The sequence below is a fragment of the Perissodus microlepis genome, chromosome 19, assembly GCF_051167445.1.
Source record: "Perissodus microlepis isolate ML-2025 ecotype Zambia chromosome 19, ASM5116744v1, whole genome shotgun sequence".
In the NCBI taxonomy this organism is placed as follows: Eukaryota; Metazoa; Chordata; class Actinopteri; order Cichliformes; family Cichlidae; genus Perissodus; species Perissodus microlepis.
The window spans coordinates 19,418,065-19,490,153 of NC_140479.1; the positions used below are offsets into that span (position 1 = coordinate 19,418,065).

Consider the following 72,089-nt stretch of genomic DNA (forward strand, 5'->3'; position numbering starts at 1 on the left):
AAATAGCTTTTCTATTCCAATAAGATCACAGGAATGGTGAATGAGTGGAGGATCAGCGTCTGCTTCATAGTATAGGCCTCTGATTGGGAGGAGGTTATGTTCAGAATTTTGGCTTAATATCGGCTGAACGTGCCAGATTTTCACAAATGTTCTTTTTTATGGCATGTTTGAAGTGCAGTACAGATTCTGTGCTTGGCAAATAATTTTTATAGTTAAGCAGCTTGTTAATCCATAACTTACTAGCATCACAAATGAGGCCAAGTTGTAAAGTTACAGCAGTGGAGGCTGTGCCAAGCGTTGTCACTGGTATGTGAGAATGCTTGGCACAATGCTTGAACGCACAACAAGAAGAACTATTCAATCAATAAAGTCAGTTTAAACTTTATCTAAAGTGATTTACACATCTCCTTTTTATTAGGTTATGAGACAATATTAATGTGTAAATGTATCAAGCTTTAAATTTCAGAGCTGACTTGTTAGAAACAAACAGCATCGGTTCCAGCTCCTGGACACACAGAGCTGTCCGACAGTGGCTTAAAGCCCCAAAACACTTTAAATATGGCCTACAGTTAAACTCATGGTGATTTTAAAGGCCTGAAAGGTTTTCTGCTGACTGTCCAGCCAGCACTGACATAGAGAGGTGAGCAGTGAAGGAATAGGACTATGGTTGAATGTCTGGCTCAGCTCCACACCGATTGGTACTTGCTTTCCACATAGAAACAGGAGAAGATTTGTCACTGGCTTGTAAAGCTGGGGGTTGGTCTTGTTGCTAGGGAGGTGCTGGAAGGATGCCAGTGTTCTTCTTTTTTTTCAACAAACTCCAGATGTTTCTGACCACATCAATAAACATTTTACAAGATAAAATAGAAGTTAAAGTTCTAAGCATCATCAGATTATTTTTAGTCAAATAAATAATCAGTAAGATTTTTTTTCCAGAAAAAAAAGGTAATTAATTCCTGCTGCTGGCCAAAATAGCCTCAGATTTATTCTCAGAACCTTATACTTATTGATATTTATTTTTATTTTCTGCATATAACATACATGACAATGAATGTTTCGGTAAATGGCAGATAAAGATATCAGTGCCTAAAAATCTGCACAATAACAGTTGGAAAATAGAAGTCTTTGTGAAGGTGCACAGCAGACCATGTCTGACGCAGGACAAACCATAGCCAAAGGGAGGCCTGACATCACTTTTAAAATGCAAGGCATGCTATGTAAACAGGTGGAAATGTTTAGTGTAGCCTGCACCAGTGTAACAGGGTAAACCGGTATTGTGTGTACATTAAAACTGGCAGTGATTTTGGAGCGTGTATGTGTTCCACTTTTGCAATGAGCCAATGGCTGTGGTTGGGCGGGGTTAACTAAAGGCGGGTGTATCTAGTTGTACTTCTACTTTTATATACTTATGCCACACACTACAAACACTGCTGTCACATTTTGTTTTTCTCTGTACAGGTATGGTACATAGCCCAGATGTACGATGGTTTAGATTAACATCAATGTGTTTATAGCAGATGTTCTTGGACTGTGTGTTTTGTTCCTTCTGTAAATGGGATGCTCTATATTATATTATAGCTGGGACTGTTTCTGTTGACTATTTTTTTCTAATAAATTGTATTTTAAAATTTTAATGAGAGTGTGTCATTTTTCTGCCCTCAGCTGAGTCTGTGTGTTACACCAAAAAGCAATTATGATAAGTGATTTCCATAAGGCTAGATTTGCACTGAAGCTTTATTTTAAGGTACTGATTAACTACAAGTGTTCTAAATGTGTATGCATTTGTATGCTGATTGGGGAAATAACATTATTTAATTTTCTCTGGAGGTCCCTTGAAGGTTTATTCAGAAAGTGTGTGTAATCAGATTAGTAAAATGAATCTGTAAGCATGCGAGTATAATGGCTGAAAAGCCTTAAAGTTTTGCACTGAAAATGCAAACAAGTCACCAGTTGCAGCTCACCAAGCTTTCCAGTTGGCTGGCTTTTTATATGTAACATTTGCTACACTTCTGTGGCAGTTCCACAAAAAAAAAAATATATGGCATGATTTCTGTAGTAAAATCAGTTCAGTACTGTTCAATCAACACATGTACAAGTTGGTAATATAACTGTTTTATAATATTACCTTTAATTTATCCAGCTGTAAATGTCACTGAAATTGAGAATGTCCTTTTCAAGAGTAACGTTAGCAAAAAGCGAGCAATAATTACAAGTAGCAATTAAACATAAACACACAAATACACAAAGGGCTCATTACATCCAGCCAAAATAGGTACAATTCAAACTGACCTAAGAGACTTTGGTAAGCTGTGTGTGTCTTTACAATTCAAGCGATCATCTTAGAGTAGCAGCACACAGTCCACAAAACCAGCAGTTGACCACTGAAGAATACTGGTTTATTGACTGAGAGCAGCTCTAATCATCTAACAGCTGGCTGACTGCTGGAGAGCCTTGGATGACAAGCCAACAGCAGCCACTAGCTCTGGGAGGAAAACCAACACTGATAACTAAACATAAATATACACATGAACAATCACAATATGCCACTTTACATTAAAATTATCTATAACATCTATGTCTTTTTACTTATTGTTTTTTTTTTTTTTTTTGACTAATAATGGGCAAAGCCATGGTGTGCGAGAACACGGTAGCATTATTAAATGTTAAGAAAATAAAGCTTCCCACATAATCGGCACTTTATTCACACCGAGTAAATAAACAGTGTCTGGACTTTAATGCACAAGAAGGTAAACTTTAAGTGGCCCTGTCTCCTGATAGAAATATTTGCATAGCCCTTAATCATAAAAATATAATAATCATAAAAACAGATCTCCTGGGGCCCCCTCCTGGCAGGTTTATGTACATGCAGAGTGAAACGAAAGGTCACACAAACTCATTTCCTGTGTACAAACAAATTGTTAACTGAGAGGTAGTAGCGAACGATGGAAACACCAGCTTAGTCTTAGAATAGTGCCGACTAGCCAAAAGCATGATCTAAAGAAACAGCTGAGAAACAAAGTCATTTACATGTCTGAAAATGGTTTAAAAGCCATTTCTAAGGCCTTGGTACTCCAGCTAACCATGATGAGAGCCGTTATCCTCAAATTGGAACAGTGGTAAATCTTCCCAGGTGTGGCCAGCCTATCAAAGAAACCCCAAGAACGCATCGGTGACTAATCCAGGAGGTCACAAAAGAACCCAGGACAACATCTAAAGAACAGCAGGCCTCATTTGCCTCAGTTAAAGTCAGAGTTCATGATATAACAATAAGAAGGGGACTGGGAGGAACATGACATGTATGGGAGAGTTTCAAGGTAAAATGCACTGCTGACCAAAAGAACACAAAGACTTGTCTCACATTTACAACACAACCCATCTTGATGATCCTCCATACTTTTGGAAAATGATTCTGTGGACTGATGAGATCAAAGTTGAACTTTGTGGAAGGTTTGAGTCCCGTTACATCTGGTGAAAAATAGGACAGCATAGCATTTAATAAAAACAAAACAAAACAAACAAACAAAAAAACATCACACCAACAGTCAGACATGGTACTGGTAGTGTGATGGCCTGAGATCTGCTTTGCTAAAGCTGTAGTTACTTATCATTTTGCAGATTCAATGGATTATTATAAATGAGCTATCAGCAATATCTAAGTAACACCTGTCATTGATTCAATTATTATGGTCCAACAACACAGTGTATATGATTCTGTCAGTCATTCTACATAATGAGCTGATGCACTACAGTGGTGTTACAACTTTAATTTAAGTAAATAGTTTGGGTGCTTTTTTCCACTTTGAAAGCAACATTTACCAAATCAAATTGGGTTTAAATTCTTGGGAAGCACCATATTTCACCACAGCTGAATGTCTGTCTCCATCTCACCGTCTCCCTAGGACCCTTTCTCTCACAGCAATGGTCCTCCTCTTTACCTGCTCCATGGCAGCTCCATATTCAACATCCATTCTGCAATATATCCACTGTCCCCTCCCCTCTGCACATGTCCAAACCATCTCAGCCTTACAACTCTGACTTGGCTTCAGAGGCTCAACCTCAGCTGTTTCATTTCTTACCCTGTCCAACCTGCTCACAGTGCATCTGCATTGCATTGTAAATATTAGTCCAAATGAAATTAAGCCCAACAAGGACCTGAAGGACACAATGGAGCTGAGCTGAGCTGTGATGCTGCCACACTGCTGTCTCAGTCCTGGACTTTCAAGTCTGGACTCCCCTGAGAACTTACCGAGTCCGAAGGAGAGAAACGCCCGTGTGATATTTTTATCATGAGAAGACAAGACTTCCGCAAAGTAACTCAAAACTCTACTACGTGTACAATGTAACTATTTAAATGACGTCAGAGTCGCTTAATTTATCCGCTCTTTGATTGGACGGTGTGTGTTTACGTAGCAACGGGCCGGAAGATGTCGCTCGGGCCAGTCCTAAAAAACTTCCGCCTTAAGTTGTAGAGAAAACACAGCAGCTAAAAAGGCTATCGACGGCGTAACCATCCCATTTACGAAGTCAGACAAAAGGTAGATACCTGCTCACATTTTTGACACATACTGTAATGTACACATTTGTCCTAAACCAGCCGGTTGGCGTGTTTTAGGATCTCAAAAAAAATATAAATCCAGAAATTACCAGAGCTAGCACGGAAGCTCGGCTCTTCACTGCTAGCAGTTCGCTACCATCGATATGCTCGGCCATAGGCCGCAGGTTGATATCTTTACGGGTAGATAGCGATAAATATAATGCTATACCCACCCATTTGTTGTTCTAACTCTTGATTTTAACAGTCTTACGAAAAATAGCCAGCACAATGTAACGTCTACTTTATATCTACTCGGTTAGCTACGTCCAGTTAGCCGAGTCTCAAATACCTGGGCTTGTATACATCCAGTAAGCTGCTTAAGTGGTTGGGTTTGCCAGCTACCATCGCGTTTGGTTGAAAAATAGTAATGTTAATCTAGTTTATGACTTTGAAAAAAAAAATCTAAACATTTGTTTTAATGTAAACTTAATGACATCGAGAGATATTTGGCTAGCCTAGCTGAATACCCCAAATGGTATTTAGGAGGCTAATGTCTGATCTACATCTCCAAACTTTTTTGTTGTTGTTAATGTTATTCCTGTCATTCCTTTTGGACTTTAACATATTTTGATATGAATCAACAGAATTACGAATGGTGTCTTGCTTGTAATAAGCTCTTCTTAATTCCGTCAACTGTCATATATTTACGTTGCTGTTTGGTCATTGAAGGTTTGCTGTCATCAGCCAGGTAACTGTGCCACTCCCCTTCTCCAGACTCACAAAAGAGCAGTGTTTGAATGGCAATGGCAGCTTTATTTATATAGAAAATTTCCTTGTACATAAACGTGCTTAAAACAAATGATGGAAACATTAAAAAACTGCGTAGGTTTGACAGTCTCTTAAGGCAGTCAAAATGGCAAAATAAAACTTTATGGGAAAACCCAAGGTTTTGAGTCAGTGAGCAGCTTGTTCCAAAGAACAGGAGCACAGTAGCAGAAAGACCACTTGACAAACTTGGGTCTGATTTGAGAAATATTTAAAAGATCTGCACTTGATGACCTGAGAGGTTTGATTGGGTTAACATTGAGTCAGAGATAGGGAGGGAGGCAAGCCATTGAGAGCTTTATGAACTAGTAGAAAGCTTTTGAAATGACTTCAATACTGGTCAATAGTATTAACTACTAACTAATAGTAATATGGTCAATTTGGTTTTCTTTTTGTCTGAACACGACAGAAAATGCTAGTTAAACAGTATTGAGTCGGCATTGCAGAATAAATATCTGACATTAATGAATTAGACATTACAGTGCATAAATACTAAATACAAATAGAGGTTATAAGGAATGTGTCATAGTGATTTTATAAGTTATATTTATTATTTCATATGTTTGTTAGGGTGTTGAGGAGTTTTAGTTGTGGATCTACTTTTATAAATCCAGTCTCTTTGTTTACACTGTTTTACTGTCTCACATTTTTCTTCTTCAGGCTACTATACTCTGGAGTTTGGGTGGTTTTGAGCGTGTGTGTGTGTGACTGGTTGAGTGTATGTGTGAGTGTATGTGAGCTGCAGATTCTTCCTCACTGTTACAACCAGAGCTGCTCCTCCCTGGAGGATGACAATGGAGGAGATGAAGAATGAAGCGGAGACAAACTCCATGGTATCCATGACGCTGTACGCCGTGATGTATCCAGTTTTCAATGAGGTAAAATATCACATGCTGGGGACAAAGGCGCTGATAGTTTGCCTGGACATCCCCTCATCAGGAGATATTACATACAGTTATATGTTTTGGATCAACAAACAAATGTAGATATTGGAAAACGATAACAGAAGTAAATACAGAATGCAGTTTTAAAATGATTATTTCATTTAATAAGGGAGAAACTCAACTTTGATTAACCACATTTTTTGGAAAGCTGAGTAGAATGTCACTAGCCACACCCAGACCTGATTACTTGGCGAATCAAGAATCTCTTAAATAGAACCTGTCAGACAAAGTGAGGTAGGCTAAATGATCTCGTAAAGAAACACATCATACCAAGATCTTAAGAAAGTCAAGAGATGAGATGTCAGTCTGGAAAGGATTATTCACTTTCTAAGGCTTTAGGACTCCAGTAAATCAAAGTGAGAACCATTATCCACAAATGGAGAAAACATGGAGCAGTGGTGAACCTTCCCAGGAGTGGGCACCCTATCAAAAATACCCCAAAAGCACAATCAACGTATCCAGGAGGTCAAATGAACTCAGAACAACCCTGATTTGCTTCAGTTAAGGCCATTTTTCATGATTTAACAATAAGAAAAAATGGCATATGGGAGAATTTCTAGGTATAAACCGCTGTTGACCAAAATAACACAAAGGTTTGTCTCATGTCTACCAGAGTTTTGGAAGGTTTGAGTCCTGTTGCATCAGCATTTCATAAAAGAACATCATACCAACAGTCAAACATGTCTGAGCTGCTTCAGGACCTGAATAACTTTCCGTAATTGAGGGAACCACAAATTCTGCTCCCTACCAGAAAATCTTGAATGAGAATGTCCAGCCATCAATTCATGCACTGAAGCTCAAGCTCATAAAAACCAAACAAAAAATAAAATGAAGGTTTTGGGGTGGAATTGTCGAGACTTTAATCCTATTGAGATGCTTTGGCATGACCTTAGACAGGCTGTTCATGCTTGAAAATGGCTTACTTAAAAGAAGAAAAAGGGAAAAAAAAAGAAAAGAAAGAAGTTTTGGCGAAACCTGTTAGGTTTAGGGAGCAATTACTTTTTCACATAGGACCAGATGGGTCTGGATTGTCTAATAAATTGAATCTTGGGTTATCTTCGTGTAATATAAAGAGTTGTTTTATTTTTAGTCATACTTGGCAGAGGTAGTGTGGAGATATTTGGGTTATTTAAAGTCAGACAAAGAAGCAGAGCAGCGTACACTGCAAACTGTTGAAAGCATAGATGCACGTAATTCCATAAATAGGTTTTACCATCTGAAGCAGTGCCGTCCTTACACCATTTATTTGCATTATACATACACGTGTAATGCAAGTCTTTACCATTCATGTCATGCATTCTAAAGAAAAAACAAACCCACACAGTGATATCTTGAATGTAGCTGCCCACTTTACTGTCAACAGGGCTGCCACGATTAGTAGACTAGTCACGATTACGTCGACTATCAAAATTGTCGACGACTAATTGAATAGTCGACGCGTCGTTTGAAGCTTTGTAAGATCCTGAAAGATGCAGGAATAAGTAGTAAGATTTAAGTATGTAATAAAGGCCTCAAACAGAAGATGGCAGCAATGCATCTACAAGAATGCCAGCTGCCGTTAAACGCCAAAGAAGAAGGAGAAGCAGTCCCCGGTATCGTAGCTGTGTCCAAATTCAGCGGCCCCATCCTTCGGAAGATGCATTTGTAGGCTGTCCAAATTCGAAGACTTCTCCAAATGCGTCCGACAAATGCGTCCTCCTTTTTCCCAGATTTGAAGGATGGGTCAGGTGTATCTTTCGTGGCCCAACCTATCCCAGGATTCATAGCGCAGCCCAGCCAATTCCAGTTTCCAACAATGGCGGCAGCTACTTAGTTTTAATATTACTCTTTCTGGTTCACAAAATAAACCTTTAAGATATTTTCAGTCGACTATGTAGCTGTGTAAACTTCAAATATCTGCTCGATTTTTCAAGACATCACATATTTGCAAAAGTGCTCCGACGTTTTCATAGACGAGCTGACGGGCAGGTCAAGGGTCACTAGAGCCGGCGAGAACAGCGAACACCCGGAACAATGTTTTCCGAACGCCCACGGTCTTTCCTTACTCAGGTTAAACATGATATATAAGTCACTTAGATAACTTAAAAAAAATTGTTGTTTGGCGTTTTTCAGTGTTTTATTTGTTCCTGAGTAAATCAGTTTGGCTGAGATTAAAGTTATAGCTTTCACAGAGCTGAACAAACGTCAAACAAAAAACTGATTAAACAGAAGTGTGAGATAGTAGAGAATTTACTCCAATGTCCTGTTATATTTTAGGGAGCAAAGAGCAGATGTTAAAAGTTTAATAAACTATTATCTTGTCTTTATTTTTAGTTAGTGCATACCTTAAACACTTCAAGGTGTAAGCTAATGATAGTTATATAAGAGCAGATGCATGTTGGTGCAATAAGCTGTACGTTTTACATCCAATGAATGCATGATCTGATTAGTCGACTAATCACAAAAATAATCGGTGACTAGTTGACTATCAAAATAATCGTTTGTGGCAGCCCTAATTGTCAAACACTTTAATGTTGGTAAGCACAGTAGAAAATGTTGGATTTAAGCGGCTGATTAAAGTCACTAATTCTTGTTACTAGGTCCCAGGACGTAAACCAGCGGTCCCCAACCCCCGGGCCTCGGACCGGTACCGGTCCGTGAGTCGTTTGGTACCGGGCCGCGAGAGTTGAGGCTCAGGTGTGAAATGTATAGTTTTCAGGGTTTTTTATCGGTTTTCAGCGTTATTTTGTTATCGTTTTTATCGTTTACTCTGTTTTCCTGGGTCTTTTCACGTGTGTTATGAATAAACCTTCTTTTTTCGGTACCGGTACTAGTTTTATTTTGTTGTATTTATCCGCGACACCTTAAAGGCCGGTCCATGAAAATATTGTCGGGCATAAACCGGTCCGTGGCGCAAAAAAGGTTGGAGACCGCTGACGTAAACGTTTCTCTCCGTGTCCACAGAAACAGCTGAACAGCTCTTATACTTCATTAACACAGAGGTTTTATGGTTAGGTCATATATGCACATGAGCCTCACTGCTCACTTCAAAGAGACATTTCTGGACTTCTTGTACCTTCTTTTTTTTTTTTCTTCATTTGTATTTATTTTTTTATTTTTTTATTGTGTCAGAGCAAAAACAAAGCATAATTGAGTGAATATGACGCTTTTAGTTTGTTCTCCTTTGTTTACATTTGAAGGTTTCTTAAGTTTTCCACGAAGAGTGTTCTTAATTTTAAATTTATTTACTTGTGGGTTTGTTTCCCAATAATGTAAAACAGTTTGACTCTATACAAAATATGTTATACTACTTTAAAAAAAAAAAGATTTTTATTGTGTTGATACCTACTTTATGTATTTGGAATTTAGTTTTTCCACTTTGTTTGCGTTCTTTAACTTCTTTGACTTGAAGCTTTTGCCTCGTTAGAATTTATACCTGTGTCGTGTATTTAAATACAGTTGTGTAAAGTTTTACAGTGTATCATGTGTAACTTCATACAGAAAATAAATAATATTTAAGGCAAAATAAACTCTATATCTTCATACATCAGGAGTAAAAAGGAACCTTAAAGCTAGAATGAAACGGTGGTTTAATTGATACTAATATCGACTGATATGGAAAAGATCAATGTGATCAGAATATTTTTCATATCATCCAGCCCTACAGAGTGGCTGTGTTTTTACATAGAGCCCAGCATTCTGATTACACTCAGCTTAAAAGCCCAAACATGTTAAATATGGTCCATATACAGAGGCTCAAAACTTCAGTCCACGTCAAAGTGTTTTCATAAATGTATCAAAATAAAAATTGTTCTTTGTAAATGATTAAGTGATTATGTGCTCTCCTTTGATGACATGATAGATACCCACCTACAGTGAGCTGATCAAAGACATACCAAAACCAAACTTATTTGATGCTTTTCACACGTAACTACTGTTACGTTTAACGCAAGACTGTATAAACCTGACCTGACATCTTTAATCAGAATGCTTTAATTTAGGATGAAAAAAATGTGTATACATAACCTGTGATGGGCGCAGCATGTCCAGATTTGGCATCAACATGTTTGCTTTCTCCCCTTTTTAGCTGGAGAGGATCAACCTATCAGCAGCTCAGACTCTCAGAGCAGCCTTCATAAAGGTAAGACTGTGTATCAGGCAGAAGGCCCGAGACATGAAGTATTGCTCACACCTTCAAATTTTGCGTCACCTTTGGTTGTTATACCTAGGCTGCATTCCAGCTCGCGTGACACATTGCAGGTGCATCTGCTTTTTGTTTGATGCCCTCACCAATAATGAGTTTGTTGCTTTGGCAGAATAACAAGAGGCATGTATTCTCCTTGACTGGCACGATAACAGGGTCATTGCAAAATGTGTGTCTGATGCAAACAAAGATAGGTTACAAAGATAGAAGCTGCGTAAGAGTTGGATGTAGCTTCTGTTTAACTTCTGAAATATATTCAACCTGCATTCTTTTTAATGACCACCAGGGGGCAATCCATGTGGTTGCAAAAGGATCCACACCTATAGAACTCTGTGGTAAAATGGTCTTTAGATTTTATTCTTTTGATGAGAGTGTGGGTTCAGTCACTCACTTTGGGTAATACTGAATAAAAAGTTAAGTCAGTTTTGGAAATTTTTATTCTCATTGTTAGATATGTGTATTATCCAGGATATGCTCATTGGCTAAGGGCAATTTCTATTGTTTTTAACTCGGAAGTAGTCAAAATCAGCTGTGTGCTTATCTGATTTAATTGTTTATTTTTGGTGAAATACAAAGTCCATTTTTTTCCAGATTTTACTTCTACTAACTTTTAATGTCGCAGGATAGGTTATTTTTCCTCGTTTTAAAATGAATTATGTTACTGCTTTCATTTGTCTGTATTTTTCCTTTTGTTTGTTAGAAATGGAGCTGGCCAGAGATGTGGGGAAAAAACTCTTAGCACTCTTACCTTTATTATCAGTTATGCATTAGGTTTTTTTTTGTTCCTCAGTTTTCATACTTAGTGTTTAAATGAATTAACTCAGCAGGTATTAATAGAACATGAGAGGCACTGATATTCACACTCGTGCTGTGATTTGGACACCAGCCTGCAGTGATCAGAAGAGGTTTTTGTTGATATCAGAGCAACCTTCTGATTGCACTGGGATAATAGAAGCACAGTGGCATAGGCATAGATTGCTTCTATACCACTCCAGATGCCGTGTGTGTGTGTGTGTGTGTGTGTGTGTGTGTGTGTGTGTGTGTGTGTGTGTGTGTGTGTGTGTGTGTGTGTGTGTGTGTGTGTGTGTGCAAATGAAATATTAATAGAGTTGAAGCTGCTTTATCATTATACAAACCAAAGGGAGATTTGATCCCTTTACAGCTGTTTTACTTTGGCATTTGTGGGGCTTTCGTTCACTTGTCTCTCTGATTAGGCTCTCTGCTGCCCTCGCTGCTTCCTGCCTTGTTGAATTATTCAGGTGGAGAGCTTTTGTACATTCATCTGAGCGCGTCACAGGGGACACCTGACTTTCAATACATTTCTGACTCTGTCCTATGCGCCTTCGGCTAAGCCCCCCTGGTGCTTTTATTGGAGAAGACAAACCGAGCGCCTTGTTTGTCTTGCTCACCTCACATGTATGACTCTCCTCTTCTGTCAGGCGGAGAGGGAGAACCCCGGCCTGACTCAGGACATCATAATGAAGATCTTGGAGAAAAAAAACGTCCAAATCAACTTCACTGAATCCCTACTGCGCATGGCAGCTGATGATGTGGAAGGTGAGTAGAGAGACGGCATTTTCACACATGCGCTGCAGCTCTGAAATGTTCTTGACTTCACCTTGTAAATGTGTTATATTCTCAGAAAGGCTTGTGTTGTCACATTATACGTTGACTCACAAAGATACAGTCATGTGTCCTCTAATCTTGCCAAAGCAAACTGTATTTGCAGTACTGACAGTGTGTCTAATGATTCAGAGAAACTTGATTGTTACGCATGCACCAGGACATGTCTAATAGTTAATTGGTTTAACACTGAACATCTGTTCTGTTCTTTATTAAAGCAAACATTGTTTGCTCCCACGCTTTTGGAAGTTTATGGGAAAATGCATGTACTCTGCAGGAAACACCTGAGGGTTGAAGCATAGTCAGCTGAGTTTCTAGTTAGAAAGTTAAAACTAGAATTGATACTTCTGTATTTAGGTCAGGTGCTTGCTATTTGTTCTTTACATACAGTCAAATAAAATACACCAAATAAAACTGGATTCCAGATATTTGATTTGCCAAGGACACAATACTTGGTCAGGATTTGATTTGATTTGATTTCTTTCTTTCTTTCTTTCTTTCTTTCTTTCTTCCTTCCCTCCCTCCCTCCCTGTTTTGCATGTCCAATTCTAAAGTGTTTTGATTTGGCAGCTTATGAAAAACATAATCCATCTACACACACACACACACACACACACACACACACACACACACACACACACACACACACACACACACACACACACACACACAAAACAGCTTGATTTTTGCAGTTGATAATAAGACACCTTTATGCAATTCAAAATCTGTAGAGAGCCATGAATTAGTTTTTCTCTCTGGTGCACACAGATTTTTATGAGATGTTTCTAAGATGCTGTGCTGCTTAATGGTATTTTCATGCATCTAATTGTGCTAATGTCAGTGCAAGTACAGGCTTGTGTTGTTTTTCGATACAGCCTCACTTTAGATGCTATGTTAAGATGCTCTGATAGATGTTGTAAATCATCTAGTCTTTGTGGGTGTGCTAAACATCTTTTTTGTGTGTGTGTGTTTCGTTTTTTTGTTTTGTTTTTTCATCTCACCTGCAGAGTTCATGATTGACCGACCTGAGCAGGAGTTCCAGGACCTAAATGAGAAGGCCAGAGCTCTTAAACACATCCTCAGCAAAATCCCAGATGAGATCAATGACAGAGTACGCTTCCTACAAACTATCAAGTGAGTGCGAATGCACACACACGCTCCAGGGTTTCCACCAGCTTTGCAACCCGTAGGGCCTATGCAACATAATTCTTTTTGGGGTTTGTTTTGCTTTCATACCAAAACACTCTTCATACAATAAAAATATTTGCAAAGGCCAAATTACAAATGAAAGCAGATATTGCACATATGTAATCTTACCATTCTGTCTCTCCACACAATTAGAAATGGGCACCATAGTATTTGCATACTACTATAATGCAGGTGTTTGTGGTTGAAATTTTCACTTTCTCTTCCTTATAAGACGCGTGACTCTTTATCTATATATTTATTCAACTATTTCAAGAATCATACATTGAAATTTGCTGAGTTGAGATCTATTTTTTTTTTGTTATAACTGTTAATTTATAACAATGCAGTGCTGGATTTTTTTTTCTATGCTCTAATTAATGTTATAGGGAGATTGTTCAAAGATGGATAAAAACTGGTAAATATGCTCTTTTATGCTTGCATTCTTCTTAAGGCCCATTAGCTGTTTTAAAGTTTCCGTCACATCTTCCAAATGGACACCTTACACTTTTCCTGTGGCCCATTTGTTTGAAATTGTGTAGCAAAACATCTGGAAAATACTGCTAAATTGGACGATTTTGTTTTGAAAATTCTACAACAATCACTGAAGACCTTATTGAGCAAAATGTTCAAACATTTTTCATAGTGCATGATTCCAGTTTCCTAAAAAAGATTATTGATTTAACACAATTCAGTAGGCTATATACTGAGTTTGCATAAATTCAGTATTGCTAGTATCTATCTGATACCAATACCTGCGTTGGTATCGATACTGTCGATATTTAGATCCATCCAACAAGCTCTAGCAGACACCTCTAATAGATGTTCGAGATATATCGGGGGAAGGGGTTGAGGTAGTGCTTGATTCCGATTTTATCCTTTAGCTTCTTGGTTGAATTTGTGTTGAAAAAAAAATACAGAACTCTCACTAGTGTTTCATTTTACTTCACAGAGACATTGCCAGCGCCATAAAAGAGCTCCTGGACACAGTCAACAATGTTATTAAAAAATATCAGTACCAGAATCGCAGAGTGAGTAATGAATACGCTACAATTACTACTACTTGAATTATTTCACACTTTCCCCTCATTTCAAATGGATGTTTTTGCTTCATTTTCTGCTCGGCAAGGCCCTGGAACACCAGAAAAAGGAGTTTGTGAAATACTCCAAAAGTTTCAGTGACACCCTCAAAACATACTTCAAAGATGGAAAGTAAGTATGGCACCACGTGTTATGCCTCAGCTAATCAGTACCCTGTTTTTAAAGACAGATTCTATTGAATCTTGAATTGCATTAAAACATAAAAAAGAGTTGGTAAGCTCTGTGTGCCTGTCATATAATGTGTGTCTCTGTTAAACATGTGCAAATGTATTTTCTAAAACTGCCGGGTCGTTGTTGCATATAGTGTGCATAAAGATATTTCACAGTAAAAGTTAAGAAAGCAGTGGTTTCTAAACACAGAGGAAACGGGTCCAGAAATTGTTGAAAAATAAAGCATAATTTAAGATTTGTCAACGTATTATACTAAAAAATGTCTAGTTATGCTACATTAACAGTGGAAATTAGAACTATGAACTTGCATTATGGACTTTAAAGCACTGGGTTGGAGAATAGTGGTGGAGTAGATTGATGAAACCAAAGTTATCTGGAATATCGGGCTTCTCTAATACCTTGTCTCAGCAAACTTTTCAAATATTTTAGCAATGAAAGGAAATTTTGAAGAGGTCTATAACTTGTGTGTAGTGCTGTTTGGTTAACCCCCTGTTTAAAGCACTTGGGGGGACAGTCTTGCGTCAAAGAGCAATTTATGAGTGTGACCACAGAAACCCCAACAGAGTCAAAAACTTGGGGTTTTATGGTTGTGGGTGTTGTGGGTAAGTTGAGGGTTTTATTTCAGTTAATATTTCAGATATAGCCACTATAGAAATTGGGTGAAAAGATTCCATATTTTGGGATGTGGGATATTGCGATTGAAGTGGCAAAATGTTAACGTTACTGCAGTCCTTATTTGAGAAAACTGGTGTTCGTGGTTTTGTAGGAGGAACTAGCTCATAGTTCGTTATCATCAGATTGATAATAACTAAAGTGTTCCAAGGTATGACTTTTGTCCGTGTGCAAACAAAGTGTCATCCTGTTTTGTGTCAACCGTGGATAAAGTTGTTAGAGAGGGTCACAGGAGCATCCATGCTTGCAGGACTTCTACTCCTATTGTTTAGATTTGAGTATCCTTAACCAATTAGATAAGGGAAGGCAGCTTTTCCACTCTTGTTCTAAAGTTGTTGTTCACTCTGTTGTAATGTGTATGATGTTCTCCAGTGAGTTTTCACAAGCTATAATTTTTCTTTGTTCCCAGGGCAATAAATGTCTTCATCAGCGCAAACCGGCTCATCCACCAAACCAACCTCATACTGCAGACCTTCAAAACCGTGGCCTAGCCCCACACCTCACCCCGACCCCACCCAAGAGACCACAGAGCCCCCCCCCTTCTCATTGTCCCTTGGGGAACAACTGCTAAAATGGCAGAGGCTTGAAGAGCACCTCACCCATATATGTAAATTAGAGTTGATTTTTTTAGGGTTGGGGTCGATGTCATTGGAGTCGAGATTCTAGATTCCAGTTCAAGAGACTGAAAAGTGCCATTTGTTTTTTTTCAATGACGATTTTCCAGTCTTGAAGTGGAACTGAACAGGGGCCCAAAGTCTTGGTTAATTGATTTTATTTGGGCAGTTTTAATTTATAACCCAAAACTTGTTTGGGAGGTGGTGAGGCGAGGTGTTCATTAAAGACTAATTGCCATTTTTCTAATATATTCATGTTGATCATTTTACTTTTAGCTTTTCAGTCATGGCTACACATCTGAGACTACATCCAGTAGGGATTGTTCTCAGTAGTCTATACCAGTTTTCTCTTCTCGCCTCCTATTTGTGTCATTTTTGCCACGGGCTGTATGGATTGACAGAAGCACCTGGCTGCAGGTCAAACAGTTGCGAGGAGAGGAAGCAGAGTTGGACATTTGAGAGGCAGATTTCGTTTCTCTTTATTATCAGAAGAAAGAAAGCCAAAAGACTTCCAGCACAGTGTGCGCCTTACCAAGTCCTGTAACATTCCCTCCTCTCAAGAGTGTAATGAAGTGGAGCCAGTCCCTGCTGTTGAGGGATGTAGAGAGAAAAGAGTTCTGTATTTAACTGGTTGCAAATGTTCAATAAATAGTTTCCAAATGATGATGCTTTTTATCTGTGTCCGTGTCCAGTGTGTGTGGGGTCAACTTTTCTGTGTGAGTGGGAAAGGATTTGCTTTGCAGTGGCATGGCCTGAAAAATAGATGTGTGGTCACATTGTTTTATTCAAAAAAGGATTTTACCATTTCAGAACAATGATACTTTGATAACGCTGCCAAATGGTGAGTTTGAAAATGGTTGCAGCTTTATGTGGCGCTGTTTGTTTTCTTTTTTCCCCCACTTGTCAAAACAGGTTTGCTTAGATTTCTTTAAGTAGCCTTGAGCCGTTGCTGGAAGAAGATACGAGGGATGGGATTTTTATTAATCTCCTTACTTTCTCAAAAACATTGAACCTATCAGATCAGGGGTGGGGAACTCCAGGCCTCAAGGGCCGGTGTCCTGCAAGTTTTAGATCTCACCCTGGGTCAACACACCTGAATCAAATGATTAGTTCATTACCAGGCCCCTGGAGAACTACAAGACATGTTGAGGAGGTAATTTAGCCATTTGAATCAGCTGTGTTGGATCAAGGACACATCTAAAACCTGCAGGACACCGGCTCTCGAGGCCTGGAGTTGCCCCACTCCTGTATTAGATGAATCAAAGAGAAGCTTATGTGCCATTTTAATCTATATACAGTAATCACTGGCTTTAAAAAAAACAACAACAAAAAAAACAATTCTATTGATGTCTTACAGCATAACGACCACCTAAAAATGTGATCGTGTTATTTACAATAGTTAAATTCTGAAATATTTCTCGGTATTTTGGCACAAACTGTAATGTAAATTGCAATGAATTTGATCTCTAAACATCCAACAGCCGTGACATTTTGATGAGCAGACCCATACTGAGCATCCCAAATGCAAACTAGCCAAACCAGGAAGCAGCTGCCGAGATATTCAGTTGCCAGAAAACGGTGTAAAAGCAAAACATGGTGAAAGCTGTGTTTGAAAAGGCAGCGCTATGGGAACATAGACAAGGAAAAAAATGTAGTTTTACTAGAAACTTACCGAATGCTGTATTGTTATTAAAATACCTGTTTGTTAGCATTTGTCACTTTACAGTTGTCAATGTGGTAACAATACTATCTATAATACATATATAGTGTACTATACTGTCACGCTACCTGGCACTTAAATGTAAAGTATTTCCCGAAATTTCTTACATTTCATAAAAGCTTGGCTTAAATACCTCCAAACCTCAAATAATCATTTGCAGTAGTTACAGAGGAGACCTGTACAACCAGAGGAATACATTCATTCATCCATCCAACCATTCATTCATTTATGAATTCATCCATTCTTCCCTTATGCTAGAAAATTAACCTTTTACAATGCACCTGATTTGCACACAAAAACAAAGAGAAAAAAGAAAAACAGATTTTATTTTGCTGGTTACAGCAAAATGAATGATCACAGTTTGTTTGATAAAAAAAAAAAAAATAGATATATAAATCATTTTAAAAATACACAATAGCAGCAACTCATTGCATTTAGGCACACAGACATGGTCAAGACAACTCCCTGAAGTCAAAACAGTATTTGAATGGTGAACAAAGGTGTTTTTAGTGAACCTGTCATGGTTGTTGGTGCCAATCTGGCTGTTCTGAGTATTTCACAAAATGCTTATTTACTTTCCTCACACAACCGTCTCTAGTTATTGAATGTAAATTATGTAATGAATGTAAAGGCTGGAATGCGAATACGGGTCTAAGATATCATTTTCAAACTGTGTGTGATGGTTCATACCAATAACAGCATGAGCCTTTCATTTTGGGGAAAATTGGGTCAAGGTCACAACAAATGATAAAATATATAAGAACTTTATATTACCAACATTATCCTTAAACCTTAGGAGGAAGGGCCTCGTCTTTCAAGACCTTGTATTGACATGTTGACTTTACTCTCAAAATAGTATTTAAACTTTATTCCCTAAGCTCTTTCTATCACATTACAGAGACACTTGGGGTTATTGTCTTGCCAAAGAATACTTGTCATATTGTGGTGATTTGATAGGGATCGAACCACCAACCTTACAATTAATAGATGACCTGCTCTACCTCCTGAGCTACAGCCACCCCAGATAAAAATGCTTTCCCCATCTCTGATTCTTCCAACCTGACGACTGGACAAATTCTATGGGACGTTATATTGTGGATTTAGTAAATGTTTATACTCTCTTCAGGTGGCATAGGCAGGACAGTTAAAATATTTGCAGTTCTTCAAGTCAACAGTTTTATATTAAGGACTATTTAAATGGTCACACTCATATCACACAGCATTGGAACCACTGTGTCCTTCAAAACGCTTGTAGTTATTCTAGGTAGGCAATTAAGCAGTATTCAGGTAAGTGTAGGGATTTTACTGGCACTTGGTGCAAAATAAGCAAACTATTCAGAAAACAATAACACAATGAATTCACAAATGCCCCTGATTCAAAGATGCACATTCACGATCTGATTCACTGTGTTTAACAAGTGTCCATCGTAGTGCCTGTACATCTTATCCATTAGTTCTATGTCAAGTTCAGCATCCCCACCCTTTTCAACACCTTGTCCACGTTGGGAATGAGTTTTTCCTGAAAGTCCCACAGTCGTTTATCCACATTAAGTTGCTCCAGGGTTAATGATCCCTGTAGAGCCACGCGGACATGAATGATCCGACAAACATCTAGTGGAACCTTGTAGCGTTCTCCAAAATTCTTGATCACTTCATGGACTGAAGTCCCCTCCACCATTCTGTGACACAAAACACAAGAGAGTTAACTGCTTGGAGTTAAGGTTTTAAAATGCATTGATTACTGAAGATCCTGTTCTTTAGAAGAGCCCTAAAGGTTCTTTGAAAGTTTCACAAATCAGTCTTGGGGGACCCTTAGTGAATGTTCCCTGGGTTTTCTGGCAATACCTTAAGGGATGATCTCTGAAAAATTGGCAAAAATAACCCTCAGGTTGTTCGGACATTCTCTAAACTGTGACCTTTAGGAAACCCGTAGGGAGCCTTCCCTCAAGGTTTCTGTTTGCTGGGTTCATGTTTACATTTTGTGTTAGTTCTGTATGAGCAATATGACACATTTCAAATCTGAAAGTTCAAGTGTTAATCAAATTAGATGGGAGCAAAATAAGAACTTTTGTTAAATGTGTTTTGTACCTGGGACTTAAGGTTTATTGTACTTGGAGCAAACTGTCGTTCCAACCAGTTTTGATGTTTCTTGTATGCTTATCATGGTTTCCTAGAAGTTCAATAACTAAGGTACTTATTTTTTTTAAAATTTGCAGTCAAATGTATAATTAAATAAACCAAAGAACTGTATCCTAAATAGAGTAAATCTTCTGTCTGACAAATTCAGCTTACCTTGGCCGAACTATAAGTTTGTGTGGATGATATATGTTTCTGGCGGGGTCCTCCCTGTAGATGTGCTCCAGAATATTAATTCCTGGCACCCCGTTCCACTGAGGCAGGTGAAACCGTCCACTTGGCTCAAAGTGTTTCTTTGGGAAAATATGATTCTCAATAAGGAACACTCCTGCCTTCAAATTAGATAAAAACAAGTCAAATACAACTACTTATCATATGGGATACTGAATTTTTGATGAACTGTATTTTCAAATTCATTACAAGAACAGCCTACATTTGGATGCTGATTTCGGAGCATGCTCATCAAAGACATCAGGTCATCGTGCTGGTATGGCATTATAATCTCATCAATGTCATTCAACAGGACGTAGCGAGAACGCTCCATTGATCTGTAAATGCACTCATTAAGTGTGGTCAGTTGGCCATAGTAATGCAAATCCCCTCCATGCTCTGAGTGAAGCCAGCCACGAGATGGATTCAGATGCTTGTCAATGGGCCAAGGAACCATTTCCACAAAGCCCTCGTCGCTGTAACTCTGCAACAGGTGATTGAGCTCTGGACCACAGCTGGTGTTATAGATCACCACTCTGTTCACACCCAGCAACCTGGGACAAAATAAGGCAAATTAGTTCATCGTTGTCAGCAAACAAAACAGATTACTAAAAACAATTGTGGTTTATATAGCAAACAGTTGGTCATTTTTCTATCCTTAGTATAATATTTATACTGTATTAGCCTGTACCTGTCACAATAGCTTGCAGCTATGTGACTGATAAAATACACAGACAAAAATAATATTATAATCATTAAGAGTAGTCTGTGGTGTTTCTCAAGTAGGAGGGACACTGTATTCCTAACTGGTTCTGAACAGCTGGAAATCCACAGTTTACAGGGCTAAAAATCCATTTTCCTACAGTGTCTGAAAAGACGTACAGCTCCTGCAGAATTTTAAACCGTGCTCCCATAAATATTTAGTGCCAAGTGATAGACGTCTGAGGGGCAAGACACTGTCCAACTACACTTTTTTTTAAAAAAGTCCAGAAGCAACAGGAGTAGCAGACACAACTGTGCAATGTGATACAATCCAGACACTGCATTGAAGAGGAGCCTTTGCAGAGCTTGTTAGGTTTAATAGTGTGTCAGGACCAGCTGCTGTTTCACATTTTTGACTTTGTAGCTTGTGGTGGTGTTGCAGTACTCACTTGTACATCTCCAGAGTCTGTGCAAACTGAAGCACATTGTTGTAGTCACCAAAGAGGTTAGAGATGCAGACTGTGAAGTCAAACTGCATGTTTTCTTCCTTCTGTCCAACTGTGTCTTTGTTTCTTATTGGGAGCCATTGATCAGTAGATGGACTCTCTTTGTCTGGTGTAGTCAAGAGAGTGACATGTGTCGCATTGCAGTTCTGAGGAATCTGACACATGACATCCGTAGTGACAAAGGGAAAACCAAAGTTATCTGGATGCTGTAAAATTGTTGCTGGAGTGGTTTTACTTAAATAACCAGTACAGCAGAAAAAGCAGTGAAGGGGTTGGATGGAGTCTCTCCTAAATATGCCAATGATGCGTATATCAAAATCCTTCACTCTTTGGTCCATGTAGGCTGACACCAGTAAGTGCTTGGTATTGTTAAGCGGCGTGATAGTCTGCTTGGATATCCTCATGGAGCAAGCACTTGGGGGCCCAGATGGTTTTGGGATTGATTTGCATGTGCTGGGCGTTTTCACAGTGAAGACCAAAAAGAGGAAGAGTGCAGTGATGAAGACAAGAACCAACTTCTTTTTAAAATGCTTTAACAGCTCCATCCAGCCAGTGGAGATGAAACGAGTTCCCAACCTGTACCAGAACACAGAATTGTGGTTAGTTTCAAAACTAGCAAAATTTGAACTCTGATGAAAAACCTCCAAAACTGCAGAAAAAACTGCAGGGAAAGAAAGGTGGTTTAGCAGCTTTAAATCTTAAAAGAAAAAAAAATAATCTAGAACTACCAAATGTTCACATTACTTCAACCCAGTGTCTTCTTGCTGCGTAGTCTCAGATTACACAAACAAGGAACAACAATTAAAAATATCAATTTATTACAAAGGTTAGACCTAATGATGTTCTCTGGCCAGTGGCTTTTGCTTGGACCCTTTGAAGTTTAGAAAAGAGAAAACCTGTGTGCTGTCCTTCAAGGACTACTGTGATAAGCTTTTAAAGACAATTAAGAGTTAAATATGATAGGATAACTGGGGTGAGATCTGGCCTTAATCTGCCTTGGTAGATATTAATGAAGGACACTATCTATGGAAATTTTGGCTAGTCATAGCTGGACATCCACAGATGTAATAGATACACTTAAGAGTTTCCATTATAGATACTGACCTGTCAATCATTCAAACATGAAAAGGCACTTAAATCAAGAATGAGCCAGTGTTGTGTCTACAGACAACTTAGCAAACAACCAATCATAAATTTTATGTTTAAGCACCTTGTTACATGCAGCCTGATGCAGCTGAATCTACACCAACAAGGTCATTCCTGAAGAAATATTAACCAAAACCTTGTCATATCTCAGCATGCTGTGCAGTGTATCCTTAACAATATGAGGAAACTGGACAAATGGAGGGCAAAAGAAGAAGTGGCAGGCCTAAAAAACTATCTACAACAGATGAAGTATCTATTAAAAAACAAACAAATAAACAAACAAAAAAAGAATCCAGCAAAGACCTAGCACAGGAGCTGAGATGCATCTAATCCTCCAGCTGATCGATCTACTGTTCAGTGAAGCCTCAACAAAAATGGTCTCAATGGAAGGGCCGCTGTCTAGAAATTGTTTGGCAGAAAAGTCAAATTTTGTCCAAAACTCGAGTACCTTGAAGTGACTTTAGTTGTGATTTGGCATTAGAAAAAAAAAAAATTAAAACTGAAATGAACGAGCTCTTGCTTAAAAATGTGCAACTAGAAACAAAAAGAAAGAACCACAACATTACAACTAATACTTGTACAGTCTATTCAGTCAAAAAATAAATAAATTATTATTTAAATTCTATAGAAATACTTGGTGCTCATTTGCAGAATACTACTAACACCACTACCACCACTATGTTTCTATATGTGTGGATGTGCTGTTTCTTTTTCAGTTGGCAGTGTTGGTCAAGTTACTTTAAAAAAGTAATCAGTAACTAATTACTGATTACTTCCCCAAAAAGTAATCCCGTTACTTTACTGATTAGTTATTTTCAAAAGTAATTAATTACTTAGTTACTTTTAAAAACACGATTTACAACCTGAATAGGTGATAAAGCGATAGATCTTTCAGCCCAATTCTACTTTTTCTGCATAATCCATCATACAAAATGTAATCAAATGGACAAGTCTCTTTTTTTTAACTTGTTTTATCAGTTTTAATCTTTTAACTTTATGCATCAAGCAAAAATGTAATTATATGCAACATTCTCTGACTTGAAGAAATTAGTTTAACATTTAAACCTATTTTCTGCACATTCCAGCACATAAAATAAAATATTTTTTTGTGTTTACACTCAGTCTTTCAAATAGATGCAAGTAAAACACAGCAGAAAATAAATAAAATCAAAGACTCAGCGGTCCTGTTGCTCTATTTTCACCTGTAAAGCAGGAGTAGGGTAGACGGAGGTGTGCTCTGGTGCAGGTGTGCCGCAGCGGTCAGTGGAAGGATACGGCAGCTTCTCTGTGAATTTCCCATTACGTGGTAGCGCACTCGGTGCTTGTTTAGGGTTTTTTTTTTTCGCTGTAAAAAGAAGTTTTCTTCCCACGCACAACGGACGTTAATGTTTTTGTCACTTTTTATGGAATCAAACTCAAAATAAGGTCAGTACTTCCACGCTTTAAACGCTGCACGCACACACCCTCTCTCCCGCACTCGATATATGATCCATTGTTGATCTGCACACAGCTGTTGTCACGAACGTTGCACTCGCTTACGTCACTGTCATGAGATATTCTCGCAAAAAAAATCACGGTTTTAGTAACGCAGTAACGCAGCGTTCCTACAGGAAAGTAACGGTAATCTAATTACCGTTTTTGCAATAGTAATCCCTTACTTTACTCGTTACTTGAAAAAAGTAATCAGATTACAGTACCGCGTTACAAGTAACGCGTTACTTATGGGCAGAAATCTGTGCCATCAGAAACTGAATTTGAATAAGTTAAATTTGAATTTGAATTGCTCAGATCGAATCTGAATCGTAACTTGAATAAATGCTTTTGAAAACTGAATTTGAATTAGTCTAATTTGAAATTGAATTTATGGTTTGAAAATGATCATCACTAAATTGAAATTGAATTTTATATTTTGAAAATGAATTGATTTGCTTTGAAACTGCATTTTATCCTTTAAAAATTCAGCTCTCGAATAATTTCAGTTTCACTTCTCACCATTCAGTTTCAGTTCTACAATTCAATTTCAGTTCCAAAATTCAGTTTTGTAGATCATTGGTTAAATGATCACCAAGCAATATTTGTTTGTGTAGACCTGCCATAACTGTGGGGGACTAGTCCAACCGGAATAGTATGGTGGGGGGAGTTTTGTTCTTCCGGTGCGGTCTGTGTGTTTTGTCGTGTGCTGGAGTACGCATTAAAGTTTTACAGCGGACTGACATCGAGAGTGATTATTGGCTCGTCGCATCACACAAGAGTGCTACATGGTGTCAGGAGACGGTACGGACGTCACGCCAGCGCGCATGTTTATATCCCTGTCGGGGTACCGCACTGCTTATTGTGCGCTGTGTTGGCTTAGCCGCTAAAAAAAAAAAGAGAAAAGAAGTCGCCCCATCATGGCAGACGGATTTCGCAGACCTGACCCTCAGTTTTTGATGAGAACATTGCCGAGAATTGGCGTGTTTTTGAAAGGGAGTATGATATTTTCATCGCCGCTGCTCACTCTGACAAGCCGGCAAAGACAAGGGCTTACATTCTCCTAAATATTGCTGGACCAGACGCCATTGAACGAGAACGCTCATTCGTTTATGCTCCTGCCGTTCGCACAGCTGGTGCAGATGGAGAGATACTCACTGCTGCTGAGTCCAGAGAGGATCCAGAATGTTTGAAGGCAAAATTTCGAGAAATCTGCAATCCTCAACACAACAGGACGATGGAAAGATATAGATTCCACACCAGAAATCAGAAGCCAGGTGAGACACTTGAATCATTCATCAGTGATTTAAAGATCAAGGCTAAATGTTGTCACTTTGGGGACCTCACTGACGAGATGCTCAGTGATCGTATCGTCTGTGGTGTCATTAGCGACACGTTGAGAAAGGCTCTGCTAAGAGACAGCGAGCTGACACTTGCTAAAGCTATCTCGGTGTGTCGAATACACGAAATGACTGAAAAAAAACAGCAAGACACTAGCAACACAAGCTACCAGTGTCGACGCAGTAAAGTCCATTCTGAACAGCAAGCACAAGCCTAAGCCCCTTTCATTCCCACAGACTGTCACCAATTGCTCCAATTGTGGAGGCAGCCACGCGGCCAAGCGAGACAAGTGTCCAGCATTTGGACAACAGTGTCACAACTGTAAAAAACTGAATCACTACAAAAGTTGCTGCAAGTCTAAACCACGCAGCCATCACAGAGCCCCTAACAGACAGACTGCACGGCGGCTTGTGAACGAATTAACAGTGAGTGAGCCACCACTTCAAGATGAAACGTTTTACGTGGATGGTGTAGAGCTTGACAGACAGATTGACTGCATCCACGCTAAAGCTAATAAAAAAGATGAGGGATTTGTCACAATACACATAAATGGCGTGCCCACAGAGATGAAAGTAGATACGGGGGCGAAATGCGATGTCATGTCACTCAAGACTTTCGAAACAGTGAATGGCGGAAGACAGACTGTTAAACAAGAGAATCCTGTGAGCCTTGTTGCCTATGGAGGCACGAGAATTCAGACCACTGGAACTGTTACACTCCCTTGTTGCTTAAAGAAGCAGTGTCACACGTTGCCTTTCTTTTTGGTGGATAGAGAAGTGCAACTGCTGCTAGGATTTCGAGCATGCATGGAAATGGGCATTGTGAAAATGAGCCCTGAGGTCCACCAGATCAGCACAGAAAGCAGCACAGATTTCAGCTCCCACATATTCACACAATACCATGACCTGTTCAGTGATGAACTGGGGGAACTTCCAGTCACATACTCAATGATGCTAGACCCTGATGTACAGCCTGTGGTCCGTCCAGCTCACCGCATCCCCGTCGCGATGCAAGAAAGAGTCAAAGCTCAACTTGAACGCATGCAACGCATCGGCGTTGTAACACCAGTCACCGAGCCTACTGACTGGGTGTCCTCAATGGTGGCAGCACACAAGAAAGACAAGCATGAGATCAGACTGTACATAAATCCAAAAGACCTCAACACCGCACTGAAAAGACCACATCACCCAATGCGCAGCGTTGAGGAAGTGGCAGCACAGATGTCAGGAGCGACAGTGTTCTCAGTGCTAGATGCAAAAAACTCCTTCTGGCAAATACGGCTCGACGAGAAATCCTCAATGCTGACCACATTCAGCACCCCATTTGGGCGATACAGGTTTCTGCGGATGCCCTTTGGTATCAACTCAGCCAGTGAGGTGTTCCAGCGCTCCATGGAACAGCTGTTTGCCGGTTACCCGTGCTCTGTCATCGTGGATGACATCATCATCGGAGGACACGGAGTGGGCGACCATGATGCCAACCTGAAAAAAGTGCTGACACGTGCTCGAGAGATCAAACTCAGGCTAAACCCTGACAAGTGCAAATTTCGCCTAGATCAAGTGTCATATGTGGGCCACATCTTCACAAGGGACGGTCTAAAAGCAGACCCCTCCAAAACCACAGCAATAGGAGCAATGCCGGTGCCCACGGATGTCACGTCGCTACAGCGCTTCCTCGGTATGGTTAATTACCTTGGGAAATACATACCGAACCTTAGTGAGATTGCCGCACCCCTAAGGAAACTAACCCACAAGGAGACTGCGTGGTGCTGGTTCCCACAGCACCAAGAGGCTTTCGACCACCTCAAATCATGCCTCTCCAGCCCGCCAGTATTGGCGTATTACAACGTCAAGGAGCTGGTCACACTGACATGTGATGCATCATGCTATGGGCTGGGTGCCGCGTGTTTGCAAAATGGCAGACCGGTGGCCTTCGCCTCACGTGCTCTCACTGACACAGAGACGCGATATGCTCAAATAGAGAAGGAGCTCCTCGCCGTGGTGTTTGCCTGCACGAAGTTCAAAGATTATGTCTATGGCAAAGCAACAATCATTGAAACCGACCACCAGCCCCTGGTGACCATAATGAAAAAGCCAATCCATGCCGCCCCTGCCCGGCTCCAGAGGATGTTACTGCGACTACAGAGTTACGACATCAGTCTGGTCTACAAAAAGGGGAAATACATGTATCTAGCCGACACCCTTTCAAGAGCCCCGCTTGCCCCGCTGCCCGGTTGAACACACTGATTATGAAGTGATGACAGTGAGCTACATCTCCACTGCTCGCCTGGAGGAGCTAAGACAGCACACAGCACAAGATGATGTGCTACAAGCGCTCAGCACAGTCATTCAGCGAGGGTGGCCCAGCAGAGAGAGCCAAGTACAGCCCGCTCTGGCTCCGTTTTTTCCATATAGAGATGAGCTCAGCATGGAGGATGGGATCATCATGAAAAGCCACAAAACTGTCATTCCCCAGTCCCTGCACAAAGAGTACATCAACATCGTACACAAAGGCCATCCAGGTACTGAAGCAACCAAGCGCAGAGCTAGGAGTGTCATTTTTTGGCCAGCAATGTCAAAAGACATCGCAGAAGAGCTGCTCTCTTGCACTGTGTGTAACAGCACTAAGACACATCAGCAGAGAGAACCGCTACAACTGCACCCTGTTCCAGACCTCCCATGGTCAACGGTGGCTGCTGACATTTTTACCTGGCATGGAAAACAATACCAGGTCCTTGTAGATTCCTATTCAGGATGGATTGAGATTGACCTTCTCCGTGACTTGACCACAGCAGCGGTCATCTCCAAGCTAAAGAGACACTTTTCAGTTCATGGCACACCGCACACGCTCCTCACTGACAATGGCAGACAATACACTAGTCAACAGTTTATTGATTTCGCAAAACAGTGGGACTTCACCCATTCAACCAGCAGCCCAGAGTTTCCACAGTCAAACGGTCTTGCTGAGAGAGCGGTGCGCAGTGCAAAACAGCTCATGGAAAAATCTCACCGAGATGGGACCGACGTGTTTCTTGACCTCCTAAACCTTAGAAACATTCCCCGTGACACACAACTAGGCTCCCCTGCTGAACGCCTCATGTCTCGTCAGACACGCGCGGGCATTCCTGTGTGCAGCAAGCTGTTGGCACCCATTGCAAAAGACACAGGACAGATCTGTGACCGACTTCGCGACAAAAGACTCAGACTGAAGTGTCACTATGATAAGTCCAGTCGCACGCTACGGCCGTTGCAAGAAGGACAAGTGGTCCGCGTGCAGACAGAGAGAGGCTACGACAAGCTGGGAATTGTGGAAAGGAAGAGCAAGGAGCCACGATCCTACATCATTCAGGTCGATGGAAGAACCTACAGGAGGAATCGCCGCCACATCCTCCCAGTGGCAGAACTGCCGCCGCCACCACTCCATGACTATGACCCTGAGTGCCAGGACACTAACCATTCTACAATGGACAGTTCCACACTCACACCGCAATCACACACACGCTCAAACGAAGATTCACAAAACACATCCTCTCCTCAGCCCCAACCTGCTGTGCAGGTGCCCGGCCAGAACATTGTGAACCAGACACCATACACTACACGTGCAGGTCGCATCTGCAGACCCAACCCAAGATACACGTAAATGGAAAACACTAGGATGCCTTAGGTGTAATCAGTTTGTTGTCAGTATGTTGAAATATGATGCTTGCAATTTGCATTTTTCATAATTGCTGTTATGTTAAGGTGTGGGGTTACTCCGAGCAAAAAAAACAGTGTTAAGTTAAAGTTGTGTTAAGAAGCACTGTTTAGAAACTTGTGAGTGAGTTAGTTTTGTTAGGTGCTACCAGCTAAATGGGGAGGATGTAGATCATTGGTTAAATGATCACCAAGCAATATTTGTTTGTGTAGACCTGCCATAACTGTGGGGGACTAGTCCAACCGGAATAGTATGGTGGGGGGAGTTTTGTTCTTCCGGTGCGGTCTGTGTGTTTTGTCGTGTGCTGGAGTACGCATTAAAGTTTTACAGCGGACTGACATCGAGAGTGATTATTGGCTCGTCGCATCACACAAGAGTGCTACAAGTTTTTTGGAACTTACATCCGGTTCCGGTTCAAGCGCAGATTAATAGAACTACGTTTTACTAGCGGACCGAAAGTGTTACCGACGGGAATCTACAGCATCTTGAGCTGAATTAAGACTTCAGAAGTCATTCGTCATGTCGAATGACCAGCGGATGAACTCTCAGGTTGGTAATAAATGTATTACATGTATAAGAACAAGCGTCATGTTAACAAATGATAGCCGTAAGGTAACTTTTATGCTTATTGTAGCTGCTAGCTAAAAACGCTAATTTAGCGTAGTTTGCCCTGAATTCAGCTTTGACAAACAAATATGATCGACTGTTTCTAGTAGAATTCCAAAGTTGTCGTCTTGGACCCTCTCAGAGTACCCCCACTGTATGCTTGCAGAGACCCCTACAGTAGGGAAACATGCAAAACGGTGTCCAAACCTTTGTATTTTAGCTTTATTTATGTCTTGCACAGCATCCCAACTCTTTAGCTAACTTAATAACTTTAGCTAAAGTGAATAGTTAGTGTAATTCATTAGTGCAGCATTACTGGCTCACCTCTGTTTGAAGTGATATAATATGATATACAACTATCACTGAAACAGCAAACTTTGTAAATAAGCAAACAACACTTCTCATTCTCTAAACGTTTGGCCACAGCTGTAGATTACACTATCAGTGCTTGTTCACTCTTGACAATAATTACATTTCTAAATTTACTTTGTGCATTTACAGGTAAACAATATCTAATATTTTATCTAAATGACTGCTTTGTCTTTGAAAAGGGTGAAGAGCCTGAGGCCAGTGACAGTCCAGTTCTACTCTAAGTACATCCTTACAGTGGCTCACAGGACAAGGCCACAATACTGTCCTGTCAGAAGAGAAGAGAAACTTCAGTCTTCATGCAGTTCAACCACACCTGTCATATTCCATATGACAGGGGTCTCAAACTCCAGTCCTCAAGGGCCAGTGTCATGCAACTTTTCCATGCCCTCGAGGACTGGAGTTTGAGACCCCTGCCGTATGGTGTCCATGCTGTTTTCTACCCCACAGTTACAGCATGTCTGACTGCCTGTTCAGCATATGCAAAAATATGAGTTTAAGCATGTGATGACTAAGGCCTTCCATTATGGTGTTTGTCATCACATGTCACAGACATCTGGATGATCATTTGGAATAAACTAAAAACTTGTTACTTCATCTTTTATCTTTATTATTATTATTGTTCTTATTTTACATTGTTAGGCATTAGGTTTATTTGCAATCAAGCATGCAGCAACAAATTTTCGAAGTGATCAAAAATAATTGTGGAACTACTCATTACTGACTTCATGTTTGGAACTTTGACTTCAGTTTAGGAGGGGGGGCTTTTTGGAGGTGTGGTCCTAAACTTTTGATCAGCTGTAAAACCGGCTGTTTCAGTTTAATTATTTTAATTGCATCAAAAAATGTTTTGTCTCACTCCCATTTCTTCTCGTTGCATGTTGAAGCTCTACTTGGAACCTTGTTAAGATCCAACCATGCAAAATAAGATTTTTTTTGCCATTTTTCAAGACATTTTAATCTTTTGAACGGGACTGTATAAGAGATATTTAAAGTTATCAATTTTTCCTATGCTGCATAATTCCATAAATCTTGCTTTATATATTTCATGTCTTCAGCATGTATCTGCAATTTCAAAAATAGTAAAAATAAAGAAAATCCATTAATGAGAAGGTGTGTCCAAACTTTTGACTGGTAGTGTACATTTTCTGGTAGAGAGGTGATGAGCTGCCCACGGGAATACGGAGGAAAAACACAGACATGAATGTAGCTTACATTTGTGGATCTGTGCAAAGCTGGCAGTGTTAAATTTGTTTCAAAACCCCATGTGGGCTTGTGATGTATTATATTTTTACATTTTTTTTAATTTGCCTCTTAAGGGCACCAGCATACCCTCCGCATTGATCACTCCGCTTACTGCCACAACATCATCATGCAGTCACTTATATTAATGCCACTATTAAGGTGTGGTAACCTGCTGCAGTATTCTCCTGAATGATAGGTGCTGGCCACAAATGTGCCGATGTAGGAAGAGAAGAAATCAAAAACCAGAAACAAATAGTTTTTCCAAAGTGTTTTTAACAAAGTCTCCGATTTTTAAACAGCTGCAACATCGAGTTTCTGTACTAGAATATCATTAAAAACTGGCACACTCAAACATTTGTGTCTTCAACCCAGCTGTGACACAACCCGCCAAGTTACGAGAAATTGAGAGCCACACAATCGGTCGCAAATATTGTGATGAATGCCTCATGATGTGATATCAAAATCAGTGAGCGACACCTAGAGCTGGGCGATAGAACGATAACGATATGTATTGCGAAATAACTTTTTCTTGATAGAAAAGTGAAACTATTGCGATAGACCTCATCTCTCTCTCTCTCTTCCTCTCTTATAAAAAAGATGAATAGCCAATACAAATTAAGTAGCACAGAGCCGAACCAATCACAGCCACAGCGTCACGTCACGTAACTTGTTACGTACAACTCAAGTGCCAAGCCGCACATGTGTATTTGTTTGGGAAGCAGCCAGCCGCCGTGCAGCCGGGTAATGGAGGAAATGAGTGTGCCGACTAGAGAAAAATCAACCGAGAGCTTGGGTGACCAGTTTACCGAAGAGAACACAGATGACGGTTCCAATGCCGGAGAGATTGTCGAAAGGAAAGGCCAGAGAAGTTCCGTAGTGTGGAGGTATTTCGGCTATTTGAAGTCTCACAAAAAACAGAGTAACGCGCACTGTAAATTGTGCGAAAAGCATGTTCCCACAAAGTCTGGAAATACAACAAACCTTTTTTATCACCTGAAGCAGTGCCACCCACTAGAGCACGCTCAATCTCTGACTGAAAGCGCTAATTCGTCATCAAAAACAACCAGAAGAATCCCTGTGAAGCAGCAACAGTCAATTGAGTCGGCTTTCTCCAGCGTCTTACCATATGACAAAAAAGCTAAGAGACATAGCAACATAACGAATGCCATAGCTTACTGTCTTGCTAAAGACATGCTACCAATAAACACGGTCGGAAATGAAGGATTCAAGCAGCTAATTAAGGTAATGGATCCTCGTTACCAACTCCCTGGACATAAACATTTCTCTCAGACAGCGCTTCCAAAGCAATATTATATAAGTTAGTCAATTTTGTCTCTTCTTTTGTAAAATAAACTAAGATTTATTTTTAGAATTAATATTTTGTTTCTAAGTGGAACTGACAATTTAGTAGTCTGTTTTGTTTGTTCTGTTTTGAAACTTAAATGCTTTAGCGGCTACCTTTTGTGTAGTTTGTAATATTGGCCTTTATTTTGCCTAAACTGAAGCCTCATTTTAAGTACATCTGCCATGTTGAACTTATTATGGGAAATAAATATTTAAATCAAAACAAGCTGCTGATTATTTCACATTTTACTTGTGAGCAACAGCACATTTAAATCTTACAAATATAGTTATTTGGCTTATATTGTGATATATATCGTTATCGCCTGAAATGAAAAAAGCATATCGTGATATGAAAAAATCTATATCGCCCAGCTCTAGCGACACCCATGACACAGGTTGCACAGCAAGCATAAAAACAACGTCATTAGCCATTCCTGGGTCCACCCTTCTTTGATTCCCATAGCCAAAACAAACACTGTGGTATCACTGAGTTAAAAGTGGCCCAAATTATTTCATCTTCAATAAAATGATCAGTGTGGCTGCCTCCCAGCTGTTACAGTAACATTAACATCCAGGCATGCATGAAAGAGTTTGAAGTTAGAAGGAAGTTAGTTCACCAGTTTCCATCTAAAGATGAAATGCCATGTTCTGACTGACGGATTTCTAAAAACACTAAATTAAACAGCACCAGTGTTTGTATGGTTTATGAAGTTGGGCTAGCTGGCATAGAATGGCTAGCTACAGAGCTATGGTTAAGATAATACAAACAAATTTGCAGAACGAAGATTGAGGATGAACATTAACCTTTTCACCCCGAAACCCCTTAATGTGATAGTCAAATACAAATACAACCATATAACAGGTGTAGAGGCCGCAGTCACAAACTGTTTGGTCCTTCCAACCAGCAACACCTGACCCTAATTAAATGTTCTACCTTCCATACAATTATTTACAAACACAAAAAGTGACACCTAGAGGCACACATAAGCAGTGTTGGGGAGTAACGGAATACATGTACCGCCGTTACGTATTTAAAATACAAAATATGAGTAACTGTATTCCGTTACAGGTACCGTTTAAAAAGGTGGTATTTAGAATACAGTTACTTTGTTGAAATAAATGGATTACACGGCGGTACTTCCCTGTTTCATATTGTGGCGGGTCAGGACTGTTTGGGTTTTGTTTGACAGCTACGTTCTGTAGTTCCAGGCTTAGCTTCGAGCTAACGGGAGGTCGAGACCTACTACAGCCGGGAGGAACACCGCTTTTCCGGCACATTGTGCCTCGACCTCCCGGTCGGCTTCGAGCGTCCGAAGAATGCGGCTAAAACTTTTGCGAGATCTCGCAAAAGTTTTGCGAGATCCCGAGTTTGTTTTGCGAGAGCTCGCAAAAGTTTTGCGAGATCCCGAGTTTGTTTTGCGAGATCCCGAGTTTGTTTTGCGAGATCCTGAGTTTGTTTTGCGAGAGCTCGCAAAACTTTTGTGAGATCCCGAGTTAGTTTTGCGAGATCTCGCAAAAGTCCGTCTTAATTTTTTTTTTCTCCCATGTCCCCTGCGGGGCTCCGTAAAAACAGGAGCTGGAAGCATGTAAATATAATAATAACCACTGCAGCCAAGAAGAGTGCCTGACGAGCCCAGTTGTAAGTAAGCTATTAAAACTCGACTGTACACTGTGTTCGTGTTTTCCCCCGAAACAATAAGTTCCGTTGGAGCAACCTTTCAACACCTCTCTCTGTCTCTTGCAAGCAGAGTTGACCCACACAACAAAGTAAAGCTATTTTTCGGCTACGAGCCCCACACGGAACCGTATTAGTCAGAGGTCCCTTTATTACGGTTCGGAGCCACGGACCTTCAGTAATAGTAATAAATCACACAGCAATAGTACATTCATGTAGTTGTAAAATGCATGATAATATGTTAAGTAATCCAAAGTATTCAGAATACGTTACTCTCATTGAGTAACGTAACGGAATACGTTACAGAATACATTTTAGGGCATGTATTCTGTATTCTGTAATGGAATACATTTTTAAAAGTAACCTTCCCAACACTGCACATAAGGTAATACGCAAAACACAAAAATGGTTCCTACACACCAGGCCCTAAGTGCAATGGCTGTCAGACATGACAATTCTAATTATAAAGCAAATAAGGAGCCAAATTAAAAATAAAGTACTTCCATTTTAGACACACACACAACAAATAAAATAAAATAAAATAAAATAACAGCACTTAAACACACTTTTAAACTACAGTCTAATGTAAACGACAAAGTTTAGTTACAGGGATTTCAAGAATGTTGGTCTTTGTTTTTAAAGTCCATTTTTATCATGAATGGTTTCACGAACACATCTAAGGGGCCAAGAATCTCGGGGGACAGAAGAACCCATTAAAATAACTATATACCCAGGTTTTAGATTTTTCCTCTTTTGGTTGTCTTGTTGTCTCTCGTGTAACAAAGGCAGGTATTCATGTATCAGGAGGATGTGATTTGGAGTAAATGACTCTAGGTCTTTTGGATCATCAGACAGCTTTGTTATGGGTCAATCAATTACAATTTCTTCAACTTCACACATAACTGTATTTAATCCATTGTTGTTGAACTGTTGTTGCTGAAGAACTGATCACTACCATCATCTATCACGTCGGCAAGCCATAAAATCATAAAAAAACAAAACAAAAAAAAAACAATCCAAAAGACATAAGAAGCCAAGCAGGAAAGACAAGGGAGGGAGAGGGGAAAGGAAAATAAGCGACTGCCTCTGTCAAGAGCCAAGAAAGGTCACACACACAAGTTTTCTTTACCTCCTTTTCTTTTGTAGGTTTTATACGGAGTTGATTATTTAAGTAGGGTTCCAGTCTTCTTCTCTTACATCCTACTTCATGAAGGATTGTTTTCAGTTTAAGGAACTAAGCAACAGCCTCCTCTCAGACTCAACGGGAGCCTGAAAAGTATGTCATCAATCAACATGTAGCATCTGGCAAGTCTTTTACTTTAGTAAAATTTACTGTGGACTCACTTTTGACTTCAGGGTCAACTGGTTCTATGGAGCTTTCCATTAGACTGGTGGGGAATCACTTTCCGGCTTCTGCAAAAACTTTGGTCCTTCAATCTAGGGACTGTTATGATATGGGATATTTTGTGGCAGGGTGGGATTTACCACTTTGTCAGCGCAAATCCTTCCTTATCCCAATACAGAATCATTTAAGGTCCTTTGTCCCTATTAAAACAAAGATGATCACTACTTCAGTCAATGCACCAGTTTTGGGATGATTCCAGCCTGCTGAGCTCAGCAACAGAAATCCTATACAGATTACAGACAAGTCAGACTCAAAATTTATGCAGCACTTGATGATGAGTTGTAGCATACCATTCTCCTATCTAACCCTGCCATGCCACTTAGTATCTAAGGCACAGATAAGAACTTGACGAAAACCGCCAAGGTCTACAAGCTATCAGTGGCTCCCCTATATCATTGGTCACCTGCAGCCTCCTCAAATGACCTTTGATATTAGTGCAGCACTCACTGCTAAATGCCTTGACCTGACTGACCTTTCCTGCATTCATTCTGACAAAACACAAGTACCTCAAAGATCTTCCATTGCAATCATTTGAACAAGCACATCCATTAGTGCTCATTGTTGCTGATCACACTGACCTTATAAGATCTACAGCACCAGTTTGTCTTGGAACCCCGGGGGTCTAGCTGCCACTAAGACTCGCCTAGGATGGGTGTTGTTGGGTTTAAGTCAATCCTGCTGGTAAACAGAAACTGTTACTGCAAGCAACCACACAGACACCAGTGCACGTTTCACTTGCAAGGGTGTCAAGGAGGGCAGTGCTGCCACTCGCCTGTCCAAGCAACTGTTTTATTGACAACAGAAGTTACACATAATTTAGTTAACCACGTGACAGTTTTAAGCATGATATCGATCTCTCCAGTGAGAGATCTCCATAATGTGTATCATGCTGAAACAGCAGAAGTGAGCGTCTCGCTAAACTATAAAAACAGGAACTTGCAGTAGGTCATATCTCAAATGATCATTTAAAAGGTGTGAAATCTTGGACTTTAGAAACCATTAAATGTTCCATTAAAGCTATAATGGAAAATTTTAACGTCATGGCTGATTCCTGTCTGCACAAGGTACATTAGTATTTTAATCAGCACACATACAAGCAATGGAACTAAAGCTGATCTAGCTCTTTCTGCACAATGACAACCATATTAGGACACTCAGGTGTCACAAGGGCCAACTCAGCTTATGCAAACTCATCATGCATTTCAACAATGTTTCCTCTTCATTAGCCCTGTGGCGTTAGATCTTAAGAGAAAAGTTATGGCAACTTACCGCCGTGAGAACCAGGTAACTAGATCCCTAGAGGATCAAGAAGTTATCAGCCTTCTGGAGACCAGGATGACCAGAGTAGAGGTGAATAGGATACCTTGCCATGCTCAGCACAGGTATAAAGTTATATATAATGGTATAAACCTTTATCATGGCAGAAATTTTGAACTGTCATAGCAGGACATCCACAGATGTAATACATAAACCTAAAAAGAGCAGAGTTCCCATTAAAGATATCACTCACTGTGTATCATAGATAATGATACACACAAAGAGTTGCTATAACCTCCACATTGGTCGCTTTGCATGTTCCGGCAACATTATTACACAGTCATTTCTGATTATGCCCGCTGTTAAGGTGCAGGAAGCCACTGAAGTAGTCTACTGAGCGTTAGGCGTTGCCACTCAGACAATACCACTACGGCAGTACTGATATAAGAAGAGAGGAAGTCAAAACCAGAAGATAAGACTTTGGTAAGTGTTTTCTTTTTTTGCACAGTTATTCCAGAAATGATTAATTATAATTCCAGAAAGTCACTTTTTTTTAAAGATTGCTGCAATAGCTCAGGGCTTCTGTACTAGAATATGGTTAAAATGGTGATAAGTGACGCAATCATATACTCATGTCATCAACCCAACTGGGGCAGCCATTGCACAATGCTCCAGGTTACAAAAATCACTATCAAAATGACAGCACACACCAGCAATTGCTGGTGAATCAGTGGTTCTTTTCCCAATGTGGAGAATAAGTCCACGTTAGGTACGCTTTCTCTATGCGTGCTCTCAGTAAGCGTTCATCATTTGCAGAACTAGAATCCGTCACGAATATTGTTTATAGCAATAATCAAGCAACAATCGTCCTCCGCCCTAACCCTCATGTCAGCAACGTGTTTGTTCAAAGGTAAAGTGCAGGTTTATTTTTTATTTTTACTTTATTATATGCATTTTGTGTTAATCATTGTGTACTTGTTTCAGAAATATTGTCATGAGCCTGGGCCATGTTGGCCCAGCATTCTTAGTATTCATGTATTTTGTTCCTTATTTAGGCCATGGTTCCTGGGTTGCTCTGTTACGTTGTTCCTTATTTGATTTCCCCTTGTGACTTTTACCCCCTGTGTGCCCCTCTGTGTGTGTCTGTGAGCCCTCGTCTCCCCTCGTGTTTTATTCCATGTTTCCCCAGCCCATTATGCCTGTGCTCTCCCTGTGCGCTCTCTCTCCTCCTGTCTGCACCTCTGTGTACTTCCTGTTTTACTTTGACAGTCTCCCGTCAGTGTTGTGTTTACTCCTGCCATGTCTCATTATGATTATCTGTGTCAGCTGTGTTCCCCGTGTGCTCCCACTTCCCTCGTTAACCCTCTGTGTATTTATGTGCATGTCTCCCTCAGTTCAGTGTTGTCAATGTCTCCTCCCCGAACCTGTGTGCCTTTCTGTGTTCCCTCGGTCTTCTGTTAGCATTCCCAGTTTAGTTCTGTTTCTTTGTAAGGCCTGCAATAAAGCAGTGATTTTGAGTTCAGTTCCTGTCTCCGTGAGTTTTGCGTTTGGGTCCTCATCTGCCTCCACACAGCCAGTTCATGACAAATATGTATTAGGATGAATGATTTATATAACGGTCCATCCGAGTTTCCATTCGCTTTGACATATGAGTTTTTTGGTTTGAGAGCAGCATTGAGGACTGAATCACAAGCGTAAACCAAGGTATTACTGTAACTGCAAGTATTCCCTTCTACAACTGCTACTAATCAAGAAGGGAAGCCTGTACGGAGCCTAAAAGGTGAAAAGCAAATAAATCTTTTTTTAATGTTCCTGTTTTGTTTTTTGTTTTTAAATTGCTTTATGACCAAGAAACTGAAGGGGAACCTTCCTTTGTTTTCAAAGAAGATAATATAATGAATAACTCTTCTAAGCTTGGTATATTTAAAAAAGCAAATATGTACTATTGAAGGCAATGAGAAAATTACATTTATTACTGTCATATAGGCCTTAGGATTGTGAAAGAAATATATACCCTAAATAAAAGATGCCAAAAGTGCCACCTGTTCAGTACTGTACTGTGAGCCACTCCTCATTTCTTTATCTTTTCCTTCCAGCCTGCATTGCTCTATGACCATTTTAAAGTGTTGCTGTGTTTTTACCCCCTTTTATGAGCCTGAAACCCGAACAGTTTACATAGTTTTGCAGAGCAAGCATCATAGTGAAAACCTGCATATGAGCAATCTTTTGACTACATCCTGCTGGTCACACAAATATTGTGGGAAATATAAACAATAGTTTTGGAAAGTTGGAAAGTTATTAAAAAAAAAAAAAGAAAAGAAAACATGGCATAGAGTCTCTTCATTTTTTTTTTCCAACCTGGTGACTTTCCAAAAAAGGCCAGTTATATTGAACCTTTGGTGTATTATTGTAGAGTTTTAAACTTACAATATCATAAACTAATTTACTATTTTATTTTTTCAGTATACAATAGTACATAGCGCAGCATAGGGGGATAAAAAAAAAATCACACCTCATAGTAATTTCTGATGTGAGCTTCAGTAGGTTTTCTTAGTGAACATGATCTTTGCCACATTTTTGTGGCTTTGCACCATGTGTAAACAGTGTGCATTACTATAGCAACCTTTAAAACACTGACATATTTTTTTACAAGGCCATGATTCAATAGAAAATGATGTGTGCACTGTGTCACTGATGTCATTTTGTTTTTCAAAACTGAATAAATTTTCCCTTTCACTGAGTGTACTTGGTGTACCTTCCCTGTTCATATTTGTTGCACTATTCAAAGACATGCATGTCTGTGTACTCAGAGCATGCCATAAAGAAGCTAAATAATAGATGCTAATTTTATACATTAAGTTGGTGCATGTCTTAAATACCTAATAATCACATCAAATTACACATTATACATTTCGATGAAGCTTGATTGAGACATGATGACGGCATTCTTCTTATAACCAGGAGAGATGAAACAAGAGGAGAGGAAAAGTACAGCAGTCGGGTGCGACACCAAAGGAGCAGGAAAGTTGAAGGGTGGAGCAATAAAAAACATAAGTAAGAATTGACAGAGTTTAAAAGGGGCCATTATGGTGCAATAAAAGCAAAAACTATGAGGCCAGGGCTGGTAAAGTTTTTAAACTGAACTAAGTACCGTCAGCATATTGTCTCACAAACAAATAGCTCATCAAGATTTTTACTTTTTTAAAGTCATTTCAGTGGCTGTACGTTTGCACAGTACTTCAACTTTTCCTGGAAGTGCTTCAGCTTTTACTGAAGAATGCCTGAACTTCAGCAGTGACTGCAGACTTCATGTTACTGCCATAACATGTTTCTTGCAATTCATAGGTGAACTACATAATGTCCCGAAAAAAAAAAAAAAAATACAATAAAATAAGAATGGTATTCTGTGGTGTAAAATAGCTCGGCGAAATTATAATGCAAATACAATGAAATCACAAATATGTGTATGGTATAAACGCTAGGACACAAGAAAACGCTATATAAGTCTCCCCGAATAGAAGATAAACAATATTAAGCTGATGTTCGAATTACAATATTTGTATTAATTCAAACATCAGCTTAGAGCCACTATTCACCATTCCGCAGGTAACTCACTCGAGGCTGAAGTGTGGCCAGTATGTTCCCCGTTTGTGCCCACCAGTCGAGAAATAGAGTTTGAATCCGTGTGTCTGCAAGTGCACTCGGAGCCTTCTCCTCTGCTGCTCTTTTTCCACTTGATTTTGCTGTCTGGGCGTGACCAACTCATTGTCATACGTCAGAAACTAGCGGAAATCATTCGGGGAAAAAAATCGAATAAAACGGTTTGCAAACAGAAAAACGCGCAAAAATAAATCAGACCGGAAAGGTGGTTCGTTTGTGTGCTGAAAGAGAAATCATTTCCTTACTTGGTACTAAAACCGTTTTTCTGGAAATAGAATTACGACTTCAAATTTCGGCATTACAATGTTTTTCCTCACGTGGCCCTATACGCCTTTATTAGAAAGAAAAAGAACCCAATTAAAAAGAAAAAAGTGAACATAAATATCTAAAGAAAGTAGCAATCTAAATGAAATAGTAGTAATACTGTAAATGTTTATGAGCTTCTTAAATCTTGCTCCTCAAATACTATCCACATGTTTTTTTTTTCTTTTTTACTCGACTTTTGGCGTTGCCTGTTCTCAAAATCATTCCTTACCTTGTTTGTTCTCCTTGTATTTCCTCCTTGACAGTGTGATTTTCCCCATTTCCTAATTCTTGGACCTGCGCTTTCCTCATATCAGGATTTTGCGCTACCTACAGCTCATGGATTATTGTAACTCTTTGTACTATGGTCTTCCCTCTTCTCTTCTTCTTAGACTGCAAACAGTCCAAAATGCAGCAGCCCACCTTTTGACTGGTACCAGGAAATTTTGCCATATTACTCCTGTCCTAGCTAGCTTGCATTGGCTGCCCATAAAGTACCGTATTCAATTTAAAATATTACTCCTTACTTTCAAAACTATTAATAAATTAGCGCCAAGTTATTTTAGTGAACGTCTCAAACCACATACTCCTGCTAGAACACTCAGATCTGCCACTCAACTACTTCTGACCCAACCCAGATCTCGACTGAAGTCCCGGGGTGACCGTGCGTTTGCTCTGGCTGCCCCGGTACTGTGGAATACCCTTCCTCTCGACCTCCGCCCATCTGATTCCATTGCACTGTTCAAATCACGATTAAAAACCCACTTATTCAATCTTGCCTTTCCCTCTAGTTAATATTTCTTTTATGATTTTATATCATGCACTTTTATGCTCATTTAAATTCTTGTTTGCTCTGTACCTGTTGCTTTCCTATGTATCAGTGACAGTTATGCTTGCATACTTAGTACTTGCTTTGGTCCTATTTCTATTATCCTCCTCCTATACTCTATCTTACTTGTTAAGCACCTTGGCATACCCTTGGTTTTTAAGTGTGCTTTATAAATAAAGTTTATTATTATTATTTTCTTATTAGTTCAGTAAAATTATGTTATTTTAATATCTGCTTGTGTGACTGTATCTGTATTTGTTGAACAAGTTCACCTTGAATTCCTAATGGAAACAATTCAGGTGAAGGAAAGAGTTAAAAAATTAAAGCTTTTACTATAGCAACATTATTTGTAAAGAGGTAGCATGTCAGTGTTGGGGTCATAATTTGCTTTTGCATCAAGTGGTTTCTTTTATCTAAGTTTTGTATCCATATCTCAAAATCTGTGACAATCAATCAAAAAAAACAACAATTCTCCCCATCATTGGCTGTTCTTTAATCATAAGGGATAACTCTTTATTACAGCCACATTTTAAGATAAAAACGGGTCATTTCAGCGAATGAGCATGACCACAAAAAAATCTGAAGTCAGTAAGTTCATGGTTAGTTCTACTTGCATTATTTTAAACCACACTTAGCCACAGCTCAACAGACAATAACCATGCCAGCTCCTCTGTGGGGCTGTACTTACAAACCCAGCAGTGCTTGGAGCTAAATGCAGCAGCTAATCAGGGCTAAGCAAGTTGTGTGTGTGTGTGTGTAAGATTTGTATCTCTATGTCAAAATCTAAGGCAACCTTTAAAAAAAAAAAAAAAACGAACTCTGCAGGAGGGGGAGATACAGGAGAGGTGGAGGAAGATCTCAGCCTGGGCATCTATTGTCTTGTGTAATCTGGAAGATGAGTGGATGACGGGGTGGGTGCAGTTTTCTCTGAGGTGGGGTCGGGTGGGCTGTCCCGGGCTCTGTGGGGCCGGGCGGCGCTGCTGTACTGGGCCCCGGTCCGGATGGGCCTGGGCCCCCTTTCCCTGGCGGGTTGCAGAGTATGGGGGCGCCTACTGGGGTCAGCGGGGGAGCTGGCCCCAGGGGTCACTTGCTCCCTCCCCATCTCCAGCTGCCTTCCTCTTCCCGCTCCACCACAATCATCCACACATGCAGGGCCTTGGGGTAAAGATGTGTCACCAGGGTGCAGGGGAGGCATCCCCCCCTCTGTCCCCTTCTGGCTGCCTGTGCCTCAATTTTATCCCACAACTTAGACATTCACATTACTCACACTCTCATAACACATACATATAGGATCTTGGGGGTGGGCATGCTACACGGAATCCAAAAGACCATCAGGGTGTACACCTCACCCCTGGCGTCGTTGCCCACCTCTCAATTTTAAATACACATAGACATTGAGGGCTAGCAGGAGGGGTTATGCGCTTACCTGCTGCTCTCTGGCAGGTAGCTCCATGCCCTCCTGGGTTTTAAAGGCACCTTAGAACACACATGCATCAACACTACATATGAACGGGCGGAGGGAGGTTTGGAGTCTTCACACACCCCTGTTCTCTGCGGCCTGCTGGAGTGGGGGGCTAGGAGGAGAAGTTGGCCGTCCGACTGGGGTCTGCAATGTGGGGCCTCCCTGCTGCTGCGGAGTCGGGGCGGTCTGCTTCTCTCCACCGCAGGGAAAAGGGTAACACCACCTGGGTCTGGGTGCAGTTCCCCCCCCCCAGGGGCAAGGGTACCTAGACCCGGGGCTTAGAGTACGCTTGGGGAGTGTGATTGTATGTACAGTTTCTCTCTATGTCTATCTCCACGTTGGGTGAGTGTTGAGTAATTGCATATGAGAGCATGAGGGTGGGAATGGATGTTTGTATCTGTGTGTGCCTGTTTGTCTGTGTCCATATGTCAGGTTGGGTATCAGACGCCACCTCTCTGGGTACATCCCAGGTCCTCCAAGGTATGGAGGCCTATCTTCCCCCACCACTTCCCCTACCGGTGTCAGACGCCCTCAGACATCGGTGCGTTGGTGGTTCTTTGTGTCCGGGGATGGGTGTCCAGGTACACACCGGCTCACTCCTTGGTGGCTGCTTATCGGGGCCTGGAGCCTGGGGCTCGCTCGGGCCACTTCGGGGGTGGGGTGCCCTCGGCCTCTCGGCCTGGGGCTCGGTCCCGCTGGCACAGCTGGCTGCCAGCGGAGCTCACGGGCACGTCACTGCAACCCCCCCTGGCTTCTGCTCCGCGGCTGCTGAGTGAGCCCTCATCTGGGACTCTCCTCAGCTCTTTCTGGGACAGTGGCGCGGCTGCCCCTCTGTTGGTCTTCCTTGGTCTCTTGTGTTCTGGGGGCCTCTGGATGTCTGGAGTCTTGATCTCCTCCATACCTGCTTCATGCCCTGGAGGACGGGGCTGTGGCTCCCCACACCCTCTAGCAGATCATTACATGAAGGAACCTTTTAAAAACAAGCGCGTCCATGCTCACAGGTGTACACACGGGTGCTCACACACACAAACTACACCCTTTTTGGCTCCTACCTCAAAGCACACTGTGCGCTGTCGATCTTATGTGCTGCACAATAATGTTTAATATTTAGTATTTACTGTTATATTCCCATATATCATCGTGATGTTGTTTATTCTATTGCTCTCGTTTTCTTCTGCTTGTTTTCTTTTTTCATTCTCAACAGGTGAAATTAAAAAACCAAAAAAAACCAAAAAACCAATAACATGTAATATTTAGTATCTACTGTTATCTACTGTTAGCTAGTTTATTGTAATGGTGTTGTTTTTATTATGTTGCTCGTTGTTGTTTGTTTTCTCTTCTGGTTTTTTATCTCCATACAGATGATCCAGGTGTTTTGTTTTTCTTTTTTTTTCTTCCCCCCTTTCTCACCATCTCTTCTCCCCTCTATTTTCTTTCTCTCCCTCTCCTTCTTTCATTCTTTCTCCCTGTCCTATCACCCAGTCATGTCTGTCCCGTCTTTAAAAAACGAAAATAAAATAAATACATAATTATAATAAAGGTCAGTCAAATGGACCAATATGGCAAGGCCATGATGATCCACTTGGCATCTTTCTTGGCCTTCAGACAACAATTCTGATGGCTAAAGATCCAAACGGGACAGGCAAAAAAACAAAATAAAAAAACAAAAACCCAACAACTGTTTTTTAACTGACTACAAGATATCAAGATGTTAGCATTTTAACCCAGTTTGTTGTTTGTACAAGAAGAATGCAATTTGAAAGTCTGCGGCTATGAAACCAGTCAGGAAGTGGCATTCAACATCCTTTTTATCGCATGCATTACTTTACTGCATTAGTCAAGCTTGTGCCTGTCATGATGTTCTTGTTCCCATTGTTTTTCTTGTGCTCCCTGGTGTGTGCTTATCCTCTGCATGCATTTATTTTCATCATGTCTTTGTAGTTTCTGATGCTTGACAAGCAAGCTTGCGTTTCTCTGGAAGGCATCTCCATCTCTCAGCAATCTCACACACACTACTGTGGCCACAAAATTCACTAGATGCTTTTGCTCTATTTTTGAGTTTCCCACTATCACTCTCTGCCGACTAACAAAGAAATGATTACAAAATGTTATTCAACTTTTTGCATTGTGGCGACAAAAATCATATTTATCCTGATCTGTGAAAGCAATGACACACCTTCTGCCTGCCTAATCTGGACACGCAAAAATAACGCATCACAATCACCTCCAGTCTGCAATCAGTGTGGACTTTCTGTGGTGGGGAGTGTTGCTTTGTTTGGTCATAGAGTCTAAACAGCAGTAAAATAACATGCCTTTTTCCTGACACAGTAAAAAGACCAGTGTTTAATTTAATTTAACAAGTTCACAGTTTTCATACTAAGCTTAGTTTTATATATATATATATATATATATATATATCACCATGTTTAAGACTAGGGTCAATCTTCTCATGTAACTCTCTGCAAGAACGCTAATAAGATTAGCTCACAATGTTTGAAAGCATTCCTGTAACATGTATATAAGTCAGTACAGTGCATGAAGCAAAGAACAGTGATATAAGAATGAAAAGAATGTCGTAAGAAACCAATCTGCGACTAGTATAACGAGGAAGTTTACCATGAGTTTGACAACAGAAGTTCTTAATTAAACAATCCAAGCATGTTTGTAACCTGTCTTTCAGGAAGGCAGCTTCCTATGGTACCCCAGGGCCTCTTCTATCACAACTTATGTAAATTATTTAAAGTGTTCATGTTCAAAGGTGGTGCACCTGGCCTGTTTCATGTTTCTCACTGCTCTCACATCATAATGACTATTTTGTTGTGGGGCGGATCTAGAGAAATTTTCTTAGGGTGGCCACCCTACACATATCCAGTTCTTACATCCTGTAATATGCATTATATGTGGTTAAAATAGATATAAAACATATATCCATAAAATATCTAAAATCTGAAATCACACACACACAAAACCCTGATAAAAACAGAGTACGGAAAAAGTTTACTGTAAAAACCACAAACACGTTTAGTGAATTATTTTCATAACCTGAAATGCAAATATAAAGTGTAAATTTTGAAAACCTGTGTACAAACTTTGTAAACAATTAAGTTAATACAACCATTTACCTAAAATTGCAACCACCACGAATACTAAAAACTAAAACTAAAAACTAAAATTAGTCGATATTGCTCTCTCTTTTGCCACCGCCACTCCCCCAAATTTTCCCTGTTCCTAAATCACCAAATCCCACGCGTTGTCATATCATTTTTATCGGTAGACATGATACACTATTCCACCAGTAGGAAAGAGTAGCATTTTTTTTCCTTTTTTGCGCTGTCCAAATGCCGTTTTACCGTTTCTTTTCACACAAAACGTGACGATAGTATTCTTTTTTTTTAATTTAATTAATTTTTTTTCTTATCATAACTCCGGTGATAGTGGCTTATCAATAAAACGTAAAAACTGGCATATAGTTTGAAGTCTGGACTTTCAACACAAGCCGAAATAGAGACCCTGATGCTAGAAGATGCGTGACTGCAGCTTGTAGCTATGTCAGCTTAAACTGGTCATGTGATTTGAAGGTGTGGCTGTCCGTCAACCCAGAGGGTTAATAACACTCGCCTTCATTCCAGTTCTAGAGTGGAGCAATCAACCACCTGTGTTGAAATCGGAAAATAGCCATTGTGTTGATTCAAAATGCTTATGATTGTGTGCTCTGGCACAATGCTACTGACAGCAAGAAATAAAACAGTTTGCTTTATGGGCTGAAACATTTTTTTAGTGATGCAGGGAGGTAATGCTATGCAATATATTCAGTTTTAGAATTTATATTTAATGTTACTTGTAGCCAGACTCAGAGTGTTAATGCTGGCTAATTTTAATATGCAGCATTGTGATAAGCAAAAATAGAGTGGACTTGGGATGGAAAGACATTATTTTAGGCTGGCACATGCCACCCCTGTAGGTCAGCCTGTGTTTTGTTGACCAGCTTTTTTCTCCTAAAACTTCAGTATTTGTGTTTCTGTCCATTATCTATCAGTTTTGCGTCTCTGATCTCAGCAGTTCTGCTCTCCGCAGCACCTTGATCACATTGGGGAGCAGTTTGTCTTTAAAGTCCCACAGTCGGGTGTCCACATGAAGCCGATCAAGTGGTGGATCGGTCGGAGTACTGATTGGCGAGTGAATGATCCGACAGACGTCTGGTGGAACCTTGAACTTTGTTGCAGACATCATAAGCACATCATGCACTGAGGTCTGCTGCACTGCTATGTAGGTGCATAAATACATGGACAATCACACAATGCCTCAGGGTTAAATGAATGCTAGTGCCGAACACTCAACCATTTTTCCCATTATAACCCACCTTGGCTGAACTATTAACTTGTGTGGATGGTAAATATTTCTGTTAGGCTCCTCTCTGTAGATATGCACCATAATATCAAAGCCTGGCACCCCATTCCATTGAGGCAGGGGTCCCCATTTACTTTGATTAAAAGTCTTCTTGGGATAGGTATGGTTCTCAATGAGAAATACTCCTGTCTGTAGAAGAACAGTTTAGGTTTGACAGGTGCAGGAAGGACATTTGAAAATAAATTTAGAAATGCTTAGAAAAAAATGTTACATTTGGATGCTGTTTTTGGAGCGTGTTCATCAAAGACATCAGATCTTTGTGCTTGTATGGCATTATAATCTCATCAATGTCATTCAACAGGACGTAGCGGGAACGCTCCATTGATCTGTAAATGCACTCATTAAGTGTGGTCAGCTGGCCAAAGTAGTGCACGTCTCCTCCGTGCTCTGAGTGAAGCCAGCCACGAGATGGATTCAGATGCTTGTCAATGGGCCAAGGAACCATTTCCACAAAGCCCTCCTGGCTATAATTCTGCAACAGGCGGTCGAGCTCTGGACCACAGCTGGTGTTATAGATCACCACTCTGTTCACACCCAGCAACCTGGGGCAAAGTAACAGGTTTAAAGGCTTACATTTATATATTTCATTAGTTTACTCATGCCTTTGTTATTTATTGCATTTAGCTTACAAAAATGCATTTATATCACACAGGGGAGTTAAGAAGTATACATATAACAAATAACTGGAAATGCAGAGCTTTTTTGTTTGAGACGACATTTGACTTTAAAGCCACAGAATGGCCAGTTAGGTTTAGGGGCCAGCTTCTAAAGGAAAACATTTACACAACATTATAAGGAAGTCTATATCCTGATACATGATACAGTATCTAAACCCTCCTTTATGGATGGTTTAGATACTGGTAGATTTAGGGGTTAGGATGTTTTGTGTGGCCTCAGTCAAACGTGGCCACATTTGGATAAAAAAGACAAACAAAAAAAAAAAACCCCAAAACAAAAATAAAGAAAGTTGTGCTGTCAGCGTTAATCTTGTTAAAATGACGTTAACGTCATACCCACATTAATGGGGCAAATCTCCATTAGCCAGGAGAGCCTGGACAGCGCTAATGTGTTAACAAGCTAACCACGCTAACACGTTGACACCGTGCAGCCCCACGCACGGGGTGAGCCGCGTTAACTGGCTAATGGAGATTTGCCCCATTAATGTGGGTATGGCGTTAACGTCATTTTAACAAGATTAACCCTGGCAGCACAAAAAGAAACAAAAAAAATTAAATAAAAAAAAAAACATGGGTGGGGAAAACTCCATCATTTTTATACAGTCTATGCTCCACACTTACATGTGCAGATGCACATTTAAATATCTATCAGCACCTGCTACATTTCGAAACTTCTAATACTGGAAATATTCACTTTGGTGAGAATGTCAAAGACTCTGAAAATCAGCGAGCCAACCTTATCCTCCGCTCTTGAATACAGAAGTAGAAACACCACTGAAGAAATCCAGAAGCTTTACAATTAACAGCAACCGTTACACAGAAGTTTTGCTGCATAGTTTTCACTCTGTAGCTTGTAGTGCTGTTACTGTACTCACCTGTACATTTCCAGAGTCTCTGCAAACTGGAGCACATTGTTTTAGTTGCCAAACAGACTAGAGATGCAGACTGGGAAGTCAAACTTCATGTTTTCTTCCTTTTGCCTGTCGCTCTTTTGGTTTCTTATAGGAAGCCAGGTAGAGTCAGATGCACTTTCTTTGTCTGGTGTAGTCAAGAGAGTGACATGTGTAGTGTTGCAGTTCTGAGGAATCTGACACATGACGTCCGTAGTGGCGAAGGGAAAGCCAAAGTGATCAGAATGTTGTAAAATTGTTGCTGGAGTGGTTTTACTTAAAACATTTGTGCAGCAAAAAACGCAGTGAAGGGGCTCTCTTAAATATGCCAATGATGCGTATATCCAAATCCTTCACTCTCTGGTCCACGTATGCTGACACCAGTAAGTGCTTGGTATTTTTGAGCGGGGTGATGGTCTGCTCAGATACTCCCAAGGAGCAAACACCCGGAGGCCCAGATGGTTTTGGGATGGATTTGTTGTTGTTGTTTGGCATATTCACATTGAATAGAAGAATGAAAATAATGCAACAATCAAGGGGAAAACCAGCTTCTTTTTGAGAGATTTTGTTGCATCCATCCAGCCAGCGCAGATGAAGCTAATTTCCAACCTGAGGAGAAGGTGTAGAATCACAATTACAAAGAGAAATGTAAAAATTCCTTAGAAATTTGCTTGCTGCGATGTTTGTGGAACATCAACAAACCTGTTTTCAAACTTTATATTTCATTTAAGTAGCCACTTTGATGTTGTAGGAGCCATTTTTGGGTTAATACCTTATATTGCCGCTAAAGGTCACCTTTTTTTGTTTTCGTATGGTTGGTTCATGTAAAGGTATTTAAGGTAGACGCACATAATCAACATCAGGTGTGTTGTTAACCGTAAGAAGGCACACAGTTTGTGTTATGTTAAAATAATGTTGAAATAAAGACCAAAAGGACAAGATAAGTACTGCTGGAGTCATTGGACTGTTTAATTAATTCATGCATACCAGTGACATCGCGTCACCCTCGTTAATAAACACCTCAGTGGCTTCAAGGGTAGGCTTAACTTCTACAGATGTCTTTACTGAAATATTCTTGACAGATGTAAAGACCCAAACTCCAGGTTCATTTTATGTAATAACTGAATCCTGCCTGATTGTTCTCCTATTTAAAAAAAGGCCTTAAGAAAGCTCACTTGTGTCCCAGGATACTAGTCAATGTCAACCACTGTACTATTGAGAGCATTCTCACCAACGGCATATCAGTGTAGTACAACAATTTTACCACAGATGGTTAAATAACACTAAACCAGATGGTAAAAAAAATTGCCCAATGTATCACTGGCACTCATTTGGCCAGCACAGCCCACTGAATGGTCATTAATCAATGGGCTTTGATTAGTGGTAGTTGATCAATGGTCATGACAATTTGCATATTAATGATCAAGGAACTGACCTCACAGCTTATTGTTCATTCAGTGGACTAGTTTCAGTCATTGTGCAAATGTACTGTTTATAAGGTTGGGGAAACCTGCAGTCAGCTGAGACTAAAGAAGTCACTTGGATGAGTGACGATTCTCCCACTGAAAACACTACGTCCAGATCAACAGAATCAACCTTTTGGGATATACTTACCTGGATGATTGAGCATGCATCAAGATACCCATTTCTTTATTTGCAAGTTCACCATATAATTGATTTGGCAGATTTTTACACAAATGTTAACTTTTTTACAAAACATGTAAACCACAACATTATAGAGCTAAAGAGTGTCCTCGAAGAAAGAAAGAAAAAACGTAAATCCTATTAAACAAGTTAGTTTAAGAAAATGGAATATGACCTGATATTGTTTGACTTATTGAGTTCTTTTGCAGCACCAAATATCAATAAGATTCACTTTAACTTCCATTTTGAATCCCCCTTCAGTTTTCTGTAGACAACCCATACTAGACGCCCCTTTACAAAATCAAGGGACCCTGTGGTAGAACTTGACCTAAGTGGCTAAAGAAGGGCAAGAGACAGATCCTGTCCAGTGTAGTGAGTGATTTATTTACCATTTTTGTGACCAAACAATATTGACAAAAATAAATAAGAAACTCAACTCCATAGTTAACTCAGTTCAACTAAACATAACTGAACTTAAATCAACAGCAATTAAGCTCACATGCATTCAGCTACACTGACCTGCTCCTTTCTCCTCAAACACCTGCATTCTTCTGCTTAAATAGTCCACTTAACCAAACAATCTCACCCCTGGACTATTCCATTAGGTAGGTAAGGTAACATTTCCCTACTCAATTCTATACTGCTACTCCTTCTAAGCAATAAAAGCTATGCTGTGTAATCAATACATATTACAACGATACATTCATTTCTTTATAAACACTCTAAAATCAGCTTTGTTAAATTACAAGGATTCTCCCCCTTGTTCACCTGGTCTCTTCCTGTGACCTCAGATTAACCAGGAAGCTATAAATACAGGAAGTGAAACTACATTTCCGCCTTTTGTTCCTGGAAGGCGGGTAGGTAAGGTGAATTCAAACTACACAGATTAACAGTTGAAATAAATAACACAGTAACTTACTTAACAAACTTGTCAGAATTGATTTAAACCAAGATGTTATGTTATATAATCTGTAAAAGTGCAAAACATAAACAAACCCGGGATAGTACATGTTTGCCTATTACAGAATACATATTTGATATGGCTAAATCAAAACAAGAATTTTAACTAAAAATATCAGGCTTTTAACTCTGGACAAAAGGTTTTCTCACCCACTTTCTCACAGACCCCAAAGGGTAAAATGTGTGTCATGCCTGTGCCCACACACCCCCTGAGTTCGCCCACATCTGTGTGCCTGCACAGGTATGTTTGGTATTTAAAATAAGGAAATACCAAAAAAGGAGATTTGAAAACAACATACACTGTTGTTTAGTTTGCTTGACAAAAAAGGTGTTTTTTGATAAAAACAGCTTTATCCCAAACAACCCCCCCCCCCAAAAAAACCAAACAAACAAACAAACAAAAAACTTAATAACACTTAATAACACTATGAGGTGTGCTCTGGCCTCTACATAGGACACATGCATTGTAGAAGAGCCACCTCAAAAAGACAAGACTCAGCTGTACACCTGCATTTAATTGGAAATAAATTGTCACCCAGATACAGATACACCCAGATACAGATACACCTCCAAACATCTGGTTCTTATCTATATATGACACCCCCAGGTCCACAAGCCATTTGTTCTCATTTCTGTGCCCCACACTCCCTTCCCTTTTTTTAATTATTTCACTTCTTATTAGTACATGGCCCAAGAGTTGCCGCCAGTCCACTCTGAGGCCTTCCCCAAACCGTAGCTCAATTCATGTTTAAGCCTTTTGCCTTTATCGATAAAAACACTGTCAAATCTAAAATGAGGACGTGGGCCCAGCTAGCGAAACAACAATGGCCACTGAGTTTTGTCCTTACAGTTTATCCTCAGACAAAAAATGATTAATCCTGAGGGCAAAACATTCAAACCAGTCTGACAAAGAACCAAAAACAGTTGCATCCTTATCCCCAGGTTATGATGCCACAAGAGCAATGCCTTATCTTTTTTCCCACATTATGACTAAGATGATCAACAGCGACCCTCAGGACCAGTAGCGGTTTTAGATACGGGCGACACGGGCGGTTGCCCGGGGCGGCATCGTGGTGGGGGGCGGCAGCACGGGCATCGGCAAAAAAATAAAAAAAAATGCTCGTACTCATGCTGCCCCGACGTCAGCCAGCGCATATTGGGAATGGCATAGGCACCGATTGGTTTTCTATCGCCCATTTGCTGGGAGTAAGGGCAAAGACTGTGCAGTGAAAATAAAGTGTTAAACAGTAAAGAGGGGGTCGAATAGAGATTTAAGTGGTATCGACTCGGAAATAGATCCAGTTTAAAGCATCGAATTAAGGCAATGAGTAGAAACTTGGCTCTAACAGAAATCGGACATGCATTATAAGCCCGTTTGTATTAGTTTTAATACTCCATTGAAATATAATATTTACCGTTAATTACCTCGAGGAAGCGGTGTAGTCAGGGCGTTCCTCCTGCTATTGTCCGAGAGACGACAGATGCATCTCCGTTTATTTCCTACTGCGCCTAGTAACTGATTTTACTACCTCGCCCGCAACGCGTAGACTGGAAACCCCCCCCCCCCAGAAAGAATGGCTTGTGGTGTTCTGTGTATCATGTCGCACTCGTTTCCTTCGCGATATATTTTCAGGCAGTAACGCTACGCTGAGAGACTTCGAAACTACTTTCATTTTACACGAATATTTTATATTTTGCTCCACACTTCTGGGTAGATTTTGATGACGTTTATAATATATTTGAGTGGATTCTAGTGCTTTTAAATTGTGTCAGTCCATTGTAACTGTGTTCTCATAGTGCAGTGCATTACAAAAATGTCATTTTACATATCTGTGGTAAGATTTTGAACTGTTTTGAACAGATCTGCAGAAGTCAGGCAAGGATCATATTATATAACTGAACGTTTAAAAAAAACAAAAATCCACTCAAATCACATAATCATGTGCATAATATTCCTATTTTTCAACTGTAACTGTGGTTTTGTAACAGGAGGTACAATAACTTTCCCTTGGAAACACTATTGGCTGTGAAAATGCAGTGTGAATGCTGTGTAGTGGAATCTGCTGAAAGCAGCCGAAGAAGTAGAAATAGCTGCTGAAAAGAGGTGAAGAAACTGAAAATTCTGCTAAAAAGAGGTGAAGAAGCTCAAATTTGTGCTGAAAAGAGGTGAAAAAGCTGAACTTTGCAAAAAAACAGATGTGGAAAAAAATGAAAATTTTATCCGCTGGTCATTCGACATGACAAATTACTTCTGAAGTCTTAATTCAGCTCAAGATGCTGTAGATTCCCGTCAGTAACACTTTCGGTCCACTAGTAGTTCTATTAATCTGCGCTCTTACTCTTACTCTTTACTCTTGAACCGTAACCGGATGTAAGTCCCAAAAAACTGAATACAGTTTCAAAGCAAATGAGTTCATTTTCAAAATATAAAATTCAATTTCAATTTAGTCATGATCATTTTCAAACCAATAAATTGAATTTCAAATTAGGCTAATTCATATTCAGTTTTTAAAAGCATTTATTCAAGTTACAATTCAGATTCAATCCGAGCAATTCAAATTCAAATTTAAGTTATTCAAATTCAGTTTCTGATGGCACAGATTTCTGCCCATAACCTGGTCCTATTCATCAAAATGGGCCAAAAATGACATAAAGAGCTTAATGTTTCAAAAAGTATAAAAGCTATGAGCACCAACAGATATAGCACGCATCTGCAGAAGGAGCAGAACAATTTAAAGTTGAATGGTGAAAATCAGCGAGTGATGGGAGAAGGGAGCCGGAGATCGACAGACGGATTGGGGCTGCAGCTGCAGTAATGCGGACGCTGCACCGGTCCGTCGTGGTGAAGAGGGAGCTGAGTGTAAAAGCGAAGCTCTCAATTTACCGGTCGATCTACGTCCCTACCCTCACCTATGGCCACGAGCTGTGGGTAGTGACCGAAAGAACGAGATCGCGGATACAAGCGGCAGAAATGAGCTTCCTCCGAAGGGTGGCTGGCCTCTCCCTTAGAGATAGGGTGAGAAGTTCGGCCATCCGGGAGGGGCTCAGAGTAGAGCCGCTGCTGCTCCACATCGAAAGGAGCCAGCTGAGGTGCATCTGACAAGGATGCCTCCTGGGCGCCTCCTGGGTAAGGTGTTCCGGGCATGTCCCACCGGGAGGAGGCCCCGGGGCAGACCCAGGACACGCTGGAGAGATTATATCTCTCGGCTGGCCTGGGAACGCCTTGGTGTTCCCCTGGATAAGCTGGAGGAGGTGGCTGGGGAGAGGGAGGTCTGGGCCTCTCTGCTTAGGTTGCTGCCCCCACGACCCGGCCTCAGATAAAGCGGATGAAGATGGATGGATGGTGAAAATCAGATGAAAACTGAGGGAGTAGTTAACCAGCATAGTTGAGGCTTTGCAAATGAGTGTGTGTTGGTCCATCATGTATGTGCTTTGCTATAGAAGTCAGCAGTCTTACTCTACCTGGCAATTCATACAGCGCCAGTTCACAGCAACAGTCACTTCAGTGTGCTTTATATTGTAAGGTAAAGACCTTACATCAATATAGAGAAAATCCCAGCAATTACATGACCCCCTACTTGGTGGCACTGGAAAGGAAAAATTCCCTATTTGTCCAATGAGTAAATACAAAGAATATAAAAGGAAATGGAAAAACTCTAACATAAACCTATATTGAGAAACAGTACTAGAAATACTAGAAAGCGAAGCCACAAGAGAATGTCCCCTGTCAGAGTGTTAGACTCCAAAGGGAGACTCGGACAAATACACAGGCAGGCGATTAATGGAAGGTGGAAACACACAGGAACACAAGAACTGAATAGCAGGAAATTAGTGGTTGAACCTGTCTGGCTTTATTTGGCTTCATGGTTGAATAAAGCTGGGTATCATCTAATTAACAATGAAAATGTATGTTATACCTTCTAATAATACTGACTAAAGGGATGATGTATAATGCAAATATAACTGGTTTAAGCACCAAACCCTGTGGAACTCCAAAATTAAAGTACGAAGAAGAGTTTATGAAGAAGTTTATGAATAAGACTACTATTTCAATGAACAAACTGGAAGCAATGAGATAAATATTATTAAAATTATCTACAGTATGCTCTGCTCAGTATAGGAAAATGATATGGTCAGTGTTGCACTGAGGTCTAGCAGCACAAGCAGTGAGAGGCTCACCACTGTCAGAGGGCATAACAAGAACATAATCAGTGTCACTTAATTTCTCCTGGACAGTGTAGTGCCCACAGAACTTTGCCTGGAGAGAAGATCCAGGAACAAGTAGGAGAGTCAAAACTGGAACCAAACTGGATTTGTGTTTATGTTTCTAGATTATTTTATCCATGTCTTACTTGAATGAATACATGGATTAGCAGAAATGTATGTCTCCTCTTTCCATCTGTTCAATGTATGAATGCTAACCAAGCTAGCCAACTGTACTCACTTGCTGGATTTAATAATAATAAAAAAAAAAAAAAAACATAAAATAAACTAACAACCAAACTGCAAAGTCCAGAAATCAGTGGAGGATGGCATCTTTTATATGCAGTATGTGTAAAGTTTCACACACCGTATTCGAAGCATGGGTACAAGAGGAGTAATATGCCTGCACTTTTTTTCCCCCACACCCCCTCCCCACCACCCTGCTCGTCCATGTGAGTGCGTGTACAGGTGTACTGGCTTTGCACGTGCATGTGAGTTCAGGGGTCATGCAAGTTCATAAGTGTTTAATTTGCGTTTTATTTAATGAAACCATTTAGTGTTTTAATTAAACTGTTTTTAAGGATTGTATAGGTCTCAGCGCTCTGTTATTTACACATAGGTGATTTAATTTAACTAGTTTAGGAGCATTTCACTTTTCTTTAGTGCTCTGAAAGACACAGGGCCTAGTAGTTTTTAAAGTACCACAAATAACAGGTATCCCTTTAGAAATAAACTTTTCTTGTGATACTTCCAAAAAACACATATTCACACCTAGCCACACTGTATCAACCCCCAATGTTCCTTTAATGAAATTAGCCCTATAATTATCTACTAGTCACAAACACACTGCAACAGTAAGACTCAATGATTACACATAGATGATTTAACTGCTTTAGGGGCATTTTACATTCTTTTGCGCTCTGAAAGAGACAGAGGCTACTAGTTTTTAAATAGAGCACCACAAACAACATGTATTCCTTTAGAAATAAACTTTTCTTGTGATGCTTCTAAAACCACATATTCACACCTAGCCACACTAGCACTGTATCGACCCCCTATAATTATCTAGTAGCCACACTCTGTAACAGTAAGACTCGATGATTAGACAGAGGGGGTTACAGGTAGGGCCCCAACAGTCAGCAAAACAAGTCATAAAACAATAAAGGTTGTTTCCTTAAGAAGAGCATCTGAGGACACACACCCTAACGTTCACATAGAAAGGTGCATACCCCTAACTGTACCTCTATAGTTTCCACCTTTTTCTTTACAACCTGCTCTTTATCTCTGCATGTCAGAGGTCAGCTGAAACAAAGTCCACTTATATAAAATCACCCCATCAGACACGGTATTTTCCTCAGCACTTCACAACTGCCGCAAGGTATATTGTTTTAACTTTTTTTGTCGGACCCCAGACACAGTGGTGTGAGGTAGTTAGCACACAATTTGGCCATGTAGAAAGCATCGTTTGTTTGGAACGCATCATCACTGTTCATAAGAGTTTAATTTAATCAAACCTCATTTTACAGATCTACATCCTCATCACTAGCCGATTCATCATTTTTATTTAAATATCTGAATTTTCGGAATGGTGATCCAAGCGGGACACAGAGGCTGCTAGTTTTAATGCACCAGAATGCCACAAATATAAATAAAAGCTTGACTATCCCGAGAGCCTAGCCGCAGCGACACCTTTCTTTCACACAGATGCCTGGATGTGCGTTGGAGCCGACTTTGCTACCCGCACAGTGCGTTTCTGACAGTCGGCATTCGTTTATGCAACAGAGAAAAACAACAATACAGCGTGTTTCTCTGCTCCAAGACATCCGCGGTCCTTTCACACGGTAAGCATGTCTGTTATACCCAGCGCATAAATGTCTGTATGTCAGTGCTGATTATTCAAACACTGTTTAAAATGTGACACGTGTTTTCAAAAAACATTTCCTCTAAATTTGCAAAGTTACTGATTTAAAAAAATATATTTTTGAATTTGTAGTTGGATGTCACAGATATGAGAGACTCTTGAGCATATTTATATAGCTAAATTCAGAATGGTATAACCGTGCTAAATAAAAGATGCCCAAGCACCAATGCACTCTAATGCAAGCCTCTGAGCTGTATGTTGATAAGTGCATGAAGTATACCTCCACCTCTACAGCTGAAAACAGTCTGTATCCATACTTGGAGGATCTGCTGAATTGTTTTTAATGTGGCACTTTTTTGACGAAGTGCAGATGATGAAATCCTCTTTAGTGGAGAAAGTGTCCTTAAGCTATTGCTGCTCATACTTACTGAGTTCCCTAGCTACTTCTTTACTATGTCAGTAAACTTTTTGAAAAGGAAGGTGTTGTAGATTTAAAGAAACATCTTAATTGAAGCAAAGGCAAAAAATTGGAATGAATTTTATGTGACTGTTCATATTAAATCCAACAACAAGTGAAAATCCAAAACCCGCTTCTCTCCTTTGTATTAATGATCTCCCCCTCCCTCTCTCTCTCCCCCCTCTGTGTGTGTGTGTGTGTGTGTGTGTGCGCGCTCGCAGAAGGAAGGTCATGGCAGGAGCTTTTCCAATCTTTTTTTTTTTTTTTTTTTTTTTTTTTTTACAAGAAGTGTAGCTCATACAATGGTATAAATGTATTCTTTGCGATACTTTATAAATATGAAACTCTAAAGATTTTGAGTTCATGCGCATTGTGAAACAAGAATCTAAATATTTGTGTCACAAAGATTTCTATAAAAACATGTTGTTTATGGGGATAATGTGACAAATCTTTTGTGTCCCTATTAATGATCAATGGTAATTGAAGAGGAAGCTTGAACCCTGGCTCTGGACATTTTCATGACAAGTGACAGCGCAGACATTTGCTAACGCGAAAGCATGTTTTATCATCATAAACACTGTGATGTGAAGCATCGTTAAAGTGTCACTTCAGTAATGTTGACTCATGTTTTTTAATAGATGACTTTAAAACACTAAACTCTAATTTCAGTGGTTTATTTTAAGTTTACAGACTATAACATGTGGTAAGACGATGAGTTTTACTTCTCACAGGCCGTGTTATGTGTATCTATTTATCATGTATGCTACTTTGCTCTGTGGACTGTAAAATGTTTCATTGTGTTCATGAAATAAACCAGACTTTCACTGTCTGCATCTTTTACTGTTTTTCTGTTTGTGTTCACTCCAAGTTGACATATTTGGCCCACATAAAGTACCATGGCCATCACACTGTCATTTAGAATTGTTTAAATAACTCGTGTCTTAAGTCATTCCATCACAAAGAAAATAAAAAAAAGCCACATGGTTCACTTTTATATCACAAAATGTTAGAAATATAAGTCGTTCATAACAACCTGAAAGGTTGGGAGTTTAAAATGCAAACCAATGGAAGCAGAAGTAGAAGACTATAATGTCACAGAGCACACGGTGTCTATTATTGTGTAAACATTTATAAATAAGAGCTTAATAAAGACGCTTCATTTCTTAAGAAATATGCAGATGGAGTGATCTTTATCAAAAGTGGAAGTTACATCTGTGGCTAAACCATTGTACCCAAAAACTTTAAAAATCTACTGTGTGTGAGGCTGTGTAAGTAAAGCTTGCCCTTCACACCTGCGTGTAACAAACCATCTGTTGGGGGTTGTGGATTTGTTACCTTAGCATTGTGAAAGTGGGGAAACATGCTTCTGGCTGTGCATAAGATTTCTGCTTACAACGTAGAATTCTCAGTTCTAAATGAAATTCAGATGTTTTTTTTAAGTATGGCTAATGTATTATTTGACCTCTAAGGCATACACACACACACACACACACACACACACACACACACACACACGAGCAACAGCAACACAGAGAAGAAGAGGGGGTAGTTTTACTATGCATCATAAAAACGCAATCATCTTCCAACTGTATCTTTCTGTTCTGGCTTTAGAATCATTGGTTGTTTACTGATCCGTACTTTGGGAGTCATACTGTTGTGATACTGGGAGAAACGGGTAAGGTTTGAGAGACTAAACCATTACGCACAAAACTTAAAAAAATCTAAAGAGTGTGTGAGACTGCTAGCTGTGTCGTTCAGCAATAAACTTATCTACAAATGTGTTAGTAAAGAGTGACTTGTACTTCTGTCCCATTAAGCAATGGTTTAACAAATTTCTCGTGTTTCCTGTCTTACTTTGATAGTCTCGTGTCCTGTGTTCAGTGGTTTGAGTTTTGCTTTGTCTCATTATGTCTGATTAGTCCCAGCTGTGTTTCCACCTGTTCCCCATCCTCTTGTTAACCTTCCTGTGTACTTTAGTCCTCAGTCTTCCCCTGTTTGTTGTCACGTCGTACAACTCCCCTGTTGCTGTGTATCCCCCGTGTGCACTGCTGTGCCTTTTCCTAGTTTCTCAGTTTCTGTTCCTTGTTTCTAGTGTCTAGTTTTTGATTTTGTTTTTTGTATTCAGGATTTGGGTTTTTGCTGAATCATAGCATGTACGAATCACTCACTCACTCACCCCCTCCCTCCTGGCTCACAGCTTCTTCTTCTTCTTGGTTGGCAACCAATGTTAAGGCGCATTACCGCCCCCTGGCTCACAGCTCAGTGGACATTTAGATGAGAAAATATATTTGACACATTTAAGGAAAATACTAATAAAATAAAAATAAAAATAAATAAATGTTCCCTTTAGAATTTTTTTTGCTCTTTTTTGCTCTATAAAATAGTTGTTTTCTTTTACAGTCATTCATCTTAGCAGTAGGATTTACATTAAAAGAGAAACAAATTAAGTTTGAGTGAAAATATACATTTTTGCACTCTCTGGTCACCTGACTCAGTGACTCAAATGACTCAAGAAACCCGATTCACTTTGGTGAGTGACTCATTAAAGCTCGATTCAGTAAAAAGAATCAAATTTACCATCACTAATGGAGACAGGCGAACTGAGAGAGACAGAGAGTGAAATGCTGCTTGTTTTAGTAATCAACGTGATGCTGGGCTACACTTACCTGCTGACAGAGATAATTTTCTACCTTGGTATTCTTGAGTGGTATAGTTCATACATTGCAAGACTGGCTGTCTTTATTTTTCATAGTTCAGAGCTCATGTCTTGAAGTTAATGGACTTGTGTTCTCATCTGTTATCATAAAGGTAGGGCTGTAGAAGATGTACATAGCATAAAAACAGTGATACTCTTTTCAATTTTGTTTATGTATGTCAACAATTTAAACGATTAGTTACATTTACTCATATAAGTTGCAATGAGTTCATGGACAGCTGTCATAAGTGTCTGTCAGGTGCCCCTGAAAAAGATTTAACCCTGAAAACTGCTTGGGTAGCAAACTTAAGGAGTGTCTCCTCCAACCCTTAAATGAAGCAGATAATACAAGAAGTTAGACTTTAACCTTTGAATCCGTGAATAATAAAGAAAGACCTTTAACACCAGAAGCTCCACTGTTAGACAAATCTAAGGGTGCATTTAGTAACAGTCAAGCTGAGGTTAATTATTACACAGGTACATCTGTCCTACAAAATCAGATGCATGCTGTATGTTTTACAACATACTCAGCAGTATTGTGTGAAAAATCAAAAACACATTGCTTCATTGTACAGTGGATGACAGATATGTGTACCATGCAGGCAATTCAAATCATCCTCTTAAGAACTGAGGAAACAAGTATCTTTCAGGTTAAATGTTTTTGTGATGTCCTGCCTCTTTGGAGCTAAAAGAAGCCAACCAAACACACAAGATATCATTGGATAGGACAGGATATCCTGTATTGAGCACATATTAGGGTAGCTAATATTTAAAGATGTTAAAGATGATATAAATCAACAGGCTGGGTTTCAGAAGGATATAGCACCAATTCACAATAATAGCTGTCTTGTGGTGTTTTATATTGTAAAGGCCCTACAATATCAGAAAGAAATCCCAACATTCACACGCCCCCCTATGAGCAAGAACTTGGCAACAATGATAAGGAAATGCTCAGGCCGATGCAGGCTCAGTGAAGGGCAGCCATCCGCTGTGACCAGCTGGGGATGAGGGGCAAGAGAAGAAAGAGCAGACAGACAAAAGTTTACTCATTACTAATGAGTAGCAGGGCAGGACAGAGTTTACTCATTAGTAATGAGTAAATACATTAGTTTAACATGCTACAATGAGTTAGTGTTTCACAACAGAGTGGTGACAAGAGAGCATAAAAGGAAAATTCAAGTGACTTCAAGTGACTACAGATGAAAAAAATCCTGGAGACGAAATGGGTGGACCCTGCAATAAATAGAATAGAATAGAATAGAATGCCTTTATTGTCACTATGCAGTTGGAAGTGAGGAAGTGGGAAGAAAAGGAAAAGAAAAAAAAAAGAAGGGGGGTGGCGGCTGTGTTATCGGTGCATGTGTGAGTTCAGGGTGGTTATGGCTTTGGGGAAGAAACTATTTTTGAGTCTGTGGGTTTTTGTGTTGATGCACCTAAGCAGGCTGAACATGTTGAAACCAGGGTGGGAGCTGTCCTTGATAATGTTTGCTGCTCTGCTGAGGCAGCGGGAGGAATAAATGTCCATCAGGGAGGGGAGAGGGCAGCCGATGATCTTTTGTGCTGTCTTGACCACACTCTGAAGCCTCACTCTATCCACCTTGGTGCAGCTGCCGTACCATACCGTGATGCAGTAGGTTAGCAGGCTCTCAATGGACGAGCGGTAGAAGGTCAGCAGCAGGTTGGAGTTCAGCTAAACTCCTCTGTAGTGAGTATGAGAGTGAAAAATAAGCCTGTTGCAACATAACTATAGCACAATGCCCCGCTATCAGGCCTTCTGCCATTCTGCTTTTAAAACTCTAGGAATCACATGTAAGCCTATAAGTAAGCCTCACTGGCCAGTTTGTTAGGTACAACTGTTCGACTGCTTGATATTGCAAATATTTAATCCAGCTCAATTTAGCTGACCCTGTGGACTCCTTTGAAAAAATAGTTACAAACTTTTCTGTTTAATCAGTTATTTTTGTTCTGTTTTAATATGTTTCTCTTTTGATATAGTATTTCCCAGAGCTTTGTGACTTTTATGTCTGTCAAAAGTACTATAAAAATGATCTTTACTTGGCAGCAATTTGATGCATTTAGAAATTCAAGAAGACGTGCTGACACTTAAATCAAGATTCAGAATGAGGAAAAAAGGTGAATTAAGTGCCTTTGAATGTGACATGGTTGTGACCGGGAGCTCTCAGCACTTCATAAAATTCTGATCTACTGGGATTTTCCCACACACTAGGGTTTATAGAGAACTTTCTGAAGAAAATAATTTATTCAGTGAGTGGAAGGTGGATAGGTGAAAATGTCCTGTTGATGGTAGAGGGAGGAGAAGAATAGCCAGACTGTTTTGAGCTGATAGGAAGGCAACAGTTACTCAAATAATTACCTTCTACAACTAAGATATGCAAAAGAAAATCTCTGAATTCACAACACAACACTTCAAACCTTGAAACAGATGGGCTTCAGTACAGCAGTATAATCACACTGAGTGCAGCTCCTGTCATACAGGCTCAGCAAAACTGGACAAGAGAAGATTGGAATAATCATGCCTGGTCTGGTCTGATGAGTGTCTGTTTATATTATGACGCTCAGATGATGCGATTAGAAGGGAATGTAATCAACATAACGGCATGGATTCATCCTATGTTCTATCAGTCTGCCTGAGTATTATTCCTGTCCATGTCCATTCCTTTATCACCAGTTTATCCATGTTATGATGGTTACTTCCAGCTGAATAATGCCCCATGTCACAAATCTCCAATCATCTCAAAGTGTTTTCTTTAACATGACAGTGGGTTTATTGTACTCAAATGGCCTCTACAGTCACTAGATTTCAATCCAATAGAGCAAAATCTCCCATTCCCTTCCCTGCTGCGTGTAAATGAATGGGAGATTTGCTTCATGGATATGTGATCTTGTGTGATGCTGTCATGTCTGTATGGACCAAAATCTCTGAGGAATGGTTCCAGCACTTTGTTGAATCTACGACATGACGAATTAAGACGGTTCTGAAGGCAAAGGGGAAATCCAGCACAGTACAAGTATGTGTACCTTATAAAGTGCAGTATATCTTTATAAGGTACACATCGCTAGTACTGCAGTACTAGCAGTACTAGCAGTACTGGGTAGTACTGTAGTGTAGTGAAATTCATAAGTCAAGTCCAGCTCGCCCATAAGTGTCATGATTAACAAAGTCACGTGATAATTGAGACTGAATATTAGGCAGAGCTATTGGTTTTGTCCATTTACAAGAATACTCTCATAGAAATTGTTGCTTGTACTGAACTGTGCTCCATTTAAGGCAACTTTTTCAAGCTTGCTTAAAATCAGTAACATTATACATAACAGCTGTGGTATTAACAAGTTATTGAACAAGTGTGCTTCCTTCCCACTTCTGCTTTTACGAGGTGAAAACTAAAAAAAAAAACATTAAAGCTGTGGGCTGCAGAGCTAAACAGTGAGCTCTGACACATTTTTATTATTACAGCTGCTTTCAAGAATTTAAAATATGCCGCTCTCTTGAATGAATTACAAGATGCATCGGCATTTGCATCTGGAAGGAGAACAATTATCAAAGCAAAAACCAATGATTGATATCAGGGTTGAAGCTAAAAGGTCGCATTTAAAAGGAGATATATGCAAACAACAAACACAACAATGCACATCCCCGGGGAAAATTCTACTGCTCATAATAAATCATTTTCTTGTTTGTAGATTACTGAATTCTGACCTGCTTCTCATCAACATCCCCTTATGTGTGTGTGGGGTATGCAGATTATCAGTTGTAAGCTGGATGCAAATGCAGATGTTTGGAGGCAAAATACATTTAACAAAAAGTGGTTTAAAGTTTAAAAAGGAGAACTGAATACTAGACTAGAACTTAAAAATGAGGAAACACAATAGGACTAAGGATCACTAAGAATGGAGAACAAGAAAAGGAACATGGCATATACTCTGACAAAGGACGATTAGGGGATTAGGGGAAGTGGAGACAGCAGGGCAGAATAAAAAAGGACTGAACAGAATCACAACGTAGGAAGCAAAAGTCACAATAGCGGACCAGAAACACAAGCTTAACAAAATAAAACAGGAAGCATTAACATAGATGGACATGGAAAAAAGGTAAACAATAGTTATCAATAGATCAACAACGTGGTTCTTCTGAGAGTGCCGACTTTTTTATTCTAGAGCCAATCTTAATGTAGGACCTTCATACCCTGGATAATCTCAAGAAACAGCTAAACAGAACTGAGGTTATAAAAACCTCTAGGTTAGAGGGACCCATCAGTTCCTATAGTGAACAAGAGAACAGAGACAAGCCAAGAAAAGAAAAGGGAAAGAAAGACAAGATAAAAACATATTGTCTTTGTTAAAGTTTGCAGACAACTGCTTAAAATCTCACTGACATTTGTAGCTATGTTAACTTAAAAATAACTAATGCAAATGAGTAATGCTTCTGTGTTAAATAAAGGATGACATTTTAGTGAAAAGTAGTCTCCTCTCATTGTTTATTCAATATTCATGTTTAGCAGTTTTTAGCTAACAGTATACATTTACAAATTAATTGTATTTTCTGGGCAGAAGAAGCAAAAATCATGCTTGAGTTGTGGCCTGGCAGCGAAATCTAGTATGCTGGTAGTAAGAGCAGGACAGGCTGCTCTGAACAATAAAGGAAATTTAACATGGCACTGTTTAAACATATCAGTAATGACACTCGGCAGTTGGAGGCAGATTAAAGGAAGCAGTAGGACAAATGGAAAAGGAGGCAAAGAGCTTAGTAACAAAGCAGCAATCATTCAATCCAATGTGGACATTGAAGTGTATTTGCTCTGCTCCATGCGGTGTCTATTATGAACCTTTTATCTGAGATGTGGGAGGGGACACACCCAAGTTGGGTGATTCTTTAGGCATGCAGACTGATGACCTAACATGCATATCTTTGGACTGCAGCAGAAAAACGTATAACAACAAGGGAAAGCATGGAAACTTCCACATCAAACATGGCCAAGCCTCCCAGCAGCTTGCAAGTGAAGCAATTGCTAACCATTGCACTACTGTGCAAAAATGTACAAAAGGTCTATAAAGGTAAATGATAGATTTCTTATCTCCAGGTCAACTGCTCAGTGAGCAATATGTGCATTTACCTGTAATTGTACATTGACAAATAAAATAAATTATGACATTGCAGTAATGACCATCCATGGTCAAACATACAGCTACTAACGAATGAAAAAAATGCCATGCACACAAATAGAATATGAAAAAAAAAAAAAAAAAAAAAAAAAGCGAGAGAGCCTCCTACTGGTCTGAAAAACATAAATAGAGCAACAGTTAATGTCTATGATTTGTTGCTGTGCCTGCACCCTCCAAAATAACTATGACAACTGAATCAAGATTGTCCATACATCATCATATAGCTTTGCAAATACGAGCCTTCTTACTGCAGCACCTCCTGGAACTAGCCCAGGAGCCCAGGAGTAAACTCACAACCAAAATTGCCTCAATCAATCACATCTGCAGCAAAGGTCCAAAGCAAAAAAAAAAAAAAAAAAAAAAAAAGTTTGTTTTTAAATACTGTGAATTTTATGGGTGTGCCCCAAACATTACATGTAAACATTTAAATTAATATTTTAAAGAACTTACATTCTGTAATGCAGGAGTCATTCAGGTAAGGTAAAAAGAGCTTTAATAAACATGTTGAGGCTACAGCCTCCCTCACCTGAAGCTGATTGAGGCAATCAGGTTGGAGATTTAAGCTGCTTTCGTCAACTACCCTATGTTGGTAACCAGGCCTCACGCTTCATGTTCATGAATCTCAAGTGCTCTACTAACCTTGTAATCTCGTGTTCTAGTTACTCCAGGAAAACTCCATCACACTGAACCACTCATCTTGGAAATCTGGTTAACCCACCAGCTCTCGGAATCATCTCCTTGCCTCACCTGCCTGCCCTCCTGCCCTTACACCACCTCGGGACCTTCACCACTCAGGACAGCTGCCACACACCACCTAACCCACCTGGACCGCACCACCTCTCCCTCAACGCTTCCATCTCCCACCTGCACAGTAAGACGAAGCTTTTCATAGCTTCCACTCTCTCCAGAACTCCACATTGGCTACCGCTCTAACACTGCTCTCCTCTCTTCCAGTACGTACCTAATCACCAGCAGCTGCCGTTGCTTTCTTGGACCTGTCCCCTTGCTCGTCCCTCTCCCCTGGCCAAGACCCTCACGCCCCATATATCAAGCCTTAAATCAAGTACTAACGTGAACGTCATTTTAGTGTTAGTTAATAAACCTTTGTTAAACCCTTTACTCTGCCTCCGCCTTGGGTTTCCTGCACGTGGGTTTGATTTTTGGTGCTCGGCCTCCGGCCGTTTTGTGACACAGGTACAGGTTATCAGCAAACAGAGCCTGCAATTATAAGAATGCCCACCTTTAAAGCTATTAGGAATCTCTGGATGCTTGGTTACAGAACAGATCAGAAATAGTTCAACAACTCATTATGTTAAATCCGTGGATCACGAACTCACCATGGCAAACGGCGAATAAAACGCCAAGCCTTGTTTTAATTTTGTAGTATTTGATATATGAAAGCATTTCAGTGAAATGCTTTCAAATAAAAAAGGAGTCATCTTATTAAGAGTCACACACTCAGTCATCATTTATCCAGACTGAATTTCCCATAACAGTTAATAGAGATGGAAATCCAGCAAATTTCATCTTTAACTACATTTTTTATTTCTAAGTCTTCAACTGGAAAAAAACTGGAACAAAATCTGACGGCAAATTAAGATAAGAAATATGGAAAGAAAGCTTAGTTATAGACGTATAAGACTGATCACATCCGGTATGGCTGACTGGTGATTTTGAAAATGTCACTTGACGGCATTTAATGACTGTATTTTATTGTGTGAACATAAATTAAACTGATTTGGACTGTGTGCAGCCTGGTTTTAAGTATTCAGTGTAAACTACATTTTATAATCTTAAAGTAAGTTTACTACAATCCTCTTTGATCACAAATCTTCACATCATTTCCAACATGATGCCAAATATGACTCCATCAGTGCAAAAGCTTACAGCATCACAAATGAGTGTTCACTGCATGTATTTAAAAAGTGACTGCTACACTAATATAGAATTAATTTTCGAGTACTCAGATTTTGTCCGGACCTTATAATTAATCCATGATTTGCACTAAGCACTGCCTCCGCTCAAACACGAATGTCGCTGCAGGGCTTAATAATTAGCTCAGAAAAAGAAATATGCATTTGCAAAAATAAATGTTATTAGGTTGCCTTCACAACTTTATTGAAAAGTAGTGCTCACTTAGATATGAAGCCATTAGGTTTGGATGCTATCAGACTATTGTGGGAAAAACTGCATCCATAAGAGACCAAATGAGAGGACTGGAGTATAAATGCACAAGGTAACAACCAGAAAACACATCTGAGTATGGCAAGCAAAGTTGACAAAAAGACAGGAATTAAAATAGCCAGTGATGCAAATACAAGACGTGGGTAAAAAGAAAACAGAGAGAGCAAAACTGCAGAGAACACAGGAGCCTCTGCACCTCTTGGCTCCGCAGACAGAGCTCTCCAACATCACAGATGGACATTTAGTTTATATTTTGCTTAGTTTTTAAAATTCAAATGAACATATCTGTTAAGTAACATATTAAATGTTTGTGAAAGCACAGTGGCCAGCTGCTAATCTGATTCTTTCCTCTGACTTTGGTAAACAGCTGCACGCAGCATGAGATGACTTGTTAGCATGAGAGCAGCTGGATAAATATGGAGCTCCACCTGAGATGTAAAATTCGTTTGGCTGCCTAAACCTCCGAGACCCCAAACAAAATCCCGATCAATTTCTAAGAGTGTTCAGCTTCAGAACAGATCGCTCTGCTATTTCTGAGGAGAAACACATGCCTAAAACCTACGCTTGCTCTGTGCTATATTTGAACCAAAGACTTCACCAGCATGAAAACCACAAAAGAAACAACAATTCTGAGTCTTTTGAGTAAACCTCTACAATACTTACACACTTGGGTCTGGATAGTTTATGCAATTTTCCAAGTATATATTCTTAAGCTTCAAATATTTTTTGCTAGTGTGCTGAAGAACAAAACAATAATGACTGGAATAGACTCTATCACAGATAGACTCTATAATACATTGGTATCCAGAAGTGTTTATGATCAACTCATGCAAAACAAGTCCAAATAATCAAACCCTCACTATGCTTGTTGACAGTTGGTATGAGTTGTGTGTCAGAGATATAGTGCTTGTTTTTTTGGGTTTTTTTTTGCTCTTTCTTTCTTTCTTTTTTCTTTTCTTTTTTTTTCAGTTTCTCTCAGAATTGCAGAGTCAGACCTTGAGGTGAGTTTGCTGTAACATTAACTACTGGGAAGATTATGGCTTTCTGTTAACACACACCTGAATGTTCCAGACCAGCAAACTGGAAAACACTGCTGCCTTTATAGTTGTGTCCGCACTTGCTGAGAATCAATGTGATGATCATTTAATTATCAGCACCTGGCTGTTAGTTATCTTCCTAATTCCTATAAAAGCTGTAAAGATAGTTTACACAGAGTCCTTTCTTTTTGCTTTGATGGTATAGTTCCTGCTCAGTTTATCCTGGTGCTGTTGTTAAATAGAGTAGGAACACTTGGAGCTGTTAGCTCTTGTTATAGTATAGTCCTTAGTTTCAGAGTTTCATTTGCTCTCTGTGTTGCATAGTCCTTTTTTTGGCTTTCTGTTTTAGTTTCTTATTTGCCTGTGTTTTGCATTTAGTTTACTTTACTTTAGTTTTACCTCCCCTGCCATCTCACCGTGTCCACTGCTCCTGCTGTCGTGTAAATAAATAGCAGTATCTTCTCCATGTGTGCCCCCTGGCTGTCAAAGAAGCTAATTGAACTTTTTACTCAACTTGTGTTTTACTAAACTCTTTTATGTTTCTGCATCCTGCAATTCCACAATACATGACACTTCCAGTCACTCTTGCATCACTAAACAATGTCAGTTTTATTTATGTAGCACATTTGATTACCCTTAAAGAATAAAAACATAAAAACCGATGTAAGTGTTTTATGTCTTAATGCTATAAAAACAAAACAAACTTTACAAAGAAATAAGCCACTCATGCAGACAAACACACACAATAATTAAATGTAAACTTATAAAAATACTAAGGTTTGTTTTTTAATCCAGATCCAGTTCTAATAGACCTCAGGTCAGTTGGGAGCTTGTTCCAATGACAGAAACTATATAAGAGTAACATAAAGCACATTCCGATCTAATTCTAGGAATGGTTATTTGCCTGTTTTCATTATGCTTTGGACAACAAAACAGTGCATTTATAACAAGTGAAAACCTGCCGCTGCTGCTGATCTGCCTGGAAATGAAAGTCATAACTTATGTAAAGGTCATAATGTGTGTAAAATTTAATTGAACACAAGTCATTAACTTTTCTTACTAGTGTATGTACATCAGGTTTAACAATCCATGTCTGTCATTTCATTAGAAAAAGGTTGTGCTCCTTTGTGAATCAGAGGAACTGGTGTAGTTAGAACTGCTGTTACAAAAGAAAGCCGAGTTGATATTTGACAGCAAATGTTTATTTCAAGAGGCATTCACAAGCTTTTTGTTTTAGTATTATTGTTTTAAATCAAAGCACCCTTCATAGCAAGACATTTGAGCTATCCTGGGACTGAGTAGAAAACTGATTTTACCTTCCAGTGTCCCTCACAGTTTACAGCCAACATAATATTTCACATTCCATCTCCTCTAGATCGGTAAGATGTAAATCAAATTTTTCCATTGTACATCTGTGACATAAACCACTGGGGTCAAAATATTAATTGCAGTCTGTGTACCTATTTATGTTTCTTTAGCAGTATCATCACAATTTCCCATTTGGAACTGAAGCTGCAGAATTAGTAGGCTTAAAATAGCCCCTACCTAACATGTTTGCATTATCATTTGGCCAATATTATGATTTGACCGAGTCTCATTGCTGCTTGGTCATTTGCCATCTAGTGCAGAGTTCCAGTTAATCATCTACCATCCACTTTTTCAGCTATTCCCTGTTTTGGTAGTGCAATCGAACCGTAACTTTCTCCAGAGAGTTCATAATTAAAGTCTTGAGAAAAATAATCTCATTGTGCTATGAGCATTTACTTTATAACGATGACTTAGAGAAAAAAATGTGTCTACGTTTAATACATACAGAAATATTTGACACAGCCACTGTGATAAAAATGTGGGAGAGCCGTCAAGCCACTGTAAGTAACTAGTTTTCATAAGTAAACCCCATGCGCTTTGACTACAGAGGCGCTTAACTCGGTTTGCATTAAACCTGTGAACAGATGGCAGGCAAGTGTCGAAAACCAAGGAAAGGTGAACAGATCAACAGACTTTAGCAGGAGGCTCTGTTAAAGTACAAGGCAGTCAAAGAGAACCAATTTGATGAACATCAGATTGTGTAAAAAAGATTCCCTGATTAATGTTTATTACACACGTCCACGTACACAGGTAACTGAAATTCAAAACATTCCACTTTTGTTATCTACATGGAAAGATCATTAACCTCCTGAGACCTGAATTCTTTCATGGCATTCATTTTTAATTTCCCTTTGCTGTTTGGGCTCATGAATGGGAAAACAAAGAATTACCTTTTTACCTGATTTTGCTCTACAAGGGCCTGATATCCACATATGAGGATATTGGTGTTAAATTTTGATAGAACAGTGGCAGTATAATGTCCTCATAAGTATATATCAGGCCCTTGTAGAGCAAAATTTAGTATTGTGGTCTAGACAACCCAGAATGTGATGTCCAGATATGTGGATGCCAGGTCCTAGGAGGTTAACATGCTTGTTCTTGACATGTCAAAACATCTGCCAATTAGACATTGCTGACACAGCCTTGTAGCCCAAAGAAATGATTCAAATAAAAGCATCAGAAGTTTGGTAGAACTGTAAAACCACCATGAAACAACTTTTGCTGTAAAAGGTCACAAGCCAATAAGGCGGAAATGCCCTATTTAGCAGTTCTTTACTGGATATATCATTTATATTAGAAGAAGGAAACTGCAAGGATAGCTTGTATCTGCAGGTGTTAAACATAGGTAGTGCAATCAGAAGTATGTATACAGTTCATAACAACAACAACAACAACAACAACAACAACAACAACAACAATAATAAAACCAGCATGAATTTCCCTTTGGGATCAATAAAGTTGTTCTTATTTCTTTAAAAAAAAAGCTGAAAAAATATTAAAGCACATTATTATTATTATTTTTTCTTTTAAGATGCCAAATTACAGTTATTAGCTGAACAGAAAAATAGTTTTAGAGGTAGCATTTTATGGTTGG

At 39.7% G+C, this 72,089-nt stretch overlaps 2 protein-coding genes and 1 pseudogene across 3 annotated transcripts; 1 reads left to right on the forward strand and 2 right to left on the reverse strand.

Moving 5' to 3' along the window:
• Positions 1-4,403: 4,403 nt before the first annotated feature.
• Positions 4,404-16,525, forward strand: LOC146365876 (programmed cell death protein 10). Its single transcript, XM_084914124.1, has 8 exons — positions 4,404-4,535; positions 6,020-6,237; positions 10,370-10,423; positions 11,926-12,043; positions 13,117-13,243; positions 14,247-14,325; positions 14,424-14,506; positions 15,648-16,525. Exons 2-8 carry the CDS (start codon positions 6,148-6,150, stop codon positions 15,727-15,729), a joined length of 633 nt encoding a protein of 210 aa, XP_084770250.1. The 5' UTR covers positions 4,404-4,535; positions 6,020-6,147; the 3' UTR covers positions 15,730-16,525.
• Positions 16,526-16,602: 77 nt separating this feature from the next.
• LOC146365877 (uncharacterized) lies at positions 16,603-40,702 on the reverse strand. The gene is made up of 5 exons (XM_084914123.1): positions 40,293-40,702; positions 21,070-21,702; positions 20,142-20,472; positions 19,865-20,040; positions 16,603-19,251 (listed from the first exon to the last, which is right to left on the reverse strand). Exons 2-5 carry the CDS (start codon positions 21,669-21,671, stop codon positions 19,029-19,031), a joined length of 1,332 nt encoding a protein of 443 aa, XP_084770249.1. The 5' UTR covers positions 21,672-21,702; positions 40,293-40,702; the 3' UTR covers positions 16,603-19,028.
• A 4,557-nt stretch (positions 40,703-45,259) lies between these two features.
• On the reverse strand, positions 45,260-53,179 carry LOC146365878 (uncharacterized; annotated as a pseudogene). Its single transcript, XR_014798541.1, has 5 exons — positions 52,925-53,179; positions 48,891-49,514; positions 47,550-47,880; positions 47,263-47,467; positions 45,260-47,190 (listed from the first exon to the last, which is right to left on the reverse strand). The product of XR_014798541.1 is annotated as an uncharacterized LOC146365878 (transcript).
• Between the last annotated feature and the right edge of the window lie 18,910 nt (positions 53,180-72,089).

Coding starts and splice junctions, on each gene's coding strand:
- LOC146365877 (XM_084914123.1), bottom strand. CDS start 21,671: ATGGAGCTGTTAAAGCATTTTAAAAAGAAGTTGGTTCTTGTCTTCATC. Junction 20,473..21,069: donor CAGACTCTGGAGATGTACAA/GTGAGTACTGCA, acceptor ATTTTGTCCCAG/GTTGCTGGGTGTGAACAGAG. Junction 19,252..19,864: donor AAACTTATAGTTCGGCCAAG/GTAAGCTGAATT, acceptor TTTGTGTCACAG/AATGGTGGAGGGGACTTCAG.
- LOC146365876 (XM_084914124.1), top strand. CDS start 6,148: ATGACAATGGAGGAGATGAAGAATGAAGCGGAGACAAACTCCATGGTA. Junction 12,044..13,116: donor GGCAGCTGATGATGTGGAAG/GTGAGTAGAGAG, acceptor TCTCACCTGCAG/AGTTCATGATTGACCGACCT. Junction 14,326..14,423: donor ATCAGTACCAGAATCGCAGA/GTGAGTAATGAA, acceptor CTGCTCGGCAAG/GCCCTGGAACACCAGAAAAA.